Source organism: Gouania willdenowi, chromosome 3 (assembly GCF_900634775.1).
Source record: "Gouania willdenowi chromosome 3, fGouWil2.1, whole genome shotgun sequence".
Lineage (NCBI taxonomy): Eukaryota > Metazoa > Chordata > Actinopteri > Blenniiformes > Gobiesocidae > Gouania > Gouania willdenowi.
The window spans coordinates 14,116,880-14,188,968 of record NC_041046.1 but is presented as its reverse complement, the minus strand read 5'-3'; the positions used below and the strand labels follow the sequence as shown (position 1 = coordinate 14,188,968).

The window sequence follows — 72,089 nt, the reverse complement described above, 5'->3', positions numbered from 1 at the left end:
AGCGCCATTTGACGTCATGTCCGTAGAACTGCAGTGGAAATTCGGACCCTGAATTTCAGTAGATAATGCAGCACACAGTCTGTTCAAGGCAATAGGAAAATATGTGTGTGGGCTCAATCTTTTGGGTTTTGAATGCTTCATCACTCATTGAGGAATGCTCAACCAAATGATTTAAACGTTTGTACAAATATTTGTCAATTTAAAAAAACGTATAGGGCAAAAAAAAAAAAACATCTGCCAAGATGCTTTAGAAAGTTCATTTGTTGGGTGATTTGTAAATTTTGATTTGTCATTTTGAAGTTATCAGAAAATAGTGAAAATTGTGTGGACTGACGGGAGACGGTTGGTGGGGTCATCAATTATGTATTAAGTTAAGGGGCAGAAATATAGTAACTTTATTCTTCTAACTGATCCTTTCCAAAATGCTTCATTTGGACATTTTCATGAAAGGAACAAATAAATATGTAAATTAGGATTAAAAGACTTAAAATGAATGTTTTTCTTGTTTTTTTGGGGGGGGGGGGGGGGGTAGTAACAGCTGAAAATCGTTCTTTGGTATAGAAAGTAAACATTAGCCATTCCCAAAGACTCCTATAATGAAGATGAAAATCATTAAAACTTCTGGGTTGTACCCAAAGTTATTAGGAGGTGCAACTTCCAATGGATACAAAAAAGGCAAAATATACAAAAATGTAATTGGATTTTGTAGTTTTGGACACAAAAATTTCCATTGCTATGCGGATGACACACAGCTTTATGTCTCAATAAAATCAGATGAAACTCATCAGTTATTTAAGCTCCAGGCCTGTCTTAAAGACATCACATCCTGGATGAGCCGTAACTTTCTCCTTCTTAACCAGGATAAAACCGAAGTGATTTTATTTGGTCCAAAACACCTTAGAGATAAAATATCAGAGCAAATATTGTCTCTGGATGGCATTACTCTGTCACCCAGCACCACAGTAAAAAACTTAGGCGTTATCTTTGATTCTGACTTATTCTTTAATTCTCATATTAAACAAATCACAAGCACAGCCTTCTTCCACCTCCGTAATATCTCTAAAATTAGGAATATTTTGGCCCAGAGTGATGCTGAAAAACTAATCCATGCATTTGTTACATCTAGATTAGATTATTGTAACTCTCTAGTTCTATGATGTCCCAATAACTCACTAAAAAGTCTCCAGTTAATTCAGAATGCTGCAGCCAGAATACTAACAGGAACTAACAGGAGAGAGCATATTTCTCCGTATTGGCTTCCTTTAATTGGCATCCTGTAAAATCTAGAATAGAGATTAAATTAATCCTATTAACATACAAAGCTCTGCATGATCAAGCTCCTGTATATTTTAGAGACCTGTTAGTGCCCTATCTTCCGGGCAGATCACTCCGCTCTCAGTTTGCTGGCCTTCTGGAAGTTCCTAATGTGTCTAGAAGTAGAACAGGAGGAAGAGCGCTTAGCTACCAGGCTCCTCGCCTTTGGAACCAGCTTCCAGTCTCAGTACGGGAGGCTGATACTCTCCACCTTTAAGGCTAAACTCAAAACCTACTTAAATGCTGAAGCGTATACCGTATAATAGCATTAACTTAACGGCTAGAGCGGACATGGGCTCGTCCGTAAACGGTGGCATTTCAGAGTCCTTGGAGTCTCTGTTAGATTTCATATAAACGGGAAGAGATTCAAATTCTGATGTAGCTGTACACTGACTTCCTCCTCCCCGCACTGACGTTGGGCAAGAGGACAGCCCGCCCTCCTCCCACCCACTCCGTAGCCGAGCTCATGCTGCTTTATAAACACGAGACAGAGCGTGGGGGCGGGGCGTTTGACAGTACATACATAGACAGAAAATACATACATAGCACTGCGCGAAGGATGCTGGTTATGATTTACAGTCCACATAAACAGGACTCAATCATAACATAACCCAACCACTAGAGCGGACATGAGCTCGTCTGTGAACGATTGCATTTACAGACCTTGGAGTCGCTGTTAGCTTACCAATTAATGGGAAGAGATTCATCACCTTTATAATAAGTGCTGACTAGGCCACTGGGAGAGAGGCCCAAGGCAAAGGCAGGCTGACTTGATAATACTATATCATGTTTTTCTGCAGTCAGTGCCTTCTCCTCGCCTTTCTCTGTCTTCTCTATTTCAGGTGTCGTGAAGCTGATGATGGCAGTTCTTGATCTGTGGTTCACAGCTCAATAAGTCTGGGACACTCTGATGTTCTATCTCTCTATCCTGTTCTGTTGGTCCTTCTGTTCACTAACCCCAACCAGTCGAAGCAGGTGGCTGCCAGCTATGAACCTGGTTCTGCTGGCGATTTCTCCTGTGAAAACAGAGTTGTTTCTTCCCACTGTAGCTAAATGCTTGTTCATGTGGATCTTGTTGGGTTTTCTCTTTTTTATTATTAATTTTATATCTTGATAAGCGCATTGAGATGACTTTGTTGTAAATTGCGCTATACAAATAAAGTTGAATTGAATTGAATAAGTCAACGTTTTATATATTTGGTGCTTAGTAATCGATTGCTTATTTTTATTCAATCAATTGTTAATCAAACAATATTTTCTGGCACTTTTTCAGAACTCTGACTCCGAAACTGTCATTTTGTACAATAATAACCAATAGCTTTGCAGCCTGTCTGCAATAGATTTAAGGACATGATGTTTTTCTTGATGATAAAATCCTTTCCAGTGTTTTTTACGCCACATTGGTTAACCATGAGGTGTAAAAGCACCAAAGTACAGGTAGTATGCAATATTATTAAAGCTGATATCCAGAGTTTCTGATGTCCCGCTCTCAACAGCTCCACTTCCTCCCCGTTTCTGCATTCTACCAGAAGCCACGCCTCTATTTTTCTATGCACGCATCGCAGAACATAACAAGATTGCATCAGGTTGATATAGGTCTATGGGTCAGGTAAGAGCCAAAATCATATTTACCTGTTTGCTGTTGTGACGTGGGGCCTTGTTTCCGTGCACAGTTCCACATTGACTTTGATTGACAGTCTCAAAAACAGGAAGTCAAAGCCTATTGGCTGGGCGCACTTGGCGATAGTTTCCATTTGTATCGAGGTCGATAGAACCAAGGACCACCGGCAGTAGACCATAGTAAAAAACTAGTTAGGTATTTTTCACATTTCAAAAGAATGATACAAAAACATAGAGTTCTCAGAAACTCCAGATATCAGCTTTAAGTAGTTGTCAAAGCCTAAGCATAATTTCTACCCACACTATAACTATATTTTTTATTTTAATTCATGAAGTCAAACTTCCACTATGGTAATTATTAACAGCTGAAGGTGCATTGCTGTGATAAACTGAGTATAAGAGGAAAATCTTTTAATAACAATAATGATAAAGAAGCAACAACAAAATGACTTGAACAAACACAAGCGTTCAGCAGCTAAACACTTTATAATAGTGAGCTAATGTCTTGTCACAACTTAATGCTGCGCTGTAGACTAAAGTTTTTATGACGGTGTTTCATTGTTCAAGTGTTTTTAGCATTATTAAATAGATTTATTGAGCTTTTCTTCAGCACTTCACTGAAGTATCAACACAGCTGTACTTAAATGGAGACAGAGGCATCTTCTACTCATAATGTTATATTATCTTGTTCAATGGTAAGCTAGCTCCTTTGGTAATACTTTATATTTGTTGTTCAATAAGTACATTTGAATTGATATAGTAATGACTAATGCTAGTGCTAACAGTTAGCACAGTCAACAGTACATCAGGCAGTGTTTCCATCAATGAGCGTCTGTAAATAATGATGAGTTACGTAGACAGAAATGGAGGGCGTACAGGGTAAGAGGGAGGGGTGGAACCTTTCATCAACCTGTCACTCCTTGTTCTCCACCCATTATTCCATGCACTAATTCCAAGACACAAGACAAAACTAAGAAATAGTGTTGCTAACCTTTTTCAATACATACTAGATTAATACTTAAAGGTCACATGTTATGCTCCAAACTCGCCTGTTTTCCAGAGTTTTAGCCTCTGGTAGCAACTCTACACAAACAGGCTGATTTGTGGCCTACTTATGCATATTCATGAGTGGACGTGTCTATAGACGGGACACTGACTTCCTCCTCCCTGCATAGCACTGCGCGAAGGATGCTGAAATGCTCACCTTTGTGGGCGTGTCTGTTTACATCTCAATCACAGCAGAGAGCTTCCTGGAGGCTCGGCTTCTCCGGCTCAAATTCGTCATCAAAGTGGGAACGCGTCATCAAATTGGAGCGAGGTGTTTGGGCTCGCCCTGCTGTAAGAAAGGAGCAAATCACGCTCTAACTAACGATTGAGGGAATCAATGAAAAAAACACTGTGGCCATGTGCATGAAGCCCAAATAGCACTTTTATGATGTTTAAAGTACAGAAAAGTCCATTCAGCGTAACATTAGCCTTTTAAAAGTCATTGGATGGTGTTATGCATCTTTTAGCATAGCCGTTTTAGCATGTGATAAAGGACTAAAACAAAGGTAACTATAACAGCAGCACTACATTTCATTGCCTTTTCCATACCTGGGTTTCACAGGCAGTAAAGCTTTGCTGACATTGGGTTCAAGGCAGAGTTCCCATACAAACTTGTAGGTTAACAAAGACACTCACATTGGCCACGTTTACATGGGAGCTATAATTCCAAATTGAACTTAAATCTGAATTAGGTGGCTGGTTTAGTCTGATTTTAATTCTGAATTAAATAATTCCTCTATCATGTAAACGTTTAATTCCGCTTTAAGTTAATTCCAGCTCGGCCAGTCGCAATGACGACATAATCTAAGATGGCCACCCGGACTCGAGCCGAGACTATTTATTTAATAAGAACCTTAAAAGACATGAATATAATGAAAAGAATGGATAGAGAAAAGCATCAACACGCAGACTTTCACACGGACTTATTACACACGCCGGACGGGATAAATTCAATAAGACCTCAATCCTCCTCTTTTTTCTTTTTTCAAAACAGGTATGTATAAAACTAAAATAAGAAGTAGAAACAATAAAAATATGCAGAGTATTCTCGCGAGATTAGAAACAACTAAGAAGAGATATGGATGGAAGAAGACGTTTCCGGCCAACAAAGAACTCGTGCAAATACCTTGAAAAATGGGACAGAGAGTTTTAAGTCACCAAGAAAAATCAGCCAATCACAAGCGCCATAAAACTGTTAAAGGATGTAAAGTCTGCAACAAATGTGTCTAATAAGTCATTAGTAAATACCAGAGAATTACATGAGAAATTAAAAGATATGTAATGAAAATAAAATGTTTTGTACATATGAAATAATAATAATAATAATAATAATAATAGGAAATATGCAATGCGTTGACTTGTATATGAACTGTAAGTATATTAAGTTAAAAAAAATGTGCTTCATATACCAATTTATGTTTTCATTTAAGTTGTATTATAATGTAGGAATTAGGGCTGGGCAATAATTTGAGATTCAAGATATATCAAGTTTCCTATTTTGGCGATATAAAAAACTACAATATCATATATATATATATATATATATATATATATATATATATTATAGCTTATTTTGTATAAAATACTTGTTTTAGTCTTTTACTTCTCAGAACAACATGTAAAGCACAGTTAAATGGATTAATGACTGCGTTCTAACCCAGACCTTCCCCATAACAAGCCACACTACAGAACTCACTCACACGTGCTGTCCCTTACAGGTGAAAAAACCAAAAGTAGCACATGTTGTGCAGCTGTTTGTTAATAAATGTGTCTGTGTGGCATTTTGCATCAGTAAATTTAACCCAGAATTGTCTTTCTGGTCAGACTTTATTTGAAATAATAATTATCTAGATTTATATCGTACATCACCATTTTGAGAAAATATATTGAGATATGATTTTTGGTCCATATTGCCCAGCCCTAGTAGGAATATTCACAGCATTACAATGTTAATAAAGGTAAACCTACCAGATTCTAATCACATAATGGTATTTAGTAGGTGGTTGACAAGTGGCTATTTTAGATTTCTTGTACACTTGCCTTAAAATATAAGGGACATTAGAGCTTGTTTGGGGTGGGGGGACGGATAGAAGTGGGCGCCACAACATTTCCCATATTTTCAAATTAAAAACTTGACAGGTATGGTCTCGACTGTCCAAAAAAATCAAACCTGACAATAGTAGTTGTCTTATCCTAAAGTTTGTAGCAGTTTTTGTATTTTTTAAACACACACTATGAAGCCTGTGCTGTGCAGACTCGAGCTCACAGACGAACAAACTAAAGAGTTACTTTGTCTCTCAGCCAACCAAAGTGAATCTGGACAGCCAGCCTAGAATTAAAAATCATGTTTATCTCCTACATGTTGACGTTTGCATCACCACAATGAAAAAAACGGCCTCAGTCTCATCATCAAACATCCACATCCTGAGCACCACATGTGATCAGCTCCAGTGTGGCAGGCCCAGGGGGGGCCACCGGCCTTTCCTTCTTCTTCGTCAAACGCAGTGATGGGCTATAAAAACACTCATTTCTAAAGTGAAAGATACGACTTGAAATATTTTACACACATCCTGCATATGTAATTTACTCACACCTGGCTCTGAGGAGCAACAACATCTGGTAGCTGTTGCTTTAGAGGCCATTAATTCTCAAACCAAGCCAACCAGGTCCATCCTGAAAATGTGTGTTAGTTCCACTGGTGAAAAATGATGCCATTACTGTGCTGTTTACTAACAGCCAAGCAAGCACTAAAGGCATTAAAAAGTCAAACTTGAAGTTGGATTGTTGGGTATTTATTTTAGACATCATGCATCACGTTAATCAATGAAATCCAAAGAAGACCCAAACAGGATTTTCTAAATATGTTTAATTGAAGAAAGCATCAACAATAAGAGCACTTAGACAGTGCAAACCTCCTCCAAGCAACAAACATCCTCTATGCCAGATATTCTCAGTGATCCTGATCATGGAACCATTCACATTTTAAAGGCTTGGAAGAAATGTCTACCCCCATTAATAAGGATTCAGTAGGTCCAAATGTATGGGCACCCCATTAAAAAAAATTATTCTAATAATCCAAATTAAATGCACAACCCATTCAGATCTTCATAGAACTTGGTGGGCTAATTAAGGAACCAACTCAACATAACTGAGTAAAAGGTCATACAGTTTATCAATTTTTTTAATTTTCTCCAATGATGAGATAAGGATTTTTAGATTTTTTGAAAAAATGATCCACAATCAGTGTATTTATCCAGATACCCTCCAAAATGTAATGGAATCTTCAAAGGCCTACAGTCTATCTTCTATTTACAGTATTCATAATCCGTTAAGTACTTTTGACTAAATGCTGCTAATAGGCAAACAAATAATTAAACACTAGTGAACATATTACATCCTTGGCTGAGATTACAAAGCAGAAATAATCTAATAATTATTGATTATCTCAGTGGGTAAAGTATTAAAGTGACGTATAGCCAAGGAAGCAATGTGACGTAGATAAAGGTCAGAATTAAGCATTTGAGATAAAAATGAAGTCAAAATAAATGTAAAAGTAACAACGATAAGGCTACTGTTAGAAAAAAGCATTTATATAGAGGTGTAAAAAGTGACATATCGAGAAGTACTGTTACTTGATTAAAATTGTACTCAAGTACAAGTAAGTCATACATAAAATACTCAAGTACAAGTAAAAACAAGCTCAATGAAAAAGTACTCAAAGTAAAAGTGACTATTATAACTTACACCCACATTTGTATTTGGTAATAACTCTTGCCACAGTTCCCTTACATACAGTAAACATCTCATGTATAAACTTAAAAAGGAAAATATCAAATCTTACATAACTGGAATTTAATTTATATTCTACAAAGGCATATGTATAAAACCAAAGGTTTGACAAACTGTACAACTCAAAAAAAAAAAAAATGAAATAAAATTAACACCAGTAAATTCAATTGAATATTTAAAAAAAAATGATTCGGCTCTAAGTATAGATACATTTATGAATTCTAAAATAACCAGCATTCAATGCTGTTTTGGTGCCGTGCACTAAGTTTCATCTGCTTTATGATGTGATGCATTTGATTGTTGTGTTATTTCATTTTTTGTAATTTCACAATGTCCGTTGATGATTTCAAAATAAGAATTTACTCAGCAATGGTTGGGTGTAGAAATGTAACAAATTACTTCTTTTAAAACATACTTAAGTACAAGTAAAATTACTGATTCAGAAATATGCTAAAAAAAAGTACAATTACCCATAACAATAATCAATTACAGTAACGTGAATACTTGTAATCCGTCACTTTCATCTCTGCTTTTATGTTGATTACACTACTTTAACTTCACTACTGAGCTTCACGATCAAGTGAAATCAGCACCAAGTGGAATATTGACTCAGGGCTGATTGGTTAAAAAAATGATCTGGCCCTCTACTTTTTATCTTTAGTGCTGGAAATCACTGCTTCCCTGTTTTCTGCAAGACCTTAAACATTTACCTTCTTTTGGTGCTGATAGGATTCTTTAGTTTATTGCTGTCCTTTCCCATGGGAATGAGAGTAGATTTGGAGTGAAGTGAGAAGTGTCCCTCATTCCCATGTCTTGTATAACAACAGGGGGGTGAGTCGTGCTGTATGCACTGGTGTTTACTGTGACCATACTGTGTGCTCGTGGCACGCATGTGAGAACTACAGCTGGGAAATATTGGCAAGGTTGTAAAAGAACAAAATAGTCCTCCTTCCACTGGTGAGAAAGAATAACCTGACGTTTTCAAATCGGCACCAAAAATAAGTTTGTGTTATGAGAGAATTTTACAGTTTAAGGTCAGGAGTGGATGTAGTAATTACATTCTGGTTGAGGCACTTCCTTTCTGATTCCTGTTGGTCTGGATCACACTGCTTTTCTTAGGGAATAAATAGCTGCAGGTGAGGTTAAACCACTGTAATGGTGTTGGTCGTGGTTAGTTTGAAGGGTGGGGTTAAGGTGTAAGATGGACACTGGTTTGACTGGCTGTTTATCATAAACACAGCCTTGCCCAGAGAGGTCCATCTGCTTTGATTTTATTTAGTGATTCCCCCCAGGGGCCCTGGGCTGGAGCAGGAATAACAATACTCAGGCCCATCTGTTCCCGTAGAACCAGCCCCGGCTAAATTACCGCACGCTACGAGCGGCTGGCATATGCTATGGCATAAAGCTACAAGAGGGCATTGTGTGCCAGCTGTTCTGTTGACAAATACTTATCTGGCACTTCTGAAGTCAGTTTGCTAAGCTGACTTCAAGTTTGACTGAAAACTAAAGAGGGGTGATGTGTGTGTGTGTGTGTGTGTGTGTGTGTGTGTGTGTGTGTGTGTGTGTGTGTGTGTGTGTGTGTGTGTGTGTGTGTGTGTGTGTGTAGGGCTAATACATGCTGATTTATCCCGGGGTATCGTTTTCTCAGAGAATGTCTGGGGAATTGGGTCAGTGGATGTAGAATTAATCTGAACATATCAGGCCGAGAGAACTCACATAGTGAAAACAGGCTCCACCTAATCTTCATCATCTGCCTGTAACATGTTGTTCATATGGAGAAGCCTCGGAATGTTTACAAGTTAACGGATGATCGCCTTTTCAAAGGGCTGAATTGGGCTTGATCATTGTAATCCTATCAGGAATAAAGCAGATCTTTCTAGGGCTGTTTATATATATATATATACACCCTGTAAACACACCCACACGATTCAGCTGTTGAATTTAATCAGGAGACCATTAAATATTGAATCATTCATGAGTTTTGAGCTACTCTAATTGTATATGATTTCACAGTCATTAAAATGTATTTACTGTCAGGTCACATGATGCAAAAAAAATAAATGATTAGACTTTGATGGTTAATTTTGGTTAACTGTTTATAGTAGGGATGTTCAATATTAGCTTTTTGTACCAATATTGTTCAACACTAAATTTATAATATTAACCGGGACAGATATATACATAGACCCCCTCCCCACATACCTAATTTAGGTCACATAATATATAGAAAGTGTCTTTTCGTACAGTTGCCGTACGGACAACCCCCGGTGCCATTGGTACGGTTACCGAAGTACACGTACGTAGCGTCTTAGGGTTATGTTTAGCGTTAGGTTTAGGTTATAACCCAATATTGCAACACTTTTTAGGGTTAGGGTTAGGTTTAGTCTTAGTCACGCAACCTAAACTGTCCAAATAGGAGCGCTGCGTACGGATAGCATGTCGGTACATTGATACAGCAACTGTATGAATAGCTAAAATGTAATACGATTAACGCGATCGTGTATTACACATTTGCTCTAACTCTATTGTTTTAATGAAAAAAACTTTGCTTTGTATTGCCAGGTCATCATTGAAAATAAAAATTGGTTCTCGATAATTAACCTGGTAAAAAAATAAATTAAACTTAAAAAAACATTTGACCAGTAACAAACCTCTTTTTTTTCAGTCCACCATACAAATGTCCTCTGTCATTGTTCAAAGTCACTCCCCACACGACGAGGAAAACTGATTTCGTTAGTGCTTGGATGATCAAAAATGTTGATATCTGAAATGCTTTTTTTACTGGGCACTATTAAAATACAAAGATCTGCAGTATTTCTCCAGTCTAGCAATTAAATGTTCCAACAGATTGCTGTAAGAGCACTTTAACATCACTGCTTCCAGGGGAGACGCTAACCTGAGCATCCGTATTTCTGATCATACAGGAGCTGCAGGCACACACTCAACATGGAAGGCAAAGAGCAACAGAAATGAGCTAAATGTGGTGCTTCCATCCCCACATGTACTCAGCACACACACGGTGCACCCTTCAAAACAGGCTTTATTATAGTTAACATTTACAGGAACATCACGGACATTACATTTCCACCCTTTACATACGTCTACGCTGTACAGATGCAACGACGGGAAATGAACCCTTTCTCCGCTGTGAGACTCTGTGTGTCACAAAGAACGAGGCTTCAGTCAGTGAACCAGGAAGAGTTCATCACACATGGAACCACTGCAGAGTCTGAAAATACTCACACGCTTCCTTTCTCAACTTTTAATTGCTCACAACTCACTTCAAGGTTAAGCTGTGTACATGTTTAGGGAAAATACATCAGAGCATCAAGCTATGGTAGTTTGCTGTCTCTCAAATTGTATATAATATATATTATATATATATAGAAACTAAGCATGAATATATTTATCCTGTAACTCAGAGGTCCCTATAACCAAGTCTCCCATCCTGCTTTGATTAGGGGCTGAGATCAGATGCACTTTTTCATAGATTGTGATTGTATAAAATTAGTGAAGTTGCTCCTGGAGCATGAGTTTCAAAATAAAATGTTGGGAGAACTCAAATTTTCCCAAACTGTCCAACCACCCAGTATTAGCCCACTACCCAACGTCTTCATCTGTATTCCATAAACAGCCGAGTCACTGCAGACATTCAGCAGATGGACAATGAACATGAACAATAACGCACTTCCACATACAGTCAACAAGGATGTTTAGAATCAAACCCCAATGCTACATTCACACCAGACACGTCACGAAATTGTTTGCGCGATTACATAAAAAGTTAATGCGATAGAAGCGATAAGAGGCTAACCCCCAATTCCCACTGGATGCGGCTCCGCTGCGTTACATTTCCGCCGCGTCACCGGAGCTGATAGGTTTCCATTTTAGTCTGTGTGTTAATTTCCACCGGTTCCCTGCGGTGCGTGTCTGCTCCTTCCCAGATGTGGTAGTCCGGTGCCCTCTGCCAGATATACGTAGGGCTTCTATTTCTGGCGGACACCGGAGCACCACGCATCAATCAGCACAGAGCAAATGAAGCTAAACAGGAAATTAAGCACATACTCCGCAATAAAATATCGGGTTACTTTTCAAAATAAAACACTGTAGATTATATTTCAAGTGAATACATCACCAAAACGTCATAATGTGTAAAAACAAATTCACATCCACTATATTGATTCCTCTCATACTGTAACTACACTGTAAACTGCAGCAACTTTGATTTAGTTCATGTTTTACTGGTGCAGTTTTATCTCTTCTCTGTTGATAAAAAATGTGTCTATGACAAATCCAGAGTCCAACCTTCTCGTTCTCCTTCGTTAGCAACACTGACCCGTTTAACTGTTTATTGTTGTGTTTATAACACATACATTTAACTGCGTTCTCGCGCCATTATATAAATATCGTGAGAACTGCTCTGTCTCGTGACGTCACAGTCCTTCAACCGGAGTGCACCGCGGCCACTCAAAACGCAACCGGTGTGAATTACCGGACGACGGACAGCGGTGAAAAACCGGGAACGGTGCCGTGGCGCAGCGGAGACGTATCCAGTGGAAACCCCGGGTTAATTCTCCTCCTGTTGGGTGTCGCGGTACGAGCGTTGGCCGCCGCATGCATGCTCCCGATTTTCCGTGACATTAGTCGTTCGCTTTGTTGAAAATATTGAACGCGAATGTTTCGTGTGGCGCGCAGGCGTGAAAGCCAATCAGAGTCCTTGTTGACAATGACTTCAGGCTGTCAACTCAGACACCAGTCTTTTCACCCATTTCAGCATGGAGGAGAAAATAATAATGGTGGCTATGTGTGACCACCTACAACACGCCCAGTGTTTTTTTTTACCGGGACCGGACCAGGAAGGATTTGGCGCAGCTCCTGAAGAAAACAGTGAAACTTACCGAGTTGAATGCGTCGCTGGTTAACCTGGTGAATCCAGGAACGCCGGCGTGAAAGAAAAGCGCTTCAGACGCAGATATGAAGCGAATATGAGGAACACGTGTTTTGATCCTGTAGCTTTTGCGCGGCGCTCGCGTCTCGAAAATTTGTGCCGCGTCTGGTGTGAACGTAGCATTACACCATCACTGACGCTGTTTTATATTGTATAGGTTTTTTTTTTTTTTTTTTTAAATAATTAGTAGAATAAATAACAATATTAGGTCACACTGCTTTGTTATTGGGTGCTTTGCAAAAATACTGTATATTACACTTTTAATTAAAAGGCTTATTTTCACCCAAAAATTCTCTGCTCGCCACCAGGAAGTTTAAAAGAAAAAAAAGGCTTTGTAAACATAAAATATTATTTTTTTAATTTACTCAACACAACAAGTGAGACGTAGACAACACTGCATGTTAAGTCCGACATGTCACTTTTAGAGAAAACAGGCAGACTTTTTCAGTTGGTTTTTCCCAGTGTTTCACCTCATTGACCCTTTGAATGCATGGAGCGCTCCCATTGTACAAGTCTCTCTCTGTTGTGTTTTTATCTGGCATCTACTCTGCATTAGCAATGCACAGAGCACATTTGTATTCTGAAACGCAAAAACTCTTTGACGTCTCCCAACCAACAAATTAGTGCTCGCCTTGACTTCCAATGGGAGTGAAACAAAACAGAGAAAGAAAAAAAGAAAATGTGAAATCTAAACGTGTACTGCAGGCTCCACTTGGAGATTGTGAGAAAGAAAAAGCAGAAAGTGCAGCATTTTAACAAATACATGAGACTTTCAGAACAGCTACATGTGTTTGTGTGAGAACGTGGAGACGTGGACAAAGTGTGTTGTGAGAACGTGGAGACGTGGACAAAGTGTGTTGGGAGAACAAGCCCGATCTTACTGATGTTACTAACCAGAAGTTTCTACGCTACCAAGAAGATTTCACACTTTGTTTTTTTTGTTAGAACAACACACAGTTTGGATGAGGACTGGTGTTTGCTGCCTTAATGTGCTTTAGAAAGCTCCCCTCTTTTACGCTGATTAAGAATAGCAGGACTCCTGTTTTCTAAAGGTAAATGAGGTGAGCGGCGTCCTCCCGTCAGTCTTTGCGATGGTGCATTTTGTCGGCCGAGCAAAGCCTCCCGACTGTGTTCCTCTTCCTCCCAAAGCGGGGGAGTCGGTCGTTGTAATACTTCATCACCAGTGCTAAGCCTTGGAATACTGGGGAAGCTACATCAGACTACATGAAGAACACCACACTGGAAACTAATGCACAGTAATGCACAGTGCAAATAGGCTGTAACGCCACCCTTCTCTCTCTCTCTCCTCTGACTGGTAGAAACAGGCAGATATGAAGGAGGAGGTGAAGCCCACACAGCACAACGTTACAGGCAGGGAGCTGCTCATCTTTGCTTTAAACAGTCGGTGGTCCTCCCCCACCCTGCCACCCCACTCCTCCTCCTGGTCCAGGTGGGGGTTGGTGGCTGAAGGACAGGGTGTAAAGGAGGAGCAGGTTCTACTTGTACAGGCTCATGGTTGGGCTCTGGTACATGCACATGTAGGCGTCACACAGCAGGCGCCGAGCCTGGCCCTGGATGCTCTTAGGGTCCAGAGCGTGAAGCTCCTCAGGGGTCATTTTCAGGTACGCTTCCACCTCTGGGCACGGAGACACCTGTGGGATGTTGAAGCCATTCTGCCCTCCTGTGAACACACACACACACACACACACACAGAGTCAGATTTACAGAACTCATTCACCCCCCCCCCCCCCCCCCCAACCTTTTGTTTAAATACTACATTTTGCTCAGAATACTGTGAATCAACAACCACAGAGCATAATGATGGAGTGAACGAGTGATAACACATATTTCAAAGAATCTCATTTTGGAAATAAACAGTATTTAGTGTCTCCTGAAAATATTTATTTCTAGTTTTTATCATTTCCTGTCACTCCCTCCTGATGTGGGACCAAGACTGATCGTTGCATTTTCAGTTTTTTATTATTCAGTATATTTTTCTCTTCTTTTGTGTGTTTTTGTTGTCATTTTTGTATGTTATTGGTATTATATAAAGTATTCTCTCTCAGTCTGTGTTTTTAGTGTTGTTTGGTTGTTTCTTATGTAATTTTGTATGTTTGTGTATTTTGTAGTGATCTTGTGTATTTTTCTGTCATTTAGTGTGTTTTTGTTTTGTGAGTTCCTGGTAATATTTAGTATAATTATCATGTTTAACTAAAAATAAACATCCTAAAACCCCATAATTTGTTCATTTTCTTTTGTTTATTTTCATCTCTCTCTCTCAAGTACCCCCTGTAGTGCCATTGCGTACCCCTAGGGGTATACGTACGCCCATTTGAGAAACACTGGTCTAAATTATAAAAACTATAGAAATCTATTAAGGAGCCAACTAAAATCAGCATTTTTCAACCTTGGGGTCAGGACCCCATGTGGGGTCGCCTGGAGTTTAAATGGAGTTGCTGGAAATTTCTAAATAAAATAGATTTTTGAAATTTTTGTTCTTTTTTTAAACACTAAAGCAACACAATCTCAAACAACTGTATTTCTATACTTTCACTTTGTGAAATATAAATCAAGTTAAACTAAAATGCAAGTAAAACAACTCTGAGTTCAAACATAATCAAAAACTAATTCTAGAAAAAAAAATGTCTGGGGTCGCCAGAAATTCTTGATATCAAAATGGGGTCAAAAAAGGTTGAGAACCACTGCATTAAATACTGTTTCTTACCACTTATTTACAAATGAGATTGTTTAAAATGTCACTCATTCATTCCATCATTATGATCTATAGTTGATTTTTCTATCAGTAAAAGGCTGTGGTCAGACAAAGGGGGGACTTGGTTTGAGAACCACTGGTTTAGAGCAGGGGTCACCAATCTGTCTGAAGCTCAGCTAATTCAAGGGTACTGATTCATCTGAAGGGCTACCAGTTTAATATACAAGTCATACATTTTTTACTGGTTCACTTTAATTAGAGGGCAAGATAATGATAGAAGATGAGTAGTAACTTCTAACTGTAAAACATCTAACATGTTTACAATTAATTTTTACTCATTTTAAAATGTACAATTTAACAATTTTGTATTATTTTACAAAAATCAACTTTGCGTTTGTTTTTATAAATATATTCCATCAGAATCCAAACACCAGAACTGCAGCATATTTAACAAAATCCTATTTGTGATACCTGAGCACATTTGACAAAAATTCTGTATTACTAACCATCTTTAAATGTTTATTTTCACGAAAAAATTCTGACAAGACAGGAGTATTATACTGCACTAAGGCTCTGACATTATTTACCTATCTGTATTTATCTTTGAAGTTTGAAACCTGGCAAGTAAATCTTTAGATGGAGCTCTCTGGTGACTAGAGCTGCTGTTAGAACAGGCCTGAGGGCCCCTCACATGGTCCATGTGGGTTAGCATGGGCCTGCGAGCACCATGTTGGTGACCCCTGATTTAGAGCACAGTTCTAATTAATTTGTTTCCCATAATGCACAGTCTTTTCTTATTTACTTTCAAAAAGCAATGAATGTAGAAATCAGTTTTTCAAGGTTATGGAAGAGAATGAGATTCTCACAACATAGTGTATGTTAAAGGATAGCATTTTATATTAAATATTTGCATCAGCTTTTCACACGTGTGATGGTAACATGTGGATACACATGGACTAATGCTTTCTGCCAGGTTTGACATTTCTATTTTTCTATTTCATATATCATAAGATCATAAATGAACCTGCATTCATTACAAAACTGTTTTTCTACTCCATGGCTCCTACAGCTACAGTCAAATTACATTTTTTAGGACTTTTTATTGCCATTTGAAATTAAATTTAGATTAACTTCACATTAAACTCAATTGGGAAAAATGCCACATCAATTACATAGGGTTATGGTACATTTTTCCCAGGGTCTAGCACAGACATGCAACTGGCGGCCCCCAAAGTAAACACACAAAATGTTAGTTAAAATACACAAAAAAAAAAAACAGACAAAAAATTAAAAAAAAACAAACAAAATCACTGCAAAAACACACATGATGATTACAGAAATAGCCAGAAATCTCTAAAACAACAAAAATAAATAGAAATCTTCAATTTCATGTTGTTGAAAGTTGCTAAGGAACGACGCACATCTGCAGTCCTGCAGAAACCACATCACTGTTTGGAAGTTGGTTCTGCTGTCGTGATTGCACGATGTTACATTAAATTATATATATTTTTAAAAACAAATGTAACCATTTATTTTTAAATATGAGACTAATTACAATGATAAAATCATACTTATTATGGTGTTAAAATACTTGAAAACTTGATTTAAGACATTTTAATGACAACTAAGGCTTTATTTTTAAATACATGAATGTAATACCTTTTAAGACGTTTTCTGTGGGAACCCTGCACTCTTACTACGTGCTACTGAGCAAAACTCAGTAAACCAATTAAAGCTCTTTTTCATTAAACATTGGTAGATATTTAAAACCTTTAAATAGTCAGAAAAGTGATTGAGATGCAGGGTGGTGTTATGGAACTAGACATTTACAACCTCCTGGGTTTTAAATACGCAGCAGCGTTGATACGAACACTTGAGAAGCCACCCACCATCACGGTCGGCCATGCTGTCGAAGAAGAGCCAGGCTGAGTCTGCACTGCCGTACTTGACGAAGGCCACGTAATGACTGGTTTCTATGCAGAGCACGGCGAACAGCTCCATCCTCTGGCGGGGGTAGCTGCCCTGCCGTCCCGCCCGGTCCTGGAGCTCTTTGGGGACGGACAGTTTGCCGTGTCGGTGGGCTTTTCTCCTCGGGTGGAGGTGAACCTACGGAACGAGCAGAAACACAACTACCATGATGTTCCCATTGTAGGGACACAAATACAAACACTAAGTTGTTTAATGTTTTATAAGAGATGCATAGAAAAAGAAAGCAGGTCTACATGTAAAGTCTTACAGCAGTGACTTTGTGTTACACGTTTTACTCCTAAATTCCACACCAACACCAACATGTAGGATTCCTTTGGATCTGCTGCCCCCCAGTGGACACTCCATATATAGACGCTTTACAGCCTATTGCCTAGTTTCTCACAGTGGGGTACGGGTACCCCCAGGGGTACGCAAATTGTCATATGGGGTACATGAATAAAAAAATATAAATCAATCAGCATTGCCACAAATTACATTAGCCGATGTAAGACTACCCATGGTTACAGATTATTATTATTATTATTATTATTATTACATATGATTCCTCAACAGGATAGGTCAAATTCAGAGACAAATTTCACTGTAGGGCTACATTGTATATGACATTACATCAGTGGTTTGTGACTCCACTTTAATATCACATATTTTTGGTGAGACTTTTTTTTCTTTCTAGAATTAGCTTTTGATAATGTTTGTTGTTGCCAGGATTATGTGCACACAGTGACAAGATGCTCCAGCTCAGACATTTTTATTCTGCATTTTGCATGAACTAAACTTAGATTTGAGAAAATGAAAGTATAGAATACAGTTGTTTAAGACTGTGTCTGTGATGTTAAAATTTGAAAAAGAATAATTAAAACATTTTAATTATTTTCATTCATTTTTATTCAGTATTTGTTTTTTTTATTATTATAAATTATTAGACATTTCAGGGGACCCCATTTGAATTACAAGCGACCACACATGGGGTCATGACCCCAAGGTTGAAAAAAACTGCATTTCATTATTATATTTTTGAAGTGCGCAGAAGTAGGGGGTACATGGTTTAAGATTGACTGTCTGAAGGGGTACGGGGAAGTGTGGGAACCACCGCGGCCTATTGTTTACCTGTGTGTTGCACTTCTCACAGAACTGTTTAATCTTCCCAGCTGTGATATCGCCGTCATCATAACAGTCTCTGCACTCATAGAGAGCCAGGCCTCCACAGATACGGCACTCCCTCGGAGCTAAACCACGGATAGAAAACAAAAGACCAACAGTGAGCAGTGATGATGGACACTAGTGCTGTACGATTATGGCCAAAATGTTAATCCCAATTATTTGGATCAATATTGTACTCACGATTATAAATTTTGTTCGGGAAAATGTGTATTTCTCTTTAACTGCTTATTAACAAACAATATGTGAACAGTTTAGAGTGCAAAACAAAAGCTTTAAACAAGATTAATGATAAATACTAAAATGTATCCAATAATTAAAAATTGACTATGGTCTAAATATATAAATACACTGTTACAGACTCATAGTGGAACTCTATGAAAACAATTACAGCGTATAAAGAAAAATTAAGAACATCAGGCTTAAACCAACAGGTTTTGGGCAATAACAATATTTACTGATTTGAGTGTAATTAATACTACTATTAGATACATTTTTCTTAATAAAAACCAGTAAAAAGGCAGGGCTGCAGGTTGGTGTGAAGTGTTGCTTGCTTGTTATTACAGGGTTTCTACAGCTTTAGTCAAATTAAATTTAAGACTTTTTATTGCCATTTGAAATAAAATTAAAGACCAACTTCACTGTAAACATGAGGTAAAAAATGCCACATCAATAAATAGAGTTTGGGTACTTTTTTTTTTTTTACTAGTGTCTAGTGCAGACGTGCAACTGGCGGCCCTCAAAGTAAACACACAAAAATACACAAAATAAAAGTAAAACACACACACAAAAAAAAAAAAACAGAGTGAAAGAATTAAAATCACTCCAAAAACACAAGATGACTACAAAAAGTCAGAAAACTATAAAAAAAAATGTTGACATATATATATATATATATATCATGAATTAAAACCATTGAGAAAAATCTACGTTGGACAGGCAATTTTCATTAAATTTACATGTTCCCGTGTTGTATATACATTTTTTAAAAAAAAGAAGAAAATTACCATTTATTTTGAAATGTGAGACTAATCACAACCATAAAATCATACTTTTTGTGTTAAAATGTAAGACTTCTGAAACATTGATATAAGACATTTTAATGACAATTACGGCCTTGTTTTTAGATTTGTGAATTTAATGCCTTTTAAGACTTTTTAAGGATCCGCAGGAACCCTGTTTTAAGGTAGCTTAACGAAGCCCCTGGTGGTTGGATGACTACTGAATGTTCCTGGTTTGATATGCAATGGAAAAATCGCGGACGATCAGGTAAATTTAATAATTAAGGCCAAAATCGTAATCGCGATTAAAATATGATAAATTGTGTAGCCCAAACGGACGCTGCTCTGAATCAACACAGACTATGGAGGGAACAACTAATCACTCACTGTCTTCAAGAAGATCTGTGATGTCCAACTCCAAGGAGGGGAAAATCTTGTTGAACATTTTGAAGTCTTTGCCAAAACGAGGCATTTGAATGATAAGGCAGGAGGGTGCCTGGAGGCGGGGCAGAGGAAGTGATGTCACCAACAAAGCAGCAGCGAATCAGGGATGGAGGAGTATACAACACATGAACTCAGAGAAACTGATTTAAGCATCTGCTAAAAGATGAGTGACATGCAATAAAATAGAGAGCTTCAACACATCAGAGGGATGTGACCAGTGGTGGACAGCAGGTTGGGCTCAATAATAAATGTAATCGTGTCATTGATAATTAACTACACGTAATTAGAATTGTAATTTAAAAAATCTGTTGCGGTAATAATCGTAATTCAATTATAATTGAGTTCAGATAATTTACTTTGAAATTGCCATGTAAATTCAATAAAAATGGTCAATTACAATTTAACGCCAAACTGGGGAACTGTGTTACAGTTCTACACATAAAAATAAAATATGTTTCATATCAAGCTTTCCCACATTTAACCATTAAACAAAATTAAAACCTACATTTTAATTGATTAGGAAGCCTATTTCCAATAGATAGAAAATAAATTAGATGACATAAATGTTTTTAGTGTATTTTACAGCTGATTTAGGACCTGTTATCATAAGAGATGCTAACAGAAAGCTAACACGAGGAAGGCTAACTTTTATCAGCTTATTTATTTCAGGCTCAGTAATTGTGATTAATTGTAATTAAACTTTAGTAATTGAAAATGTAATTGTAATTTACTTTGAGGATAAAAAACTAATTGTAATTTATTTGTAAGTCGGAAAAATACTGGTCACTGTAATCAAAATTGAATTGTAATTGAACATGGGTAATTGAAAACGTAATTGTAACTGAAAAATGTAATTGAGCCCAACCCTGGTGGACAGTACCAAAGTAAATTTACTTACTGTAAGTATTAAATGTATTGCCTTTGGGGAATACTTTTTATTTTCACTTCACTACATTTGAAAGACAAATATTGTACTTTTTACTCAACTACATTCCTATGGATGCCCTCAGATAATTATTGCACTTATAAGAATTATGTTTGAAATGTTGAATTACTATAAATACTGAAGTAATTTGTTCTTCAAAAACTTCAGGATGTTCACTTAATATTTTGACTGAGCTACTTTTACTTTCACAGTATTTTTTGACAAGAAGTATTTGTACTTTCACTCAAGTAATGAAGGTGAGTACTTTGTCCACCTGTGACTAAACAATAAAATTACTTTTATTTCATCCCTACTGCTTTAGCACTGGATATCTACGTTTCACATATGCACTGGTCTTCCCTGGTGGACTCGGCCACGGTGGGCCCCCACCGGTTGGTGGCCCGCTTCCTAAAAGGGGCCTTAAGGCTCCGGCCTCTAAAGATTCAGAGGGCCCCGGCATGGGACCTGCCCTTGGTACGTGAGGCGCTGGGTCGACATCCCTTCGAGCTCTTGGCACAAGTGGAGCTAAAGTGGGTGTCGGTGAAAACCGCATTTCTCTGCTTCAACCGCCATTGTCTCGGCTAAGCGGGTTGGGGAGCTACATGCCCTTTCAGTGGATGACACATGTTTGAGGTGGCACCCTGAAGGGGGTGGGGTCACATTGTGGCAGAACATGGCCTTTCTCCTGAAGGTGTTGTCACCCTTGTATGTTAATCAGCCAATCCGGTTGGCACGCTTGGTACCAGCGTCAGAAGGGATGTCAGAGCTGCTGTGTCCAGTTCAGGCTCTGGAGATTTACATTAACGCTACATCAAGCATTTGCCGATGCGAGCAGCTGTTCGTCTGCTACGGCGGCCCTAGACAGGGCAGGGCCTTGTCAAAACAGAGGCTATCCCACTGGGTGGTGGACACCATTACACATGCCTACACGGCCAGTGCTCTCCCTCCACCATCTAGGTTGAGATGTCACTCATCGAGGAGTGTATCTACTTCATGGGCTTCCCTGAAGGGAGTACCCACTGAAGCGGTTTGTGCTGCAGCCTCGTGGACCTTACCCAGCACCTTTACCAGATTCTACAGGGTCAACATGGAGACGCCGCCTCCTTTGGGAGCGGTCTTGGCCATCAATCCCTCAGCATCCACTATGTGAGGTAGGTGTCTGGATTCCTCATGTCACTGTTGCCATTGCTCATCCAGTGCTAAAGCACCGCCTCTAGCGGTCAGTAGGGATGAAATAGAACAAAAGCTACGTCCGTAACTACGGTTCTATGAATCCCTGATGATTCAGTCACTCGGAATCACTGTGGTTTTGCAAGAAGATTCCTGAGGAAAAAATCCACCGGTGACACCGGAACTTATAAACCCCGGGGCGTCACTCGGGGGTCACAGGTGACTCTGTTGGTACTGCATAGGTGCTCGACCAGTGCATTTGTGAGGCGTAGATATCCAGTGCTAAAGCACCGCCTCTGGCAGTCATCCAGGATTCATAGAATCGTAGTTACGTACGTAACTTTCGTTAATAATCAAAAATGCACAAAACGTTGTGGGAAAAACCTCATTCAATGTTGAGTGTTTTTAAAGGGATCCTCTACTGTTTTTACAAATGTGGCCTAAAACGTTTAAAATGTCCTTATTAGAATCTATGCCTAACAAAATGCATTATTTTGCACCATATTTGATTTATTAACTTTTAAAACTAGGACTACTTTACCCTGTGCACTGCTATGTTGAAATGACGTTGTTGGTGACATGATTAGCCCCTTTTAGTCCATTGAGTTCTATGGGAGGTGAAGCATTCAGGATCATTTAGCAGCTTATTCAGTCAAAATGACAACATGTGCTGCTTTGGGTTGCTCTAACAATCAGTAAAAAAAAAAAAGTCTTTGTAAACCTTTTTTATTTACTGAGAAATGATAAATTAAAACCGTGACCAAAAGAAATCTGTGGCCACAGGGGGCAAAAGAGGTTTACATCGACTTTTTTTTTTTTTAAGTTTTACTGATTTTTAGAGCAATCCAAAGTAGCACAAGTTATAGTCATTTTAACTGAATAAGCTGCTAAATGATCCTAAATGCTTCACCTCCCATAGAACTCAATGGACTAAAAGGGGCTAATCACGTCACCAACGTCATTTCAACATAGCAGTGCACAGGGTAAAGCAGTCCCAGTTTTAAAAGTTAATAAAACGAATATGGTGCAAAGTCATGTGTTCTGTTAGGAGGATCCCTTTAAAACTCTTTCCCAAAAGTTTTTTTAATTTGCCTTTTATTTTTCCCAGAAGTCTCTGTGAGAGAGTGGCGTGGTCTTTTATGTCATGGCCAGTGTCAGATTTTACCTTTGTGATACATTAGAAGTGATCAGTGTCATAACTTTAGTAAGTGTAAGGTTTACAGTTTACTAATAATGTTAAATTACAGAATAAATTAATCAATCTGAAAGACTAAAATGCGTAGAAGAAGAACATAAAATCAACATGCTCACTAACATTTGAAGAGGCCTGTAAATCTATTAAAATAATTGAATAATTGAACAAAATAAACCTCTGCAAACTTGAGGTCACTGTTGATGAAAGACCACTCGAGGAGCTGCTGGATGGTGGGCACCCCCACTTTGTCCTTCTTGTCCATGAAGATTTGGTAAAAATAACAGTCCTGGACCTTCTGACCTGCTGACCTGCAAAACATGAAGCAGCCATCAATTTTTCTTTCTCCACTTTACATCCTGCACTCTCTGCTAAACAGCACACCGAAAAGGACATCAGTGCTATGTGACTCTTACTAAGATGTGGACCACATATGGGAAACAAATGGCCCGGGGGCCCACATACAGCCCTTGGTCTATTAATGTGGGCCCCCCCAAAAACAAATCCTCTAAAAAGTCCAATACAATTTGTAAATGCAGAAAATATCAACTTAACTACACAGAGTAACAACAAAAAACACACAAAACATTCTAAAAACACACAAAATGACAACAAAGACATACAAAACAACAAATCCAAAATGACTCCAAACACACAAAATTACAGCAAAAATTTCCAAAATGGCAGAAAATTGCAACAGATGACAAGAACACACAAAAAAAGACAACAAACAAGGACAAAACCCTTTGTTCTTTCCAGTGTTAATGCTCAGATTGGTCATGATTTTAAATGCTGACATGAATGTTGATAATGATCACATTTTTATGGCCTCTGCTGTGATAGAAGTTGAGAGTCTTCTTTAATTTGACTGAATTTTAAGATCTTGATGAACGGCATCCTATTAAAGTTGTTTGTTATAGTTTCAATAAGTTAAATAAATAAGTTCTAAAAACATTTACTGTACTTTTACTTGTTTTGTTTTTATAATGATGATATTAGAACACAATCCCAATCTTTTACCAAATACAACTTTGGACCTAAGAAATACACTGACAATAAACAACTTGTCTGATAAAAACCATTATCTAAACTCTATGTTGTCCATTGATGTTCTAATGAGAGTAAATGCTTTAACCTCTTAAGCTCCAGCCACTTTTCTCCAAAAATCTCATACCCATAACAAATAACATTTTTCTACGCTTCTACATGACCTACATGGCTATTTTTTGTTTGAATTATGACCCTTAGTGGTTACAGATGATGTGAAATATTGGAAAAATATGATACTGAAAGACAATAAATCATGTTTTAAATAAATCTTTAGTCTGCCCAAAAACCTAGAGATTTACATCGATTATAAAGCCAATTCTCAGTAGGGAAGGCTACAAAAAGCAAAAATAATTGAACTAATGTATGGACATCAACTGCAGAATGTTTGGTGATAATAAACATTACACCAAAGACACATGTTTTAGAACAAAAAAGTTTATGGAAAAGCCTACTTTGCAACAACTGTGCCAAAGTTTTCCACAAGTTTGGAAAAAAATGTATAAATGTAATATGTCAGTCAAATTGATTCCAATCATTGTTAGTCTTATGTTTGACCACTAGATGTAGCAATTTGGCTTGAAATAAACATCTATTTTTATTCAGGTCTCTGCTGTGCCATGCGTAATGCTATTTTTGGTTCCACTCTTTCATTCCGTTACGCATTGGTGTTATTCAGCACTGCTTTGACCAATCAGAATGCTTTACACATCATTGGAAAAATCAAAGCCTGTTGAAATTTGTGATATCAAACACTATGGGAGTGGGCTTTACCCCTGGCCAATCGGAGGCTGGGTAAAGGAGGGACCAGCCATTTTATGCAAGAGAATGTGGGATTTAATTCATTCGTTACATATTTAAACCCGTGAGAGCCACGGAAGCTGGAGCTGCCCCCGCGGGCGGGTCCGTTGGGGCTGAAGAGGCAAAATGTTGTGTTAAAGCTCTATAATGATTGTTTACAATGCCTACAGGAGCTTTTTTTCAAAGTGTCCCTCACCTCAGCCTTAGCAGTGGATCCACTCTCAGTATGTGATGGAACAGAATGTTTAGGAATTCTTCAGGATCTACGATAAACATGAAAAAAAACAGGTTACCTAAAGATATATTCCTGCACAAAGTCCAGGTTCTCTATACATTAAACATACCTTTACAATGAAAAAGAAATTTACATTCTTGTGTCTGTGCAAAAACAAAAGGCTCTAACACTAACAGAGAAACCTGTCATTAATACTGCAGCGACTCAGAATAATGATCATTCCTACGACAGATGATGACGGCTGTCTTACCTTTTTCTTCAGAGGTGAACCCAGAAGCAGCTTCTACCTTCTCCAGGATCCTCCTTAACTTCATCACTTTAGTAGCACAAACGTACCCGTGTCTGAAGGCCAAGATGAAACATTAATATCTAGCTTTAAGTCTTCCAGCGTTCTCTGTATTAAACAACCAACAATGCTCTGCTTTGGTCTGATCTAATGTGAGGTTTTGATATCAATGACACCATACAATATTCATTCCAATGATTAGCTTTACAAAAACACTTCAATACTAAATTAAACTTCATACCCTATGACAGTGGCTCCCAAACTGGGGTGCATGTACCCCTAGGGGTATTTGAACACCTCTCAGGAGGTACACATTAACATTTGTCAGTTTATTTTTTAACATTATAGATTTTTTTTACATGCACACAGACTTTTTTTTCATCCATCAACAATCATTTGTGGCTCAACTCTTTAAAATACACCAAAAGGTGAATTCAACTTCTAAAATGAGCAAAATGTCAGAAATAAATGAATAAAAAGGCTTGAATTCAAGGTTAATGTTGGACAAAACACAGGAAAGAGTTTAGACAAGCCTGCAGACACAAATAAATAATGTATAACATGAGCTAAGGGGAACATGGGGCAATAAAGTTTGGGAAACACTGCCCAATAATTTTAGGTACGAGGTTAAATTTTACACTTTACCTTAAAGCATATTAAAGCATTACAAAAGTTGGTCATTTTTAAAGATGATCTACAAATTTATTTTTACTCATTTGAAACTAATATCAAAATTGTCTTTATGACCACTATATAGTAGTTTAAAGAGAAAGTAAACCCCAAACCAACTTTTTTCTGCTGAATATATGTGTATTTGGGTATTAAGTAGAGCTGTTGATTGATCCTAGTCCCACTCTTCACATTTTAGTAAAAATATTTTTATTTTGTGTATTTAGCTGTAAAATGTCCGGTATACTGGCTACTAAGGGTTGAACGCCAGTTATTACAACTGAATTTTTCTATTGGTTGAACGGAAAGCTTTTGAAACCCTTGCGTCATCACTAACTGTTGGCCCCGCCTCTCATAACAGGGTTATTTTATTAACCACAACAATAAAATAGTGCTGATGGAGCCATTATCTACCACTCGGAAACGTCACCCATCCTCTCCTGCATCTCCACCTTCTCATCCTCCTCACCACCAGCTCCTGTCTGTGCTAAAGGCTCCACCTGTATGGCTCCGGACCACCATGGTTGTGACTGTTGGGAGGAGACTCTGGAGGCGAAAAGTTCTCCACCTCAAATGACCTCTCTGTAGCAAAAGTGTCCGCACTGTCGGACTCGCTCATGTTTAGCTCGTTAGCTAGCAGTTGTGATGGCGGAGAGGCGGGGGCGGTTAATGGAAGTAGCTTTGTCTTACTTAACATTTAAAAAAAATAACATGCAAAGTTTTTTGTTTTTTTTCAACCTAAAATTTCCTTTTTTTCCCTAAAGATTTAAACAACAATCCAAATATAGATTATTTATGAAACTTTGCTTTATACTTACACTTATGAGTGTTCATGAACAGGGGAGAAACATGGAGCTTGTGAATACATAAAGGACATTATTGATTATTAACTCGCTCAGTGCCATTGTCATTTCAAATCCAAACGCTCAGTGCCATTGACGAGATAACTCGTCATTTGCGGTTTTTTTATGGGGATTACTAGAAAACACCCTAGCGGAGGTCCCTCATCAATATCTAAACTGTGGGGTGTGGTAGTGACCAACTGTGCCCTGAAGATGGCAGCAGTACACCTTTAGATGTGAGATTAGCCACCGATGCCAGCAAAGCAGGAAGAAGCAGGAAAAAGGGAGATTATGGCACTACAGAATGATATTGTGAAGTATCCAGCAGCTCACAGCTCCATATACTAACACAGAACATGTGTGGACCTGAGTGGATTATTGATAATGTTGTGATCGTGAGATAAATCCATCAACTAACGTTTATGAGACAGAAAATGGCGCTATGTAAAGAGCTGACATTCCCAGCAGCGCACAGCAGCGGATACTCGACCAGACTATGTGTGGAACTCATGGATAGTGTGGTGATGGTGAGATAAAACAATAAAAAAAACGGGGAATGCAGTGACACTCTGCACGTCCGGGAGGAAGAGGAAGTTATGTGTGTGCAGTCCTGACGGGAGAGAAAGTTGAAGGAACGCCAAAATACAGTAAGAAATCAATTCAACTCTGACCCAGATAGATAAATAATAATAATTTTCCCATCAAAAGCCCGGTCTCAGTGTTTTTTTTTCATGTTTTATATAAGGAAACAATGTTCAGATGTTAGAGTTGTCACTAAAGCAAAAAAATAGCTTTAAAGTCACTGACAGGGTTTTTTTTTAGAAAAAGGCTGTTTTCTCAGCTTTTTGCTCTGAAACTGAAGATTTGTGTAAAACTTGCTCTTTTCAATGGCTGAATACAAAAGAACAAAACAAACAGAAACAAATGTTTTTTAATGAAAGTAGAGACTTCAATCTTTCAGAATCTGGTGTCAGATTTCAGTCATAGTAGAAAATATTCTGTGGGTCTTTAAAATCAGTCAAAATGCTAAAAAAAAGGCTGGCACTGAGGGGGGTAGAAAATCTGTAATGGCTGGCACTGAATGAGTTAAGTGCCCACAAACACAGGAGTAAAAAAAAAAAAATAAAAAAAAAAATACTATTTCTGCACACAGTTCAAGTTTCGCAGCAGAACTGACATCATCATCATCAGCCCTAAAAAATAAGAACATAAGAATAACAATGTCCTCTCATTAAATAGTCAAATATATGTTTAACCTAAAATGCATAAAGTGCATGAAAGACCAATAACTTAAATATGTTATTTGTGTTCCGGACATAAGAAATATTCTGACTGGTCTTCTTTAAAGCAGACATAAGCAACTTGTAATTTTGTGTGGCCCCCAAAACAAATCCCCCAAAAATTGTATTTTAAGAAGTTGGAAGGAATATAAAACCTAACACAATTCACAAAATAACTCCTAAAACACACAAATTAAAAGCAAAATGCACAAAGTAGCCCCTACACAAAAACACACACAAAAATAAAAAATAAAAAAAATACACAAAATGACAACAAAAACACATATCCCTTAAATAAACTAAATGACTATGAAAACACACACATTACAGAATAGCTTCAAAGACACACAAACAAAATTACACAAAATGACAGGAAAATACAGAAAACAACAACCAAAACACAGAAAGTGACCCCAAAAATGCATAAATCGACAACATAAATGCAGAAAACTACAGAAAAATACACACAATTACAAGAACAAGCACCTTAGGGCTGTGTGCAATGCACTGTAGCACTTTAAATAAATAAAAAATTAGAGACAAAGCACACTAGGGATATGTGCAATGCACTACAACACTTTAAATATATATATATTTTTATTATTTTTTTTTTTATTATTATTAAAAAGCAATTCAGGGCTATTTGCAATGCACAGTGGCACTTTAAATACATTATTATGATAATGTAAATTTATTGTTGCACTCCTGTGATTGACCAACCTTGACTATGTGGAAGTGAACTGCTTTTCTTTCCCCTGTACATTTCTTGGCCCTACATCATCCTGTCTTTTCTCTTGAGTGTAGTTGTTCTGGTCCCAGTGTTACATTTATCTGAGATGTTACTGTATTTTATGATCCTATGTTTTTTTGTCCTGTATGTAATCTTTTTATATATTTTGTGTCTCGCCATGTCTTATTGTTAAGTGTAACATTTTATTACATCAGCCTGTCTAGGGACAACAGATGGAAATTAGCTGTTGGCTACCATCTGGCATATTTACATTTTTTAACATTTTTTTTTTTTAATGTTCATTAATATGTATTGTTTCACCTTAAATAAAGAAATAAAAATTCAAGAACAAACAAAGGGGTGGGTTCACTAAGATCTGAAATAAAGGGTGGTAATTCAGTTGCTTCCTAAATCCTTTAGTGACGCAGTTTCCTCACCTGCTGCGCAGTATTCACTAAGATTGCAGCAATGATTAGTGCACGTGCAGAACTGGTGCAGACCGCCGTTATTTAAATGAGAATTTTGTACGTGGTATGTTGAACATGGAGGGTGAACATGAGTGCACAGAAGCAAAAATAAAAATTTGAAGCAGCAGAATTGGAGGTGTAAGTAGAGGAAAAAAAATTAAAAAATGATGAATTAAAGCAGATAGATATATAGATATTCTTTATTCATTCCGCAGTGGAAAAATGTGCATGGGTGTGACTGTGGGTGACGGATAGGTGCATGCGCATGGCTGATCGCATGAGTGGCGTGTGAGACAGTGATCCGCGAAGGTGACGCATGTCCAGCTTATTACACTCACATGCCTGTTTTCATCTCTGCTGTGTTTTCTACCCACATTTACTGCAGCGATGATCTCTGCGTGTGAGTTTGCACCTGCTTATCAGTCGTACTATTTTCTGGTACTAAAACAATCACCGCAAACAGTTCCAGATTTTATGAATCGCATTGCTTCCCCTGCATTAATTTATTTGCATTTCCTCCTCCCATATTTTTGCATATTCATTGGGGGAAACGCGCTAAATGGATTGAGGGGGCATTGGCAAGCAGCGGCGGCGCAATCCTGATTCCCTGGGCTTTGCACTCCTTAATAGCGTTTGCACAAAAACAACAAAACCACAAACAACATTAATGCTCAGATCAATCATTATTCTAAACACTGACATAAATGTTGATAATGTGGCCCTTGGATCAGATACAATCACATTTTTGTGGCCCCCGCTGTGAGTTTCCCATCAGGCAGCATCCTTTTGCTTTAATGTGTGACGTAGAAAAGATGTTCATTAGTTTTACGTCGATGAAAGGGATCAACACTATCTACGTTTCCTCTGGTGCGAAAAACGATGATAGAAGCACCCAGTGACCTAAAGCATGAAGCACAGAGGTAACACTTACATTCTCAGAGGATTGACGATCTCGGTGCGCAACAAGTCTTGAGTTTCTCTGTAATACTCCACATCGGTCTTACATCGTGGCCTGAGCAGAACCGTGTCCAGCACTGAACTGAAGGAGAAAAGACTGGAACAAATAGACAAAATGTTCATTAATTTATTTCCTTAATCAATAGTGGAATACCTGAATCATTAGTTTAATCTTAACTTTGATAAATAATAGAATCCAGGGTTCTTGCCAGAGCTGTTGAGCGCCTGATGTTGTAATTTTGCTCCCCTACGGAGCGCTAACGCCCAATTTTCTGTTGTTTTTTTCCCTTTTTAATCGGTACGGTCGTAATAACTGTTGCACACTTAGACACAAAAGGGACTTCCAGGTGTGCAGGGGAAACACATACATCAGCTGCACCATCTATTCAATACAGGTAATCTGCTCGGATGCCCCTGTCTTTACCCGAGGACCCCTGCAGCCCTTTAGCTGCCCGTGATGCTGCCAGTGTACACCCTACGTGTAATTACTGTCCAATATAAACAGTGTAGCTTCAACCAGACGTAGCGTGTAGCGTCACATGAAGCTGCTCATCATCTTTATAACTCACAACAGATAATTCTACATGTGCGTGCACGAATGTGAACACTGTTGAGTTGAAATATGTTCAGGCTTCAAGAGAAATCGGCTTCATTCTGGTCGGACAGGTTTGGGCCATGTTCTCTTGGGTCAGGTCTTCTTTTTTCAGCCTGATTAAGGCACTGTGTGTGTCCTCCACGCGAGTGTCTGTGTCCATCACGTACGTGTGTGTGCGCACACCCTCCGCATGTGTATGTGTGTGTGTTCCAATATTACTGCAGGTCCCACATAATACCTTATTTAAATTTGAAAAGTGCGTCTTGGAATCAGTCTTTTGAATAAAATGTAATTTCTTGTCTCTACAGTGTCTGTGAGTATTTATTAGTAGAAGACCTATACCAAGCACGACTTAATCAAATAGATAAAATAAAACTCTAACTACATTCATCATGACCCTTCACTAATTCAACAAATAACTTTTAGCTTTAAAGTAAGGCTGGAACAAAGATTAAAAAAAAAAAAACAACAACAAAAAAACCCAACTTTAGCTTTACTTCAATAAATTTCTAAATTTTCCACACCGGTAGCCCTCCCTCGCGCGCCAATGCGATCCCCCTGTGCTGTGAAAACTTACTGGTGAGAACCCTGTAGAAGTCACTGCCTTACATAGCTACTATTACAGAAATACAATTACTGCTGTTGAAACAGCTGATTTGATGTTTTGATAAAATGCTAACAGTTCAAATCTATTTACGCTTGGTGACATTCCAACAGGTGTACTGGTTACCGGCTCAAAAAAAAAAAAAAAAGAAAAAAGCATCCTCCCATAAAAAGCATCCTCCCATTAGAGCCAATAGTCAAAGTGAAAATAGCTTACTAATGAGTGTCTGCTCCAGGGCCAACTCAGCACTGATGGCTGCTGAGGCATCATTAGGACTGAATTCTGCACACATTACTAGAATATGGCACACACACAGCGTAGTATGTTAGCACTAACCAGAATAAGGTTGAATCCAAGTAGCAGGAGTTGTAATGACCCTGAATGCCTTTCTTTTTTCCAACCATGACATCCAGACCATCATTCTCTGTGCGCGGTGGTGTGTTCTCATTCACTACCTCACTCAGGTAGCCACCAAACGCTGCGGACACAGATACGGTAGGGGTGTAAACCAGGTTAACCAAAATTACATTTTTCAGTTACAATAAAATTTTCAATTACAATTCAATAATGATTACAGTTACCAGATTTTTTCTCCAATTACAATTAAATTATAATTATGTTTTATCCTCAGAAAGTATTTACTATTAAGTTCACAATTACAATTAATCACAACTACTGAGCTTGAAATAAATAACCTAATCAAAGTTAACCTTCCTCCTGTGTTAGCTTTCTGTTAACATGTCTTATGATAATGGGTCCTAAATCAGCTGTAAAATAAACTGAAAACAGATCTATCGTCTAATTTCTTTTCTATCTATTGGTTACCTTGTTGCGCTTCCTAATCACTTAATATATAGGTTTTCATATTTTTTGGTGTGCCTTTTTTGTGTCAGTATACAGTATATCAATTTTATTTATTTTTTTAAATGGTAAAATATGGGAAAACTTGAATGAAAAATGTTTTAATAATCATTAATTACGTATGTGTGAAACTGTACATAGAATTGTAACATTTTTTATAGAATTTTCATGGCAAATACGATTACAAAGTCAATTATCTAAACTCAATTACAATTTAATTACAATTATAATTATGCCATAATTGTGATTAATTATCAATTATGCAATTACAATTATATATGACCCCAACCCTGGAGTAAACACACTAGTGACAGGAGAGATTGTGGCTGTAAGGATTTCTATCCGTTATGTTGGACCTTCGGACTTACCAATGGAGTTGCATCGTTCTATTGGGTTGGAGAAGTGGTGCAGGGAGGGGAAGCGGGAGTCAGGCCGGCAACACTTGAGTTTGACAAACAGAGCTTTTTTTGGTGGGCAGGAAAAGTAGCGCGTGCCTTTAAAGGTGCCATCAGTGCAGCCGGGGCATTCTTCTTCCTGGGAAACATGACATATCACTTTATCAGGCTCTGCTAGGTACTGTGTGGCTTTTATCTCATAGCATGAAATGACAAAAGATATTGAAAGATGACTCATCAATCCAACAAATCAATGGAAACCCTCGGAATACAGCACCGTGATCAGATGAAAGATTTGTTTTTAAAAACAAGCTTCTTCATTTTTCTGTTTATGCCAGTATCTTCCTCAAACGTTGCAGTGCTTATGATGTTGCCAGGCAACTAGCAGAGAGTCTGAGAAGTCACTGGGTTCATCAAACAAACCCTCAGACAACAAAAGTTTCCCTTAAAACCAATATGTCAACTTTAAAAAATAAATAAATAGTGAAATTTGTGTTTGAAAATAATGTCGTAGAGACACACATATTGGCATTTGTCAAGACCTAGCCCTAAAAGAAATACGTGTCGTAGGGCTGGGCGATTTTGCCTAAAAAAAATCTCAGATTTTTTAAAGAAAAATTTGAGTTTTGATTCAATTTTCTATTTTTTTTTTTTTTTCAATGCACTTAAAAATGACTGCAGACATCAGATTAAATGAAACTCTGTCATTCAACTATTTCAAGCTTTAACCCAGGTTTAAGCAAAAGTGCAACAGCAACTTTGCAGTAGCTTAAATTTTCTGATTAAAAAATCAGATAACTACATATTTTATAACATATGAAATTACAATTTAAAAAATAATAAACTCTTCCCTTCGCGTCTCAGCATAGTGTGAATAAAACATTAAACATCCTGTGGCACACATATAGCCTACTCAAAGGGTAAACACATGTAAACAAAGAGGGAGCTGGCTCACATCGCGCTACGGTAACCCACAACAACGGAACGTGAAAAACTCCAAAAAACTGTGGTGGGGAAAAAAATAAATAAATAGATTTTTTTTTTTTTTTTTAAACTCAAATTTGTAAAATAAAAATGGTTTTTTATCTACAAATTCAATAAATCGATTTGTTTTCCCAGCCCTAAAGTGTCATAAAGGTCATTTTATTATTTATCTAAAAAAGTTAAATAAAAAAAGAAGGTAAACAGCATTAAAACTCCAAAAAGTCAGTACTGAAAAGATGGGTGAATGTTTTGTTGGTTAATACACCAATCCTAACAGCTTTCTTGGATTGTACAGTGTAGTTTATAGACGCTAATTATGTTTGTATATTCTTGTAAATTTGCATTATTATTTCATGCTTATTTGCACATGTAGTGAATTCTGATTATTAGTATTCAATCATTATTCTTAATATTGTGCTGATATAATCATAGTCTTGGTCTCTATGCTTAATCATGTTTGTACCCTTTGGTAGTGTTTCTTTTTACCTTTGTTAATATGTTTTACTTGGAGCCACTGTGACATTAGCATCATTTCCCTATTAAAGTGAATCTGATTCAAATTTTGAAAACAAGGCTGGTTAGTTTAAATGGAAAAACTTTACTTGAAGTTTTATACTCACACTCCAGTTCAGTAGGAGGCGATATGCAGCTATTTAAGTTGGTTGCAACACGCAAATAACCAAGAAAGAAAGAAATATGTTTTATACATAAAGCTGAGATTACACTGTCATTAGCATAAATAAGGTGTCATGAAGGCTAGGGTAATGAAGGGTAAGGGTAAAGAACAACACTTAATGACAGCCTTCATGACACCTTATTCACGCTAATAACACGTGTCATGTAGGGCTGCACTATTAATCAAATTTCAATCGTGATCACAATTTTGGTTGCCATGATTAAATAAACCTGATCGTCAGCAATATATACATTTATAATACCGGCTCTGCACTCTGTAGTAGTGTATTCATTCAGTTAGCCTTTGGTACATTTTAAATTAATGGGTTGATTTTTGCAAGTTATTTTTTTATTATAATTCTTATTTAGAGCTTAATTTTGGAACGTGAAGTGTACACATTATTTGTTTAAAAGTAGTGTAATAATTTTTTTTATTTTTTTACTCTGTTTTTATTTGCAATTTATAAAACAAACAACTTACAAGTATAACAAAATAAAAACAAACAAACAAAAAACAAAAACAATTTAAAAAAGGGTAAACATAAAAACTTTGTTTTTAATTTTTTTACCAAATATGATTTATAATTGTGATTACAATATTGATCAAAATAATCGTGATTATCATTTTGGCCATAATTGTAATGTCAGCCTTATGTATAAAACTTCAAGAGTTTAAATAACCCAGTGTCCCTCAGTTGAAAAATACAGAAAAACTCTAATCCAAACTGGGGACGTTTCTGTAAAACATCCTCCTCTAACTATTATTATACTCTACTTTGTTCACTCACCAGTTCCAGACCAGCCAAAGGCTCCAGCAGACCAGGCGGCACGCCCACCCAACGGATGACGCCACACAAAGGTGGGTTCTCTTTGACCTCCACCAAAGAGCCAACCTCCAAACCAGGCTGCCCATGAGGAGGCGTGGGAGGGCGCGGTGAGGAAGGGGCAGCGGGTGACGGGGGATCGGGCTGCTCGCCCATCACTGACTGGACGGAGAGGGAAAGGGGCCCATGGCTTATGCTGTCAATAGGCCCTGGTTTGCGGTTCAGGCTGAAGGGCAACGAGTGAAATTTGTTGTCGCTGGACAGCGAGGCAGGGGGAGGGGCTCTGGGAGGGGACGGCTGATTGAAGTCCGGGGGGGTGTCTGTAAGCGACTTGGCTGGGTCCTCCCCAACTGTGGGAAAACAGTGATTGAAATATATTACAGGATGAATGTTGACTGCTGTTAGTTTCTCTCTGACTATTAGCAAATGTAGCAAAAATGTATCTAAACAACCTCAACTTTACGTCGTGCGTGCATGTGAGGCTGTAGAACTGCCTTCAACTGGAGTTTGGTGTCCCAAATGTTCTTTCAAATGAGCTGGCACACTTAAATACTACATTTAGATCATGTGCAGCATCAAACATTGTTTTCATAAATACCAGAATTAATCTGAGGTGACATCATGTAGATACACCATAGCTTGTAAAGAAATCTAAAACTTTAAAAAATGTAATAATTAACTGAAATACACCCAAACAACATTGATCTAAATGGCATGATGTCAGTTTATGAGGAACCAATATGTAAACTCAACTCAAACAGGACATTTGTGGAATTTCTGCTGACCTAAAGCAAAAACTAAAGCATTGAAACTAAAAGAAAAAAACATTTGTACAACCTTGTCCTTTCAGCAAATGTGTTAAAAAAAAAAAAATGTATACAGAATAAGATAAATTGACATCATCATTGTTTGTCCAGGGATTTGCTTCCATCAGGACCTCACATCTTCCTCCAAAGAACCCATTATGAAATAATAAGAGCATCACAGATGACAAACACTTTTAATGAAAATCACCACAAATATTCACCGTGTGTCCCAGCACCAACACGAACATGAACAAAAGCTACATCTGTGTCAACTAAAACAGTAAAACCAAAAAATAAATTAAAAAACATCACAAGGCCTTCACCAATGCTCTCGTCTGCCAACATCACACCAATATTGGAGTCATTTACCTAAAATACCAGCAGTTACAAATATTTAGTCAACCTAAATAAGACCGAGGACAACCAATGAGGATGTTTGTGCAGCCTTGAGCATTGATGCTAAGCCGTTTTCCCACACCACTTACCCCATGCACATACATTTATGGTGATGAAGGATGAGACTTTTGGTGAGGTCTTAACAGCAAGCTACTGTAACAAACTCCTGTAGTGTCTCCTCTCTTTTGTTCCAGAATAGATTTAGGGGATTGAGTCGATGTCATTGGGAACAATAAAATCACTATTCGACTTGAGCTTTGTAGTCCTCCTTATGTCTGTTCTTAAAGTACAGTGTTGATGCAAATGTTTTGGAGCAACAACTACAGTCCAACCTTGGTTTTGTCCGACCCTAACAAGCTTTCCTTTCTAAAGCACCTCTTAGGAGCTTCCTCGGCCTGTTTTCTTCTTGAACATTCATCTTTTTCAGAGGAACGTCACTATTGTCTATATTTGCACTACTTTTGAATACATTTGAGCTGCAGTGCTCAATGCTAAGCTTAATTGTCATGGATAATGTTTGGTTTGCTTTCATTAACAATAGGTTTTAAAAAATCCTCTTGATGCTTCACAAGCCATCTGTAGAACAAAGCTTTAGTTTTAAGGCTCAACAAAGAAAATACCTGTCATCTATTAAAAGAATTGTATTTTGGGGATTAACTGCTAGTGATTGCACACGTGCATGACGTGACGAGCTTAACATGGATTTGGAATATGATTAGCTCACTTCTAAACAAAGGAATGAAAATTATTAACTTGACAAACTGCATTTCCCAAAGAAAATGCAAGTGAAGATGACCCCTCGGAGTCAGTATAACCTCTTTGAGTTAATATTGTCAATACAGTAAACTGTATAAATAATGACTAACAGCAGAGGGCGCTGTAAGTCACTGTAGGAATATTTCTATTTCCCAATGAATGAATAAGTGGTAACCTCACAGAAATGCCAGAAAAATAGCAAGAGTGCCCTTAGTATTCTGTACACTGGGGTACACTGATCAGTAATACTGGACTTATTGGTCTGAATTAAAGAACCAAAATCTATCCTATGATAATTATGAAGTACACATAAGGCAATAGTGAAGATACTATACAGTACATCCTCCCTAATAAAAGACTGTCCAAGTTCTGGTTTTTATTTAGAAAAACACTTCAGATGTATGCTTTGGAGAATCATTTCAACACATGTAAAACAACCCTCAAAAACACCAGTAAAGTGAATATAATTGTAGGCTGGTGGGCACAGACCTTTTTAAAACACATAGGAAACAATGTGAGTGACTGAAACAACGCAGCTTGTTGGGAGCAGGAGCTTGCTGTTAAGAAGGCTGGTGGTGATGAAGCATGAGCACCTTTTTTTTTTGGTTTGTTTTTTAAATCTTTTTTACCTTCATCAATGTACCATGTGCTTTTGGATTTTGGCTGAGGTGGGGGTTCAAGAGAGCTGCCATTTAAAGTATAGTAAAAGTCAGACTTGCTTCTACTGCCACACTGGTGACCTAAACCTGTAAATAACAAAAGTAACACGGGAGCAGAAAATAATAATAAGACAGGAACATTATGTGCATGTGGGAGTTGTACAAGTAAGTTTGTTTTGTAAAAATGGTCTGATTGATAAATTATATTGTTATTAAAAGTGCTACAAAAATAAAGGTAGTATTATAGAGTATATTTATTAACAGTGCGCAATGAGTACTCATTAATGAGAGAGAGTATCTGTATTCAGTAAAGCTTTGGTAAAAGGTTTCAGGATCTAAAGTTTTACCACGTTTACCAACACCGCTTTTCAAAATAAAGCATCGAGTTTGAGAAATTGTAAAAAAAAGAAATAAAACTTACATTTCTAGATTAAAAAAGTGACACTTATCTATTTTCAAAAGGCTGAATGTAAATCTTCTGTCTATGTCAAATAAATACACTGAATATGCATGGATCAGCATTGTATTGATATGACAGCAGGGTACCTTTGCTCTTTGGTTTGCTTTGTCCAGTGGATGACTTGTCACTGTTGGTGCTTCTGGAGGCAAAACTGTGCTTTTGCAGCCGTTGGTCCTGCATGGAATATTCTGTAGAGACTGGAAATACATCAGAATTAGTCTAGCAACGTGTTATCAGCCAACATAAAGTGAAGCTGTGACAATCTACTTCTACCTGTTTTAGGATTAATATACCTTCGCAAGGGTTAGGCCAGGGGTCTGAAACCTGCGACTCTGGAGCCACATGTGGCTCTTTGACTCTTTTGCAATGGCTCCTTGTAGCGTTTAAAAAAATATGGTATTGATGATTAATGACAATAACTTAAAATAAAATTATGATAGAAGAATTGGTTACTCTAAAAATGAATCACATTGTGCAATAACTTTGCCACCATCCTACTTCACCTCCTGCAACATCTACAGATCATCAACTTTCCTGCACCTGTGGCTAACCTTAAGTTTTAAATCCATTAACTCACAAGTATTGGATATTATTTTAACTGTATAGAATAATAACACTGTATTGTCTTTATTGAGAATGTTTTTTTTTTTTTTTTTTTGGCTCCAGGAGGACTTTAATCCAGGCGAGATTAGGCAAAATGGCTCTTTCGAGAGTAAAGTTCGCAGACCCCTGGGTTAGGCCAATATATATATATATAGTATTAGGGATGCGAAAAAAATCGATTTCACGAGATATCACAATTTTTTGAAAGCCAATTTTAAATTGATTTATTTTTTTTAATCGATTTCTTTTTTTAATTCTGACATTTAATTAATAATTACTTCGAGACTTCTACACAGTGGTTTCAGTGAAAATAAACTTGTTGCACTTTATTGTATGATGGCAGTGTGTCTCGCTGCATTTTCTTTTTTTCAGTGAAAATGTGCAAAAACACTAATAATAAATAAATAGGATGTTTTGAAGCAAATAGTTTTGACTCAATTTGTCCTCTGAATGATCAATATCTTCTGATAAACATATACAGCCACTTGATTTTTCATCTCTATTATATATTAACTGGGCAGAATTTATCGCAATAATATCATATCGTGACCCAAGTATCGTGATACGTATCATATTGCAATATCCTTGCTAATACTCACCCTAATATATATATATATATATGATTATGTTATATGTTATATATATATATATATATATATATATATATATATATAACATAATCATTTTATAAAGGAACCCAGGAAAAAGCTGTTTATGATCTAATTTTGTTCTACTGAACATAAAATCTATAACCACTGAAAAACTAAATAGATGAAAAACATTAGATACATTTGCCAGGACACAGATTTATTGATTTAATTTTATTTGTGTTTTTGTTCAAAATTTAAATGATATAAAACAGTGTTAGCTTCAAAAGGAAAAAAAAAAACACTAAATCAAATAAATAAAAAAAAATAAATATGTCTGTTTAAAGTTTAAAGAGTTGTTCCAGTGACAGATGCCCCTACATCTATGTGACATTCACAGGGGGTACAGCAGTGATACAGTCTTAGTGTGAGCTGATTAATTCATTGGAAGTATTCTCACACTACTGTACATAATGGGCCGAATTGTACAGGTTTCCTATTGTAAATAAAAAAAACATCTTCAGTCAATTAAAACTAAGCAGCATTTCCTTTTTTAATCGGTTCATGTTTGAGTGAAACAAACAATCACTTAGGTCAGTTACTGCGCGCCTTCATCCTAGATGTGCATTCTGGGTAGAATGGCCCTGAAATGTGGGTGTCCCATTTAAATCTGGCCTTAAACGTATTCTTCATGGACTTAAGTCCATTTCCTTCAATGCTATTCTGAACCTGGAACAAGTGCAGTGCTCCAGGAAGGTGATATTTTTTCAACCCATTATCAACCATAATGCTAATATTCAGCTAATACTAGGATAGTACTAATGCCAGGTTAGTGCTAATGCTCGATTAATGCTATTGCTAAGATATTGCTAATGCTAGGATACTACTAATGCTAGGTTAGTGCTAATGCTAGATTAATGCTATTGCTAGAGTATTGCTAATGCTAGGTTGGTTCTAATGCTATTGTTAATGCTAAACTAAAGCTAGTGCTATTGCTAGGCTATTGCTAATGCTAGGCTAATGATATTGCTAATGCTAGCCTAACACTAGGCTAATGCTAATGATATTGCTAATGCTAGCCTAACACTAGGCTAATGCTAAAATTAAACTAATGTTCATACTGGGTTAATGCTAATGCTAGGTTAGTGCTAATGCTAGGCTAATTATATTGCTAGCTACTGCTAACACTAGGTTTATACTAAATTAATGTTAATGCTATGCTAATGTTATGCTAATGTTAATGCTAATGCTAGCTAATGCAGAGCTAATTCAGTGTGACACAGGCAAGCATTTGTATCCTCACTTGTATTTTCTTCAGGAAATGCAAATATTCTAGTATTGCAATTGAAGTTTGGATGCAATTACAATCTACACCACACATACTAATTACATTGCAAAAGAAAGACTCTCAGAAAGTTATTAAATCTATAAATGTTTTTTATCTTTGAAACAAAAAAGCTGACTGACAGCTATTTGGCTGACGGTCCACTATCGATTGTTTCACTACCATACTTAGTTCAAAGGCGGCCCTAATGGAGGACTGATAGCTGGTGTTCAATACTTACACATTTAAGTTGGTACAGGATTGCATTTGCCTTCATTTGGACATTTAAATGGTACCTGTACTAGTCATGTTTAAAACACACATTTAAAAGTACTTTCCTGAAGGATTCACATAGGGAGCAACCATTCACGAACAGATGTGGTGAATCACATCGACTCTGGGGTACAATTTCTTTAGTAATTTTTCCACATTCTCTTTAATATTATTTTTATTCATTATTGTGTTGGAGCTACTTTGGACGTGTCTCGAGCTGTTATTGCAACTTCTGATGTTCACCACTTCTCGGTGCAACAGGAGTAAGCAGGAGAGCTCCCAGCGGAGGACACCAAGAAGATATGATGGAAGTTCCAAGAAGGAAAATTCCGTCAGAGTGATGGCTTTATGGCAGATCCTAAACAATGACGGTGCTTCACTACCAGCACTAGGAGGAGGTAACATGGCTCTGACTGTGATGAGCTATTACTTTGTGGCTGCTGACAAAGTTTACTTTGAATGTTACCTGACTTTTTTCATCTTTATGTTCCCTGGCTTTAAAATTTAAGATAATCTACTATACTAATGTTAAAGTCTTAAAGTGTTATATTTGTAAAGAGATCATTTTAACTAGCTCCAAATAATGGCTTCCTATAATTCATGTATTTTCTGCTTCGAAATGTTTTTAATGTAAGAAAAATTACAAATAACATCCCACATGTTTAAATGCTGGTCGTGGCAGTGTTACAAATAAATAATCAATGTCACTGAGGGGAACAAAGAGCCAGAGTATCTCACTTGACTTTCAAAAACAAGTGAGGCATCAATACAAACGATTCTCTGTTCCTGCTGCAGGCACAACACCAGCTCTGAATGCTCAGAGGGAGCTCAGTGCATGGGAGACAGCTGAACGTCTACAGAATAAACTCTGAACAGTAGGACAATAAAAATTATGACAAATTAATACTGATGACTCACCTGGCATTACGTCACAGATGGGGACAAGTCGAGTGTGCTCCAAACTGGCAAAATTACAAAGCAGCTTCCCATCAATCACACCATCCCAGTCCCCGATAGGATTGTCCTGAAACAGACATGACACCCATGCGTTCCTTCTTAGTTTGGGACACAACCCAGACCTGCTCAGAACACGTGCTGCTTTCAGGAAAGTCTTTCTGATGGATAACAAGAGCCGCTATCCCGCTCTTATAAACATGATGCTTATTCCACACGATTAGATATTCTTTCCAAAAGCTCCACCTCTCTTCAAGAACAACCTACTGTTCTGCTTCTTCTCTATTTGTAAATGTAGAATGATTCTGCTCCATTGAGGTACTCTAAGATGAAATCAGCACCACTTGCTAGTGGAAGAAGGGCGAGGCTAGACGCGGAGTGAGGCTGAGCAGTGGGCTCCTCTGAGCTGCCTTTGGCCCCTTGCCATGCTGTTGGGTCATACAGCACTAAGTCTTTACCTCACTCCCCATGTGACTGCCTAGCTTTTGTGTGGGAGGCTCAGATTCACTGAGTGGGCTGAAACTGCTGCTGTTGGTGCTGATTTTGTGTGGCGGTTAATGATCAACAATAAAATACTTCAGTTATGCATTTCAATCTCTCTCTGGCTACAATGCCATTTCAGCCTGGCAACGGTAACCATAGATACTAACTACTGTGATCCAAGGCAACCAAACTTATGGACCTCATGCGGATCCTGAACTATCTCCTGGGTTTGCAGTTACTATCAATTCATTATTTTCATTTGTGCAATATAAGTACATTTGTATGCCTTTTTTTTATGAAGCAATTCTTAAAAAACGGGGAGACACCATGTAATGTAAAGTGAGAAAAGTTCTGAACTTTGCCCACATTAATCTTTAAATCCATATGAACATTTTCAGGACACAAATGTGGAACATTGAGATATGAATATAAACATCAAGCACCATAATGGATGCATCATTTTAGGAAATCCTTTTGAAATATAAATGGTGATATTAGAATAGTTCATAAAAAACAAACAATTTTAGGCTGAGACACAAGTGCAGGAAGGACAACATTTGAAAATGACATTTTTTAAAAAATAAATAAATACATCATTAATAAATCTCCCTTGGCTTCTAATAATTTTATATTTGTCAATACAAATTTAACTGAAATAAACTATATCAAAAAAGTGAAGCGCACTATTTTAGTTTATTATACCCATACTGTTAACATAGTACGGTAATAAGAAAGCAACAGTTAGTTAACTTTATTCAACTAACTCAATAACTATCTAAAACGACATGTATTATTATTAACCGTGTAAGCACATTATTATTATAGTTTTAAAGTCTTTAAACTGGCTCCCAGTCAGCCTCAGAAGAGACTTTAAAGTTCTGCTGCTGGTGTATAAATCTGTGAATGGGTTTGGGCCAGAATACATCAGTGAGATGTTAGTCAGATGTGAACCCAGCAGGTCTCTCAGATCTATGAAACAGGTCAGATAGTGGAGCCCAGAGCTCACAGTAAACATGATGACGCTGCTTTTAGTTGTTATGCTGCAAAGAAGTGGAACAAACTGCCAGCAGAGCTGAAGTCAGCATCACATGTGAACTTTTTAAATCCAAGTGCACTCCTTTTCTCTCCTGCTTATGTTTGAGAGGGAGATTTTTAATCATTTTATTGCTGATTTATTGTTGATTTCTAAACTTCATATAGTAGTAGTTATATCGACAGCAAAATATTTAATAACAAAACAATTATATAAAATAAGGAGGCTCGAAAAAATAATAATCGCTATTATTTTAGTCAATTGAAATCACAATTATTCAAATAATTATTTGTCAACCAAAATGTTGTTGCCGCGGGGCGGAAGAGCTTGCATGCGCATGCATTAAACAACTCAAAGCTAGTATTGATAATGGTTTTTCTTTCTCGCGTGTGCCAAGCTTTATTTTTCTTGAGATATCTAAAATTGTGGAGTTTGTTTTATGAAGCAAATGACACATATGGAAAAAAAAAAATATATATATATACATACATATGTAAAAAAAAATTATATATATATATATATATATATATATATTTTTTTTTTTTTTTTTTTTTTTAAGTAATAGTTCTTTTCTTGAATATGTAATTTTTGTAATCATGGAGTGGAATAATTAATTAATTGCACAGCCTACATTATTCAAATAAAAGTCTATGTTTCCATTGTGCACTAGTGTTGCTGAAATAAGCAGCTTCAACAAGCCTTACATACCATGTCAACACCCACATAGTAGCCCAGGCTCTCATTGCCAGGCAGCAGGTCACAAAATATGATAGTTCCCCTCTCAGGACCTTCCCTCGTCTGCACCAGAACCCGAGAGTTGATCTCCAAAGGGGGGAAGTCCTGATCCTCCTCCAACAGATTGACGCTGTCAACCTCTAACTCGCTGAGGCCATCGTCATCATCGTCATCCTCCCAGAGCTCCAGCTTATCCAGGGCCACAAAGACGCCGCACTCATCCTCGCAGCGGAACAGCTGGCGGCCTTGGTAGGAGCCCTCAGTGAAACCCTGTCCTCTGCCTTCCTCCTACAGACAAGATGAGTACACACAACATGGTATGAAAGTAGGGCTGCACGATTATGACCAAAATCATCATCACGGTTATTTGGATCAATATTGTAATCACGATTATGCATCTTTTTCAGGAAAACATCTATTTTTATTTAACTAATCTTTAGCTTTTCTTTTGCACTCTAAACTGTTCATATATTGCTTTAAACAAGAACAATGATAAATACTCAAATTTACCCAAGAATTTAAAATGTACTATATAAATATACTGTTACAGACTCAGAGTGACAACAATTACATAGTATACAGAATTTTATTTTATTTTTTAATTCAGCCGATATCTAAAGCCAATATTTGGAAGCTGATATACTTTTTTTTTAAAGCGCATTGATTATGAAATACAATTGAAACACTCATGATATAAATGTATATATTAGAAATGAAAATACACCAATAGAACTCTTAAAATGTACAGTATATAACTTTAAATATACCCGTACACAACCAAATCAAAATAAAATCCTTATCCTATTAAGGATATAATAGGATAAAGATATTTGATCAGGCACTATTATAATATATCCTTATCCTATTATATGAGCTTTTTATTTGTAAGTTTATTGGCTTCTACCCCTCCCATGCACATGCTATTATTATCATCATTACTTTTTGTTGTTGTTGTATATTCATACATCCAATTTTTTTCCTTTAATGGCTAAATAAAAATTTAAAATTTAAAAATCGGCCAATGGCCGATATTGAAAAAAGTCCATATATTGGTCGACCTCTAAGAAAAAATCTGACTGCCGCTCACTTCCACGTTAAGTTAACGGAGTATTGTCACATCAACTTGTTGCTGACCTCAGAGCATGTTAACATGTTGCTTTTTCTTAATAAAAACCAGTATTAAAAAAAGACATGACTAGCTTTCATCAGGTTAGTTTCGCCCCCTGGTGGTTGGCTGACTGCTGGGGTTGAGAAAGAGCCTGATTAGATATGCAGCAGAGCCGCATCTTAAATGTAAAACTCGCCAACGATCAAGTATATTTAATCGTGGAGGCCAAAATCGTAATCACAATTAAAATGTGATTAATTGTGCAGCCCTAGATGAAAGTGAGGCAGATACAGCAAGTCTGCCTACTCCGCATTTCCTCAGCTAGAAAATGTTAACATGCATGCATAAGAGCATCTGATTGATCACTACAGCAGAAGCAAGGCCTAACTTACAAGGATTATAAATACATTCTAACATGTCTGGACAAGACGCTAAATGTCAACCAAACTGCTGAATCACTGCCGTTACCTCTATCAGAGCTGGAACAGAAAATCTGTTTGTTTTTCTTCTGTAACATATGTGCTAGCTGAGATCATTACAGACAGCTACAGTTTAAACGTGTGAGCTCCATCAGCCCACTCACAAAGACAGCTGCTCACTAGAGAATAGAAACTACATTGTGCAACTATGAGCAACTCTTTGTGTGATGCTACTTTCTGTGCAGCAACTCAAAATACTGAGAATGATAAGACATCAAGATCTAAGACTTAATGTTGAGATTAAAGCAGAGAAGATGCAAAATGTAAAGATTTGAAAAAGAGCGCTGAGTGTTGAAAACTATAGAATTATACTAAATAAATCACATTTTATGATCATATTTCAGTCTTTAGGCCAAACACCAGTTGACAGCAGTAAAATGTAACTTTTAAACTTGAATAGGATTCATTAGCAAAACAACTCAATAAAGAATCAGGGAAAATCCTGATATCCGTTTCCTTCGAACACAGTGCAAACCCACTGTGTTAAAAATAGAGTTGGCCTAATACTCTTGCAACACCAAATGATTATTTCTGTCGTAGTTATTGAGAACTGAGGCTTTAATAGTTCCCTGTAGCCTTGAGCACTTACATGTGCTATGTATAAGAAATACAAAGTGAGATTCATTAGTGTGTCTAACAGATTAAGTCTAAAAGTTCAGTAAATAGATCACATTTAGAAATACATTTATAAAATGATGCCACTTTATCGTTTATAGGGTTGCAGGTTGAAGTTGGAGCCAATCCAGCTAACATTGAGTTGTGAACTAGTATACCATAAAGGAAACCATTCTCTCACAGACATAAAACACACATCACTACACCTAAAATAATCCATTAACTAGTACATATAAATGCTAGTGGTGAGAAGACGAGTTCACGATATAATATGATAAACGATGATGGGCTTAAGATAACAATATACAATACGATATTGTAGAATGGCAAAAAGTACCACTCAGCAATTCATACTGGCACTCTACAACTGAAACCAAATGCTGTAATCATCACGACATACTTAAAAAAAAAAAAAATCTGTATATTATTTTTCATTTCTGTGCAAGAACTTAGAGCTGGAATTTTGGACATGTTCATTTCCAAGAATTTTAGCATCTCTACATTTTCTTGTATTCTCTTCCCGTTGTGATACCACTCATACCATTGACGATAGACGTGACATTGTAACATTGCAACATTTTGTTGCTCAATATATATCGTCCCACCTCTAATAATTGGCTAAAACTTCAATAATGTAGAACATGTCATGGACAAAACCCACACATGGGAGAACATGCAGACTCTACACAGAAAGAGTTTTCACCCTGGGAGTCAAAACCAGCACTTTATTACTAGGGGTGTCCCGATTCGACATCGATCTCGGTCCGATATCAGCCTGAAAACTAATTTCAGATATCGGATTCAAATTTTCGATTTTTTTTTCTCCCCAATTCATCTTTTATTTATTTTATTCAAATGTAGAATACTGTAGATATTATGTTGAAGGTTAAAATTTGTGTAACCAATTGGTTAATAATAAATGGGTCAGTTTTTCTCATACCTACTGTTGTTGACTATTGTTCTCTATTTGAGAAACATCACTTAATCAAGCCTTTTCTAACATTCCACACTACGAAAAAAGTAATATATTATATTTTTATTAAATAAATATATATATATATATATATATATATAGAAGTGTGTACGATTCATGCTGATATCGGCTCAATATCGGTATCGGCCGATACGAAAGGCTGCAATATCGGTATCATATCGGAAATGAAAAAGTTGTATCGGGACATTCCTGTTTATTACTGTGGGTTAGATTTAATTCGCCGACCTTAATAAACCTTAGAAAACGATTAAAAAATAAGTGCAGCGTTAAGACTCCAAAACAGGAATCTCTTAAAAATTAGACCATGTTGTCTCAATGAGTATAAATATAGGGTAGGATTAAAAATAAAATAAAAATATTGACAGACTAATTATAAAATGAATAATATTAGGCCTGCATTAACTTAATAACGAATAGACTACTGTGATTTAAATTTGGCCAACTCATCACACTAAAGCTCTAAATTGATCGTATTTGTTTTGTTTTGTAAAATATCCTTGGGTATCTTGAAAGGAGCTTATAAATAACATGTATTATTTAAATTAATTCCCATAAAAATTTGTTTCTTGTTCAAAATAAAACTCTAATTTGTCACTAAAGATTGGAATAAAGTAAAGTGAGTAGAGAGTACACATTGAACTCGTTTCTCTGAGCACTATTACACTGAACGAGTTATCTTAATTAGTGAGGACAAAATCTGCACAAATATTTGCAGGAAACTAGTTAACCGTATGTTCTTGGATTCTTCTGCACACTCTACAAACATGAATAAAGTATCGTAGACAACATCCTCAATGAGAAAAAGGAGCTCTTACCAAAAGCTCTACTCCAAACCAGATTCCAGAGAGGGCTCTGTCAGGAAGCAGGGAGCCCTTAAAGCGGACCACACCTGGTAGAGGTTCATCCCCCGAGCGCAGTTGCACACGCACCTTGGAACCACAGTCGATATCGCGGACCCTCTCAAGCCGAGACTTATTGCGCAGCAGAGCGAAGCGCTCCTCACAGTTAGTGATGGGGAACAGTAGCTCAGCCAGCTTCTCGTCCAGCTCCAAGACATCCCGCTCATCCAGACTCAGCACCACGTTGGTCTGGTCCAGGATTCGCAGACTTTTCTTCCCCTTACATGGGGGCAGTGTTCGTCCCAGGCTGTTGCGCTCCTGGCAGGCCTGACCGAGGCTGCCCCGTGGAATCCTGAGGGTCTTTTGGGGAGGCTTATCCACTGCACACTCCTTCACCACCATGTAGAAGCGCCAGTCCTCCCTGAAGCCCCCACTGGGCTTCTCCTGGCTCCACAGGGCCGAGCTCATGGCTGCATATTAGGTATGAGGTCCAACGTCAAGGCGAGCTTGACCTGTGGTCTGAAGCACAGAATGACAGTTGATAAACTATGAAACCATTTTCATACACTTGAAAGAAAAAAGCATGTATTAAAGCTTCCATTGTCCTACCCTGACTTCCTCTTCCCTATTCCCTTCCCCCTTACCAAGATGTAACACTGCCCTCTCTTTTCATATCCTTCCGTGAATAAAGTTTTTCCTATCTTTCCTTAGGGAGGGCTGGTGATGTCACATCTATGCAATAAAATTAATTACTCAAATAATAATAATAAAACATGCATTGCTGTGGCAAAAAGATTGACCTACATTTAGTGTTGACCTTCGACAGCATGTGCAGACAAGGTTAAACAAATCAAAAAATAAAAAATATTTGTTGTAATTTGCGCAATATAAATAAAGTTGAATTGAAAATTTAAAAAAAATGAAAGCTGCTGTAGAATAACATTTTTTTTTAATCATATAAATTGATAGCATAGGCCTCATAGATTAATAAAACAAAGATCATTGAAAGAATGAAAAAAAAAAGATGTAAAAGGTTGAAGTTTTGCTCAAAGGTTTGCTTGCATCTCAATTATAATTAAACGCTCCGTTATTGACATTTTCAGAAAAGTTTGACACATTGCATTATGGGATGTGGAGTCAAATGGACAGATGCATTGAAGTGTTTTTACTTCATTCTCACTGTGATTTCCTGTGTTTGCCTCCAAAAACTCCAAAGTAATTTCAAATACATTCCTGATGTTGTCACGGATGGAAAGTTGTGGCAATAAATGACAGATATTTATTTTAAGCTTTAAATGCAAAGATCCAAATCCAGTTGAAACTGAACATCTTGAGGAGTGAGGTGACATCAAGGTTAATACTGAGAAGAAACTAGAACAAAAATGGAGTCCAGCAAATCAACATCTCCTTGTGTGGCAAAGGAAAGCAAGAAATCACAATAAGAAATTTCGGAATGAAGTAAAAAAAAATACTTCAAAACGTTTGTCGACTTTTTTTTTTTCTTTTCAAAAAAAAAAAAAAGAAAAAAACTACATTGTGGGACTCAAAATCCCACAATGCATTGCCTGAAATTTTTTGAAAATCATAATAAGAGAGTGTTTACGGTGGAAAGGGAAACCAATCTTTTGAGCAAAAACCTTTTCCATCTTCTTTCCAAGCAAATGCTCTTCAATTTATTGATCTAAAGTAGGGCTGAACAATTTTGGAAAATAATCAAATTTTTTCCTCAATATTGCGATTGTTATTAAATATGCAATTATTTTTTCAAGGGCCTCTTGTCATGTATTTTTCAATGAACACAAGCAATGAGTCAATCTGTTTCATAATAAAGAATTTCAGATTTAATTAAACTTTAAATAAATATAAAATATAAATGTTAAAGCACAGGTTACCTCTTCAACATATCTTACTAACTTCAAGTTTCATGAAACATGTAAACATGTGGACTGCACTTCTTAAACACTCTGACCTTAACAGGACAGTCTAGAAATAAATAAAATAAACAGGTATGAAAAAAATAAATAAAGCTTACTAATATCCAGTCAGTAACAATACACATACTAAAGTGCAGGAAAAGTAAGGAGAACGAATATCTGCTTTAACCAATTGGACGTTTTTTTTTAGGTAAATCAAACTCCCAACAAACTTAAAATAAATTATTACTAAAAAAAAAAAAATTGCAACCGTTAAGATTAGAAAATCTTGTTTTATGATATATATATATATCAGTGGCGGATGCTTTAAGACTACAAGGGAACCTCAGCTTCCCCTAAAATCAGTGGTCAAATATGTAGTGTTGTGTGTACATTTCATTGACTAAATATATGACAGAACACATGTATGTTTAGTTCAGAATCAGCTTCTTATAACAGGAAACTGACAGTGACAGCGTGACGTTCTTCATTCATTACCGCAGCGTCACAGTGTTAATAAACAGTGGTGAAGTTCAGCTTCAATTGACTTCAATGGGAGACGATTTAGGGGTTGATCCACTGCAGTCAAACTAGACGCTCATTGGATAAATGCTCGGTTATGACGCACTTAGTCCCGCCCATCGGACGCCGGGCTTCACAGGAGGTCTATGGAGCAGTGGGCTGGATCTGTCTGTTCCGGACGCTGGAATAATGGATGATGATTGGATGATCTGTCTCAGGCTAATTCAATTTTGATTGACAGCGAAATGAGCCAATCAGAGAGTATGACGTTGTAAGCACACAGGCGGGTTTTTCAAATATTTCAGTCCGTTGCTCTGTGTTGACACGGAGACTTTGCTGATCCTCTCATAGCGAATTAACTTCTGACAAACCTAGTGTCTGTTTTTGGTGTTTGTGGAGACTGTTACTGCTTGTATTGTGAGACTTTTGACCAAACACTCACACTCCAGCGCGCAGCAGCTACGCGCGCGTGCGTGTGTGATAATCTACAAATAGTTGTTGACAACAAAATGTGAATTCTACTAGAATTCACATTTAAATAAACAGATATATTTTCTGAAGTAGGCAGAAAATGAGCTTCCCCTGCATGAAAGACCAGCAGCCGCCACTGATATATATATATATATATATATATATATCCCGGTTCACATCGATACTGTGAAAATTGAATTGCATTTTTTTTAAACAGCAGAGGGCGCTATATATTTATCCTTTTCATTTCCAGAAGTGTAGGCGGCGGGCGGAATCTGCTACTACTTTCTTTTTGGCCGCCTTCTACTCTTAAACATGGTCATAAATGATTCCTTACCCCTTTAGCACCGAAAGAATATCTGTAATATTACGTGAAAATCTGTTAAATATCACGTTTTTCTTTTAGCTCTGTCTGCTAGCGTATAGCATCTCTTCTTCAGTGCAAGAATATCTGCATGCCAACTGACCACTGGGTTACCAGCGCCCTCTGCTGGTTCAAACAAATATATGACGTAAATACAGTACAATGACTGTTTTTTTTTTTTAAAAGTCCAATTGTTAAGGCACAAAATATATTTTCAGTTGCACTTTTAAAAAGAAAAAGAACTATTATGCAGTTTTGCATTGTTTACTATAGAACCAGAATTTAAATTAATAGGCTTCTTCATTTGTATCATTCCTTTATTTATTTCATTCAAGATTTATTTTTAGTTAAATTGCAATGTTTTGAATAGTTTATCAAGGGATTCTTTTGACAATGAAAAATAATACAGTATTTTCTAGAAATATTTTTCAGTCATCATTTGTCGCTAATCGCATTTTGTAAAATAAATCGTGAGAGAATCGTATCGTGAATCGAATTGAATCGGGACTTGAGTGAATCGTTACATCGCTAATATATATTCACAGTATCATCTCAAGCAGCTTTAACCAATAACATCCCAGAAACATGAATGTTATGAATAAAATTTGGAATAATGTATATATTATTAAAAGGGAAGAAACTGCTCAAGATCCTCATTGAAGCCTGGTGATAGAATCATGATGACGTGGGATTTATGACAGCCAATGTAACCCAGTTATCTGGCACTTAAAAACAAATGTGAGGTTTTGTTTTTGATTCATGTCATCTGTTCAAATTCTGCCAAATGCTTTGAATTAAAGTTCATTGGATGCTTCTCAAAGGACAAAAAGGTAAACGCATAAAGCACAGCACATTGCTAATATAGGATCAATGAGTTTCATAGAGCAGAATAATTGACAAACAAATCACGACTGAAGGAAATACAGAAAGAAAAATAGTTAAAGACAAAAAAAAAAAAGAACTGGAAACAGTAGTAGGGGCAACGCAGTAATGAAACTGAGGGCAAAGGATGTCAGACTTTTACAGAGAAGTTATTGCAACCAAATAATAAAAATGTAAATATGTAGGTCCGTATTACTTAAATCTAATGTAGCGATAAAAATTATACAAATGCAAAAAAAATTGTGTCTAACTTTCTCCAAATATGAATAATATTGATGCATTACTTCCAGATCAGCATATCTACAAATGTGCTCTACTATTTAATGTGTATTTAAAATAGAATTGCCTGTATTGTATTGGACTGGTAGTATATTATTTTAATGGTGCAGTAAACAGTACGCAGTAAAGCTCGGCGATATATTATCGAGATTGAAGATATATCGAGTTTTCTGTTTTTGGTGATAAAGAAAATTACAATATTGCCTATATCAATAAATGTATTTTTTATAGTTTATTTTGTTTTAAAACAATTGTTTTAGGAGTGGCTGCTTTCATTACTTCTCAGAACAGCATGAAAAGTACAGTTCGATGAATTTCTAAGTGTGTCCTAACCCAGATCTTCCCCTAAACAATCCACACTACAGAACTCATTCACACGTGCTGTCCATTAGAGGAGAAAAAGCTAAAAATGGCACAAATTGTGCATGCGGCTGTGTGGCATTTTGCGTCAGCAAATTTAACCAAGAATTGGTATTCAGGTCAGACTTCAATTTAATTAAAATTATCGACATGTAAAACTTATATCACCACTTTGAGGAAAAAAAATATTGTGATATGAGTTTTGGTCCATATCGCCCAGCCCTAGTACACAGGTTTATTCTACTCCACATGTGTAAAACAAGGTAAACTCGGTGATTTATCTGATCATCTCAGAATAGGCAGTGATACTAACAGCAGATGAATGGGATTCCCCTAAACACGCCTCAGATTTCAGTCATCTGTTATGACAGGAAAGAGCCTGCTCTGCATGTAGTTATCTATATTGTTTTTTACATCTATGTGTGGTAGATGTGTAGATTTTGTAAAAGCAATGCGAGACAGACATGATCCTGTCTGTGTGTGTCTGTGTGTGTGTCTGTCTGTGGGCAGATCAGTGACTGACGCCAGCCAGAGCTTTGACTGTCCATCTAACCTAACGATAACCAAACTGAGGTCCACTGACCAAGGTGCCAGGAGGACACAGCTGGGCTCATTCAGGTGTTGTCAGCATTGGCTACAGATGTTTGTGTAAATGAGTGTGACTGGGTGGACACTGTCCCTCTGGGTTCTACCATACCCTCAGCTAAAACGCATCAAACACAAACGTTTCCCTTTCGATGTCAGCGGCTCTTCTTACCTTTGATATATGTCCACTCGATCACCGCATACGGCTCACTGCCATGTCAAACGCCCATCTTTGTGTGACAGCGGCCTCAGAAAACGAGCCCTATTCCTCCTGCAGTAACCTCTGATTAGCTTCCTGGCTAAATGAAGCTAGCCAGCAAACCGACCATGTATCACATAAAGTACGGCCAGGGCAGTCGGTCAGCAGCTAGCAGGCAGACAGAGGGTTGCCACCCTTTAAAACACATACACGACATTTACACATATATTTCCCAAGTGACGTGAAGGTAAAATCTCACAGTTTATCTGTCGTATATATGTGAAATATATTATTTACTGGACACAACCTGACAAGCGTCTATGCGTGACGTAGAGAAGCCGTCTCTAACAACCATTGGTTGAGAGCTACAGTTTCGCGCGTTGATTGGCTACTTCCTTTGTCAATAACCTTCAGACACGCTGAGGGGTTTTCCCATAGATGACGAAGGACATAGTTAGGTTACAGTGTGACTCTGAGGGATAATTATTCAGTGTGCAGTCAGCGATGCAGGAACAATTCAACCAACTAAGTACGCACTTCAAACCAATCGAGTCATGACTATTATCAACCCAAAATAAATAAAAAATTGAAATATAAAAAAAAAGAAAATGAACTCTGGGCTGGGAGTCAACAATAAAATCAAATTGTGACAGTAATATTGATGTTTTAATAGCATTATGAATGAACAGTGTTGGGAGTAACTAGTTATTTTTGTAATATATTACAGTAATATATTCCTTTTTCAAGTAACTCAGTAGTGTAACTCAATACAAAAGTGAAAAGTGGACATATATTACTAGTTACCATTGAAGTATCTGAAGTTACGTGCATGTTTAATTTAGGAGCATATTTGCTTTGTTTTCTCACTGTTTGAAATTATTTGAGGAGAAAAATTGATCATTATAATTAAATATAACTTATGGGGAACAAAAAAGAGCTTTTCTGCTCCTGAAACAGCAGAAGTATTTGAAACAAAATTTAAACCAATGTTATTTGAACATTATCACTGTGTTATAATTGATGTTCTGGACCAAAAGTAACTCAAAGTATTGTAACTCAGTTACATTTTAAAAAACAGTAATATTGTAATAGAAATATATTACATTTTTATCCCAGTAACTAGTAATATAAATATATTGCAAGTTCAGAGTAACGTACCCCACACTGTGAATGGCTATTCAGTGTCACTAATGTTATGTTTCTATTTGTTTTTGTTCTTTTTTTTATTATTATTATGTTTCTTATGAATGTACTTTTTGTCTAAGGGATAGACCTTGCCTATCAATATTACACATGGTCAATTAGTTTAGGCCGGGATTTAAGTTATCTGCTCTTTGCACATCAATAATTAAGAAAGGCTGTAAGATTGTGTTCTGATGCTCTGATGTGACACATTTTGAAGAGGAATGCACACAAAGAGCTACATACTGGATACGTACTGGCTATCAAGTATTGACGTCACGCGAAAAGGTATATAATAAAAGTAACTCATTGCCAAGAAAAGTAACTATTTGTCCATCCATCCATTCATCTTCTCCCGCTTAGCCGTTTCCAGGTCGCGGGGGCAGCATCCTCAGTAGGGAGGCCAAGACTTCCCTCTCCCCGGCCACTTCCTCCAGCTCTTCCGGGGGGACCCCGAGACGTTCCCAGGCCAGCCGAGAGACATAGTCTCTCCAGCGTGTCCTGGGTCTTCCCCGGGTCCTCCTTCCGGAGGGATGCCCCCTGAACGCCTCACTAGGGAGGCGTTCAGGGGGCATCCTAATTAGGTGCCCGAGCCACCTCATCTGGCTCTTCTCGATGCGGAGGAGCAGCGACTCTACTTTGAGCCCCTCCCGAATGCCTGAGCTTCTCACAATAGGGAGAGCCCAGCCACCCTACGGAGGAAACTCATTTCGGCCGCTTGTACCCGTGATCTTGTTCTTTCGGTCATGACCCAAAGTTCATGACCATAGGTGAGGGTTGGAACGTAGACCGACCTGTAAATCGAGAGCTTCGCATTTTGGCTCATCTCCCTTTTTACAATGACGGACCGGTGCAGACTCCGCATCACTGCAGATGACCAATCCACCTGTCGATCTCTCGCTCCATCCTTCCCTCACTCGTGAACAAGACCCCGAGGTACTTGAACTCCTCCACCTGGGGCAGAACCTCATCTCCAACCCAGAGAAGGCACTCCACCTTTTTCCGGTCGAGAACCATGGACTGATTCTCATTCCGGCCGCTTCACACTCGGCTGCGAACCGATCCAGTGAGAGTTGAAGGTCACGATATGTTGGAGCCAACAGGACCACATCATCTGCAAAAAGCCTTGATGCAATACTGAGGCCCCCAAACCGGACCCCCTCAACGCCTTGACTGCACCGAGAAATTCTGTCCATAAAAGTTATGAACAGAATCGGTGACAAAGGGCAGCCCTGGCGGAGTCCAACCCTCACCGGAAACGATTTCGACTTGCAATGCGGACCAGACTCTGACTCCGGTCATACAGGGAACAAACAGCTCCTATCAGGAAGTTCGATACCCCATACTCCCGGAGGACCCCCCACAGGAATCCCCGAGGGACACGGTCAAATGCCTTTTCCATGTCCACAAAACACATGTGGACTGGTTGGGCAAATTCCCCTGACCCCTCAAGGACCCTGCTGAGGGTGTAGAGCTGGTCCACAGTTCCACGGCCAGGACAAAAACAACATTGCTCCTCCTGAATCCGAGGTTCAACTATCCGGCGGACCCTCCTCTCCAGTACCCCTGAATAGACCTTACCGAGGTGGCTGAGGAGTGTGATCCCTCTATAATTGGAACACACCCTCCGGTCCCCCTTCTTAAAAAAGGGGGACCACCACCCCGGTCTGCCAATTCAGAGGCACTGCCCCCGATGTCCACGCGATGTTGCAGAGTCGTGTCAGCCATGACAGCCCCACAACATCCAGGGCTTTGAGGAACTCCGGGCGGATCTCATCCACCCCCGGAGCCCTGCCACCGAGGAGCTTTGTAACCACCTCGGCAACCTCAGCCCCAGAGATAGGAGAGCCCACTCTCGGGTCCCTAGGCCCTGCTTCCTGATTGGAAGGCGTGTCGGTGAGATTGAGGAGGTCTTCGAAGTCTTCCCCTCACCGATCCACAACGTCTCGAGTCGAGGTCAGCAGCGCACCATCCGCACCATACATAGTGTTGACGGTGCACTGCTTCCCCCTCCTGAGACGCCGGATGGTGGTCCAGAATCTCTTCGAAGCCGTCCGGAAGTCGTTCTCCATGGCCTCACCAAATTCCTCCCATGTCTCCGGGTTTTTGCCTCGGCGACCGCCGTGGCTGCACTCCGCTTGGCTCGTCGGTACCTGTCTGCTGCCTCCGGAGTCCCACAGGCCAAAAAGGCCCGGTAGGACTCCTTCTTCAGCTTGACGGCATCCCTCACCTCCGGTGTCCACCAACGGGTTCGGGTATATTGCCGCCACGACAGGCACCGACTACCTTGCGGCCACAGCACCGATCAGCCGCCTCAGCAACAGAGGCACAGAACATGGCCCACTCGGACTCAATGTCCCCCGCCTCCTCCGAGACATGGTTGAAGTTTTCCCGGAGGTGGGAGTTGAAGCTCCTTCTGACAGGACACTCTGCCAGGCGTTCCCAGCAGACCCTCACTATACGTTTAGGTCTGCCAGGTCTAACCGGCATCCTCCCCGCCATCAGAGCCAACTCACCACCAGGTGGTGATCAGTTGACAGCTCCGCCCCTCTCTTTACCCGAGTGTCCAAGACATGCGGCCGCAAGTCCGATGACACGACTACGAAGTCAATCATCGAACTGCGGCCTAGGGTGTCCTGGTGCCAAATGTACATATGGACACCCTTATGCTTGAACATGGTGTTTGTTATGGACGATCTGTGACGAGCACAGAAGTCCAACAACAAAACACCGCTCGGGTTCCGATCAGGGGGGCCGTTCCTCCCAATCACGCCCCTCCAGGTCTCACTATCGCTGCCAACGTGCGCGTTGAAGTCCCCCAGCAGAAGGAGGGAATCCCCAGAAGGAGCACTCTCCAGTACTCCCTCTAAAGAATCCAAGAAGGGTGGATACTCCGAGCTGCTGTTTGGCCCAAAGGCACAAACAACAGTCATGATCCATCCCCCCACCCGAAGGCGGAGGGAGGCTACCCTCTCGTCTACCGGGGTAAACTCCAACGTACAGGCACAGTCGGGGGGCAAGAAGTATAGCCACCCCGGCCCGGCGCCTCTCACCATTGGCGACTCCAGAGTAGAAGAGAGTCCAACCCCTGTCGAGAAGGCTGGTTCCAGAGCCCTTGTTATGTGTCGAGGTGAGACCGACTATATCTAGTCCGAACTTCTCCACCTCGCACACAAGCTCAGGCTCCTTCCCCGCCAGAGAGGTGACATTCCACGTCTCTAACGCTAGCTTCTGTAGCCGGGGATCAAATCGCCAAGGCCCCCGCCCTGGACGACTGCCCGATCCACATTGCACCGGCCTCATATGATCCCTCCTGCGGGTGGTGGGCCTACGGGAGGGCGGGCCCACGTCGTCCTTTCGGGCTTTGCCCGGCCGGGGCCCGTGGGCAAAGCCCCGGCCACCAGGCGCTCGCACTCGAGCCCCAACCCCGGGCCTGGCTCCAAGGTGGGGCCCCGGTAGCGCCAATCCGGGCGACGTGAACTGCCTTTGTTGTTTCATGTACATATATGGCTATTGAACCACTCTTAGTCGGACCCGTCACCTGGGACCTGTTTGCCTTGGGAGACCCTACCAGGGACATTAAGCCCCCGACAACATAGCTCACAGGATCATTCGGGTACTCAAACCCCTCCACCACGTTAAGGTGGCGGTTCACGGAGGAGATTTTTTAGATACGTGTGTCGTGAGGTGCTTCATTAAATTCAAGTTCGTCTAGAGTTAAAAAAAAAAAAAAAAAAAAAAAAGCAGCATAAGGTTTTTAATGAGAAATCACATTTTTTTTTTCAGATTGTAAAAAAGTGTGACCTCAGTGTTCCCGATAGTGGAGAGACCCTGGCGAAGATTCTTTATAAATATGTCCTGGGGACATAATATGTAGTTAGAAATAATATGTAGTTAGAAATATCACATTTGATATTTTGCTGCCATGATTAAGTTTTTATTTAGAGTTACACAATATTTTCTGAGAGTGGAGAGGTCCTAGACGGCTAAGACTGTTTGTTAATATGTAGACTGGAGTGATCTGGAGTGTTAAACATTTAGAAATAACCGATTTGAGTTTTGCAGGCAGCTTTAGTTTTTTAATGGAAGGCTACACACTTTTTCAGGTCAAAATAACGTGTGCCCATAATGTTTTTGACGGTGAAGATGTCCTTGATTGCTAAAACTGTAAATAAATAAATTAAATAAACTGTAAATCAGGTCCGGTCGCCATCTTGAGGATGCAAAGTCTCTTCAAGCAAAGAATCAAGTGTTGGTGACTGCTATGGTGAGTTCAGAATTTTTTTCTAAAATTGTGACGCGCCATGGGAAAGCAGAGCGGTGTCTGTGTTTGAGGTGTGGAATTCCAACAGCTGATAATTACCATAGCGACTGCCTTTGGCTAACCACAATCTTCTTATTGTTTTCGACCAAAAAACTGCATATTGCAGTAAAACATGACTAAGCAGTTATTGTTGCTTTCTTCTCCTCCTCACCTCTTCTGCCCACAGAAATAGTCCATGTAAGACCATGGTCCACTGTTTTGTCCTACCACCGTGTCGCGTTGGGTCACAAACATGTCAGCTCATCCCATGAAGGCGATTCGAGGAAAAATACGGCTGCTAAAATAGAAACCGATTGTGAACACTTGTGTGCTTTGATTTAGCTATTTACAAAACATAAAGATATTAACTGTGGACAAACCATATAAAAAAGCAATTCATAACTATTCCTCGGGATTTATGTTAATGCAAATGTCCAGACTTTATTATGCCCCTTTAGCCTGCTGCTCTGAGGGGACGTAAACATTGAGCACAAAGTTCTTTCTGTTGATCCTGGCAGTGGATAACACAGGAGTTAACAAATTTCCTGTCCAATTTTGCTATGTATGTTTATGAGAGCAGGCAGTTGCTTGCCCCTGAAGATTGCGCCGGAGCACCAGGATATTTGGGGCCATTATTTAGTCTTTACAGCGATTGACTCTCTAATTTTACCCAGCAGAGCAACAGCCACAGACTGTTTAACATAGACATTCTATACATAGATGCCTCATAGACTGACGCTGCCTATGGGCTATATGGACAGTGAGGCGTGATGTATTTCCGGTTGAAAATAAGACCGATGAAGTATTTCCTGTTACTGCTTTCGGACAATCAAAACAGTGGAGAAGTGAGCTTTTGAAATATGTTTTTCACAGTTTCATTTTATTGTGCCTGTTTGTGTGGTTGTGTTTCTCCACAATGACATCCAAAAGGAGGAAGTTTACCTTCCAAACAAGAGGAGATAGCACATCAAGATACCACTGTTGCGTTCCTAAGTGTACAGCTTCAGCTAGATGTAGTTCTGCTTTGAGTTTTTTTATGTTCCCACAAGAGGATGAGCTGCAAAAAAAGTGGATCATCAACATCTGGAGAGATAAACCCTAACCCCTAACCCTGACATTAAGGAGCGATCAAATGCACAAGGGCGTCGGCAGAGTGTTCCCTGTTCTTTTTTAATGGAATAATAACTCCCTTCCTGTTCTTCGTCCTGGTGTTTAGGAGCGAAGAGACCAATTAGACTTTCCCTCTGAGGACCTCGAGGAGGAAATGAATGTACTATGTCCTGACCACGACTACTGCTCGTCTGCTGAGATGGGTGCATTGGAATTAGCCCTCAGTGTTATAGAGGAGGTCCGGGCGGAGAATGCGGCGCTCCGGAGACAGATGAAGAAGATGACCATCAGCAACAAGTTTGGCTTGGAACGATTTGCTGCTTCAGATGAGGACATTAGGTTTTATACAAGGTAAGAAATGCTATCAAAACATATATGCAGCAGTTAAAGTAACATTTGCGCCTAGCTAAACATAAAACAAGAGGAGCAACTCTGAATAAACGGGAAAAACTGTTTGTGAGGTAAAGGCCAGTAGCTTATGCAAATGTCTAATATGTCCGCTGCTATTTACTGCCGTTTTTGAGTTGTATGAGATTAATATGAAAACTATAGTAATTTGTCATAATACACCTTTTCGCAGTGACATCATTAACTGGGACATTTGCCTTAGCAATGCCCTCTGCTATCTTAAGAGGGGTTTACATTTGCCTGACAACCGCTATCTACACTGTTTACTGCAGACAACACGAAGATTTTACTCAATGTTGTACACATATTTCAGCCGATTAGAGCCAAAGGCCAAGCACCGATATGAAGGGAAGTTACATCTGGTTGGTTTGGAATCATGTCCATAATATACACCTCAAGGTTCATGGAAAAACGATCCCACAACATGGCCAGATCTCCAATGGCCTGCGATTTATGAGTACCTCATTAACAGCCCTGGTGTCTATACAATGGAGAAGATGAGGACTTACAAAAGCTTGGATGCATATATTTTATTTAAGGTAGGCTAATGTATGTGTTTTTCTGTCTATATAGGCCTGTGTCATCATGATAGTTGGCTCGTTACGCAATGTGACTATGCTAGGCTAGCGCCGCTAATAATATAATAATAATAATACAGCCTAAATTAAAACATACATGGGTATATGAAGCACATTTGTTTATTTAATATACTTACAGTTTATATACACGTCAACGCATTGCATATTTACTGTTAATTTCATGTTGCTTGTCTTCAAGTTAGATATAATAGCCATAAACATTTCAGTCATTACTGAATAAATTACAATTTAAATGTAGGCTAATTCATAATCAATGTCATAAAATCAGTCAGGAAGAAATTAGATCTGCAAAATACACATCCTACCATTAACAAAATACTACTGCAAAACATAAGACCACTTTGATTTTGGGCTCCATGTAGTTCCATCTACGATTGTTCGCCTCAGCGCTTGGATCCATAATTTCCGTTTCTGGCCTTTTTCTGTCGGTGTTCTGTAAAAGGCTATCTCTTCCTTCAGCCATGTGTGGTTATGATTGCCAAATGCTACGCAGGATTTGGGCAATATATGATAAAAATCAGCCAGACTGCAAAATCAGCGGTAAATAGCAGTTGTCAGGCAAATGATTACCACTCTTAAAATGGCGACACGCGTTGCTAAGTCAAGTAATGACGTCACACGAAAAGGTGTATACAGTAGGGTTAGGAACCGGAAGTTCTTTCAAAGTCTTCACTCAAACGCGGAAGTGAAGCGTGCATATAGCCCATTGGAGGTGACAATCAGCGCGGCCGCCATCTTGGAAAGGTCTGCATTTATTTCTACCCCCACTTACAATAATCATCATGACTCCCCAAATCTTTAGCCGATTTTTACACGGTTTAATTTGTTACAAAAGGCAGAGATTTCGTTATGAAGCAGGATGCTGTCAACATTAAAAGATACGTGCTTTCATTCTAAAAGACTTTGTATTATGCTCTAACAAAGACATGTGGTAGGCTATGGCATATTTGTAAATGTATCAAAGAATTAATTTGATATTTCATTAAAGAAACAAGTTTGGTTGAATTTATCTCACACACGCACACACACACACACAAAATGTATTATAGATGTGATACTTTTTATTGATAATAATATACGATAAATATGATGTAAAATTATATAATCAAAACATTATATAAAACAAAACAAAATTTAACAAAATAAAGTTCAACTGTATTAATCAAATTACTTTTATCCTAATATGCAAAATACAGTATGAAAGATGATAAAATACTTGTTTTGTTTTTGTCTGATTTGTTTTCATAACACTTTGATAATAATTGCTTCATATTGTTATTTGCAGTTTTTATTTGAGAAACTAAATGTGACAAATTATAAAAGATTTTGTTGTTATTCATTTGATTCCTGTCAAAAACACTTATTTTGTGTGGTCTAATTCCTAGAAATGCAGAAAGAACGAAAGGTAAAAAAAAACAAAAAAAAAAAAACAAGTCTGATTATCTGACGTGTCCCGTAACTGTCAAAATGATCAGGTTTGAAGTGCTCGCTACAGAGCATTGATGAATCAGTAGTAACAAAACCCTCCCATTTAAAAACAACTTACCATTGCCTCCTCACGCCTGCATCACTGGAAAACCTTCAAAATGTGAAAAAGAATAAAACAGCAAGAGATAATGAGAGAACCAGTTCCCACTCTTGTACACGTAAGTAACGTTAGTTACGATGACATACAGTATTATAAATGGTAAAATAACTAAGGATGTCCCGATTCGATCACGTGTTTAAAAATCGGTCCCGATCATGTGGTTTCAGACTCGATCGGAATCGGACGGTATCTCCCGATCAGGACTTGGATATTTATGTATATCTATTATCATTATAGAGGTAGGTGGTATACCGGTTCATGCAAAATACCGGTATATATTTGCGTTATGATATACATTTTTAATATACCGCCGTACCGTATATTGATAACACAACGTTCAGAACGCTACGCTGCATGTGAAGGTAAACAGTAGCACTCTGGTTATGGTGTAAATGGATAAGAAAGCTCTGAAGCTGCAGAACTAGTAAAACATGATGACACAGAAGAAGTTGTGTCAACAAGAGGAGCCCTGTTTGTTGTTTGGATGCAGAACAAGTTGGATGCAGAGTGGAGGTGGAGAGTTAGACCCAAGTTTTCAAACGTTTGTGAATAAAGCAGTTCAACAGCAGGTAAATCCCTACCACATTTGTCCTGTTTGGAAGAGACCAAACGTATCATTAGCCTCTGGTAACTAGCTTGATGCTAGTTTGTGTGTGCACTGCACACAGATGTTTGTCTGCTCCGCACTAGTGTTTGTTTGCTCTTGCATGCACGTTTGTGCGCGCTCGCTCGCGCCAGTATTTGTGTGATTTGCGCGTGTGTTTGTGTGTGAGAATTGACCATCCTAAGTCAATCTACTGCAGTATTTCCTATATCAAGCGCCTAGAGCAGAACGTGCAAGTGTGTACTAAATCAGCGAGTGGGTCACAGACCTGTACTGGGTGGGTAGTTTACAGCTGGTCAAAAATGAACAAATACTTAATGTCTCATGTTGGACTTGTCTTTTATTTTAAAATAACTTTTTCTTTTGACAAGCATGCAGTAAAATGCATGTTGCAAGGAAAAATATATGGATTTATGTTTAAAAAAATATTATATATATATATATATATATATATATACAGTATATGTGTGTTTTTAACAGCTATTTTTGAAAAACTAAATGTAATTGGTTGAATTAAAAAAAATAAAATAAATGGTCATGATTTAATGACCGTGGAAAAATGTGAGTCCCAGGATGAGACCAGATGAGAACCCCTGTTCTAAATCAACCTCTATCTGCAGGCCTCACACACTTTATTTAATAAGCAGCTAATACTTTACATGCTCTACAATGTCAACACAATTAAGTTGTCATACTTTTCATCAAGAAAAACATACACTTCAATCTGTGGAACTCAATGAGGAGAGTAAGCATTAAGAGTGCAGTTCCTAAAAGCACATTACTGGCCTTAATTTACAGCACTGTGGCACTTTTACTTTCCTATTTGTTAACATGCCTGTTGGGTATTTTAAGATGAGGCACATTTTTATTTAATATTATTTAATCTTGAACTAAAGTCTAACTTGATTTTTTAAATTTATTTATTTATTCTTATTGCTTGATTGATCAAGCTACATCACAGAAGTGTTCTGTTTAGGGTTGAATGTTAAAATAAGGTGAATAAAATAAATAAGGGACATCCTGGATCTGTTTTTTTGCTCTTCTTTTTTAATGTATTATAGAAGTATCGGATGAGGACTCGGTATCGGCCAATTCTCAAAATCAAAGGACTCGGACTCGGGGGCAAAAAAACCTGATCGGGACATTCCTAAAGATAACCTAAAGGATTGTTCAATCTTTCTTGTGAAAGGTAATCCCACGGGATCTGGTTTGAATACTGCGCTGTTATTGCAAACAAAAGCTGCACAAAACACCAGCATAGTTGCTTTCTAGTGCTAGCGTAGAGTGAGGAGACCTCTCCAATATTGTGGCGACGTTTGATGCGTTCCAGCACGTCATGAGGCGTCTACATCTATAATGTCTATGCTGCTAAAGGAAGGGAAAACTTTTTTTTTTTTTTTTTTAACAAATTAAGCTTACAGTCTTACACTTTTCAAAGAACAGTTGCACATTAAGCATGAATTACAAGGAAATTAAAAAATAAATAAATTGGACATTGCAATTTGTAACAATTGTATAAGCCAACAGCATTAAGGTGCAATGGGGTCAAAAGATATCAGATTATTATAAAGCCATACTGCCTTCTTGGAATTAAGAGTCCTTCAGATATATTAGTTCTTTTAGAAACATATTCAAAGCAGGTTTAGTGTCACCTAATTTACATTTGTGTACAAATAATTTTGCCATAATGATAAGATCAGTGTAAGTCCAAGACAGTATTTCTAAATTATTAAAGCTGATATCTGGAGTTTCTGAGAAACATCTCGATGTTCTGCCCTCAACAGCTCCACTTCCTCCCACTACCTCTCCCAATCTACCAGAAGCCACGCCTTTACTTTTCCGCATGCGCATCGCGGAACATAACAAGGTTGCATCGGGTCGCATTGATATAGGTCCATGGGTCAGGCAAGAGCCAAAATCAGCCATTGCAGCTCATTAGAGCTATGTGTAGATGGTGGATCATGTTTGAATATAGTGTTGGTGTTCTACTATATAATCTTAGTTTTTAGTTCCTATTTTTAGGTTTAGGGCTTTTTTCCAAGTGGTTAGGTTAATGCTATTAAACGGTATAAGCTTTAGCAAGTAAGTAGGTTTTGAGTTTAGCCTTAAAGGTGGAGAGAGTAGCAGCCTCCTATACTAAGACTGGGAGCTGGTTCCAATGGTTAGGAGCCTGGTAACTTTAGGAACTTCCAGAAGACCAGCAAACTGAGAGCGGAGTGTTCTGCCTGGACGATAGGGCACTAACGGGTCTCTAAGATACACAGGAGCTTGATCATGTAGAGTTTTGTATGCTAACAGGAGGATTTTAAACTCTATTCTAGATTTTACAGGAAGGGCTCATACAATACATTAATGTATGTGAATGACCATCGGCAGTAGACCAGAGTAAAAAGACTAGTTGGGTGTTTTTTTGCATTCCAAAAATTATCATACATACAATAAACAAAGATTTCTCAAAAACTGGATATCAGCTTTAAGGAAGGGTTCGGTCCTCCTATGAAACCACAGAGTTGGAACTGTCGCCCCTGCACTGATTATTTTTGTTTCAGGTCACGGATTTTGTCACAACACCAGAACCACTTTGTCTTTTTTTATATACATGAGAAAAAGATGATCCTTAAAGCTTATATCCAAAGTTTCTGAGAAATCTATGTTTATGTATCATTCTTTTGAAATGCGTAAAAATACCTAACTAGTCTTTTACTATGGTCTCCTGCCGGTGGTCATTCATATACATAATGTTTATAAGTCTTGCCTTCATCCTATAGACCCTTATACAAATGCAAGAAAGCGCCGACTTCGCCCAACCAATAGGCTTCGACTTCCTGGAGCAAGCCACTGTCAATCAAAGTGAATGCTCGTGCACCGTCACTGAGCAGTAAACACCGAAACTCCAGTTACACACGATTGCCAACGTATAAAGCTTCTACGAAAAAACTACAAAAAAGTCAGAGTACAAAGCTTGTGGATAAACGTCTTTGTGACCACAACAGGATTTATCTCGGAGCTGTTTTTCAAAGAGGGAGGGACTTGCTGTTTTTAAAAGGATTCCGAACGAACCTGGATTTGGTGACATTTCTCATGGACAGGTGATAAACATGTTTTAATCAAAAGTTATGGCACTCTAACAATAATTATAATTGTTTGTTATGTTACACAAATGCAGAGAAGTAGTTTCTGGTAGACTGACAGAGGCAGGGGAGGAAGTAGAGCTGTTGAGGATGGGAAACTCCGGATAGCAGCTTTAATCAAATTCCTAAAGAAAGATAAAGTTCAACAGTGAGACCATCACTTCCAGTGACTTCCTTAGATTCACTGAATTTACAGCGAAAGTAATTTCTGCCAATGAGAAATCAGTTCCTTTCTTTGAAAGAAAAGTTTTTAATATGATCCATAAAATATTTGCACTTACTCTGATTAAATTCAGATGTGTATACAGTAACTCAATATGAAATGAACTGGTGTATTTTCCAGTATTTTGAGGATTTGATATTGTTATTTTAAGATAGACAATAATATCTAGTTTTTTTTTCAAAGATGAAAAAAAAACCATAATATTTGAAGGATTAACCTTTTTGAATTGCATTCAAATCTTCAGACTTCCAACTTGTTCTTTAAAATGTTCATCATCTAACAAGTTATTATCCCAGTATCCCATTAGATTTGTTTTTTTGGATCCATTTAAACAGTTTATTTTGCTATGATCTGACAAAGGAACGATACAGTGAGAAATATCTGAAATAAATTGTAACCCTTGCACTGAAAGCCTGCTGGAATTGACTTTGGTATTGTGATTCATAAATCTCCAGGCATCTGAGAGCAGGAGGTGGTCACATAAGAAGGATGTGGGTTTAAATCCAGCAGATGGCGTAATTCTTGAAGGAACGCAACAAATTTCTTCATCGGGGCATCAATGAAATCTCATCCAATAAAGAGAACAGAGTCAATGTATTTTCATTTTAACTTTAATAATTTCAAAGAGAGTCTATAGAACAGTTCTTTAGCATAAGAATTTCTCTTAGGTCCATTTAACTAGATATATTTACTCCAAGGGGCTCTGTGTGCATGTCAGATGTCAGTCAATTAGGGCTGGACAATATAGACAGAGACTCATATCAATATTTTGTTTTCAAAATGGTGATATACGATATAAATCTAGAAATTTTTAACTTGATTAAGTCTGACCAGAAAGACAATTCTGGGTTAAATGTGCAAAACCTCACAGGCACATTCATTTATATACAGCTGCACAATATGTGCCACTTCAGTCTTTTTCTACTATAAAGGACTGCACGTGTGAGTGAGTTCTGTAGTGTGGCCTGTTTAGGGGTCGGTCTGGGCTAGGTCGCACTCAGTAATCATCTACCTGTGCTTTTCATGCTGTTATGAGGAGTAGCCAAGTAGCAACTCCTAAAACCACTATTTTAACACAAAATGAGATATAAAATTAAATAAGTTGTCATAGACAATATATTGTAAATATCTCTGAAAAATCACATATTTTGATATGTTACCCAGGTTCACACTGAATAATACAGACTCAGAGCACTCCACGTGAATCATCATTACTCTTAAGATGGTTATAGTATTATTATAGTACTTTTTATAAAAAGCATGTTTTCTCACACTTAATTTTAACAAATGTGTCCCTCTTCAACAGGTTTGTGAAGCTTGGGTTGCAACACTGCAGTTATTATACCCCTCTATAAGAGTGATCACCCTGCAATGAGGACATTTTTAAAAGAAAAGGTAGTCAATGGAGGAGCCATCCCTGGATTTCATTAACTTTGAGAAAAATACCTTGGTGCACTTTACCAGAAAGAAAAATAGGCACTTAAAACCCATGCTGCACAAAAGGCTGTTGCTGTGATATTTGATGTGGAGGGGAGATGTGTATTGATTGAACATCCTCATTGCACCTCTGAAAAAGGATGATTCTGGTAGGATCCTGGTGCAGACACTGTCTTTCTAGAGGAGTGCAATCATTCTACCGTCTCTGTTTCTGTGGTCAAATATCTTCAAGAACACTGCATTGTCAATGACAATGTGATTGTATTTGATACAGACAATGCAGCATACATGAAGAAAGCATATACAGCAGCACTACAGTTTTTATTCTCAAACTCACTACATATTACATGTATGGCACACAGAATGAACCTCATAGGTAGTGCATTTTGCAAGCCTTGTGACCAGCTGTACCTGTTTATGCTGAGCTTCGCAAAAGAACATTCCTTTAGTTCATGACCAAATCTCCCCCAGCTGGCCAAAAGGCAACCATTGCTCCAAATCCATGTGCTACGAGGTGGAACTCTTGGTTCAGTGCCGTGCAGTATCATCCATCCATTTTCTGACTGCTTGTTCCTGTTTTTCAGGGTCGCAGGGGTGTAGTATCAGTCTGCAGGTCCAGATCAGCATCATGGCAGATAAGTGCAAAATTATTGTGCAGCTTCTAGATACTTTTCAGAGTAGAAGACCAACTGCCATCAAGATTTTTGACAAACTCGAAGATCTGCAGATTAACTTTGGTGCAAACGAAGAGCTACAGTTTGAAGCATGTGACAGCTACTTTGAGAGACTTTATCTTTCATATGCCATCAAGACATACATTCTTGGCTTGGTGGAACAGGCATACGTCAAAGCAAAAAAGAAACTCAGAAACTAAGTACACATCAAATGTACAACCTGCTATCAAATTCATTGAGGAAGTAAAAGTGTTTGACCCGTGACACACTTCCTTTATGAGTGACAGTGTTTCTAGCTCCAAACACATCCCAGGCTTTAGTGCTGTCTTCAAAGATAAGGCCTACTTGGAAGCCTACCTGGCGACCTACTTCACCCGTCTAGGTGCTGCTGCACTTAAAACTGTGTGTGTAGTACGAGAGCTTAAAGGAGACATATCATGCTTTTAAATCCTTCCTCTTTACATATAAATCATACAGTTGTGGTCTGTATAAAGCGGAACTGCAATGCTCGGGTCTGAATTCCTCATTATTATAGCTCCACAGGCCTCTTTTCTACCCCTTTTCTGATGTGCTTCTGAGAGCAACTCGTTTTGGTGCGGTTTCTTTAAATTCAAATGAGACATTTCATACCCCGCCCCCTCTCCAGGTTGCAGAGGTGACACTCGGTTCAACTCCACCCTGTTCGGCCATTTTTGTAGTTTGATAGAAAAGATACGATTGTCGAGCGGCGCAGAAAATGTTTATTCACACGTTATTTACAAAATGTCAACAACAGAAGACTTGTCCATCCAGCCTTACATGTTCGAGCCAGAGTCGGACCCGGCGGAGCGAGATGAAAATGAAGATGATGAACCTGCAGGACCCTAACAAGTGAGCTAACACAAGCACCGAGCTAACGCTAGCGCCAAGCTAACGTCACGAAATGCATTTTTAATACAGTCTTTTCGGAGACAAAAACGGCAAAATGAAGTGACTAATGAAAACTTTAGACTTAAATTAAATCACGTAGGCCATATCATCAAGGATCTAAAGCGAGCACACAGCGCTAACATATGAAGTCTGAAGACGGTGCAACTGCTAATGCTAACAAAACAATGACAGGGACGTCTTATCATCACACTTTTTAGCGTTATTAACAGCTTACCGAAGTGCTCTGTTCGTCGTCTCCAAAGATAGAAGGAATTGACCCCTCAATCAGACTTTCGGCAAATCCTTCTTTATACTGGCGAAGCAGTCATTCTTGAAGTGCTTTGCACACACAAAAATGACCTTACCCACGTACATTTCTGTGAAAAATAAAACTCAACCAGGCACTTTGAAAAGGTTCTGATGCTGGGAGACGGTGTAATGAAGCGTGTGGGTTACTACATCCAACAACCGAACATTTTGACTTATCCTCTCGTAACTTCGGCATCCTTGAGCTTGGACTACAAAATAAAAGCGAGAAATAAAAATGGCGGATTGCTCGAAGTGTTGGACCTGGAGTCCTAATTGTCCTAATTTGGCAGTTCCGCTGCAAATACTGTGACGTTATTGTTCAAAAAACGTAATAGAGAATAGAAAAATCGAAACAGATTGAAAAATATGACCAAAACAGAATATAAAGATATCAACGGAGCACCTGAAGAGACTAATTTGAACTTTTCTGTACTTCTAAGCACTCTAAATATACAACAAAATGCATTTAAGGGCTAAAAAAGTGGATTTAGCAAGACACAGTATGTCCCGTTTAACTTACTGGTTATTGTTTACTGAAAGAGGAAGCCAGCATCTGGACAATGTTGAATGTTGTTCCTCTTCAACCACATTCCCATACAAATAACTTAAAGCTTTGTTCACGACGAACCTCGAGATCTCAAAACAACGATCTGCTCTGCGATGTGTCTCTTGATCAGGTGGAGTGATTCTGCGTAACTCATCATAAATCTTTTTGTACATCTGCAGAAAGTTCTTCTCATTATGCTTCCTTTTTTTTCTCATTTGGGTCAGTAACCAATGAGAAGCCTTACATGAGCAGAGTCAAGAACACGATTTTAACTGGAATATTTGCATTTCATGAAGAAAATACAAGTGAGGATGCAGGTGCTGGCCCGCATCGCACTGCATTAGCTAGCATTAGCATAAATTTGGGCTTGAAATTTCCAATAGAAAAGAACTGGAAAGAAAAAATGTAATAAGTTACACATTATAAAAGTACAAGCACAAATCTTGGGAACTTTCTGAATTTTCTGGTAGCTTATTTGTCAAAATTGGACAAACGGTGTAAGAGGAGTTAATACAGACGGAAGAAAAAACAGATAACAATACTAGTCATAATGCAGTTACAGATAGTTTGAAACTGACTTTAGATGAGTCAAAACTCAGTTACAGATATCTGCAATTGGCATTTAGGGTGTGTGACAAGGTGAGATCATTGCGGATATCTGTAACTCAGTTTCAGCTGGCAAATGGTAAATGGACTTGATTTATATAGCACTTTATCCCTACACTGAAGTAGTCTCAAAGTGCTTTACAATATCAGCTCATTCACACTCACATTCACACACCAATGGGACTGAGCTGCCATGTTCCCATTGGCGCTAGTCGAAT

General features: G+C 38.2%; 1 protein-coding gene across 3 annotated transcripts; it reads right to left on the bottom strand.

The window, feature by feature from the left end:
• Positions 1-13,053: 13,053 nt before the first annotated feature.
• cyld (cylindromatosis (turban tumor syndrome)) lies at positions 13,054-54,603 on the bottom strand. 3 transcript variants are annotated; one of them, XM_028438205.1, is made up of 17 exons: positions 54,215-54,603; positions 48,643-49,185; positions 44,605-44,919; positions 42,345-42,450; positions 38,726-38,836; positions 38,150-38,266; positions 35,527-35,912; positions 33,053-33,218; positions 32,160-32,301; positions 30,599-30,721; positions 25,644-25,735; positions 25,355-25,421; positions 23,489-23,621; positions 19,967-20,075; positions 18,528-18,646; positions 17,321-17,537; positions 13,054-14,399 (listed from the first exon to the last, which is right to left on the bottom strand). In XM_028438205.1, exons 2-17 carry the CDS (start codon positions 49,132-49,134, stop codon positions 14,215-14,217), a joined length of 2,880 nt encoding a protein of 959 aa, XP_028294006.1. In that variant the 5' UTR covers positions 49,135-49,185; positions 54,215-54,603; the 3' UTR covers positions 13,054-14,214. The 3 variants fall into 3 exon arrangements, with proteins under 3 accessions (XP_028294006.1, XP_028294016.1, XP_028294027.1); XM_028438215.1 differs by having other exon boundaries at positions 38,726-38,827; XM_028438226.1 differs by lacking the exon at positions 38,150-38,266 and having other exon boundaries at positions 54,215-54,602.
• Between the last annotated feature and the right edge of the window lie 17,486 nt (positions 54,604-72,089).

What these genes read in the sequence shown, in the direction of transcription:
- cyld (XM_028438205.1), bottom strand. Translation starts at nt 49,134, where the DNA reads ATGAGCTCGGCCCTGTGGAGCCAGGAGAAGCCCAGTGGGGGCTTCAGG. An exon ending in GGTTTGGAGTAGAGCTTTTG is followed by an intron (nt 44,920 to 48,642) that starts GTAAGAGCTCCT and finishes TCTTGTCTGTAG; the next exon opens with GAGGAAGGCAGAGGACAGGG. An exon ending in ACTATGTGGGTGTTGACATG is followed by an intron (nt 42,451 to 44,604) that starts GTATGTAAGGCT and finishes TGTCTGTTTCAG; the next exon opens with GACAATCCTATCGGGGACTG.